Raw genomic sequence first — 71,321 nt, 5'->3', positions numbered from 1 at the left:
CCCAGCCCATAGATCAGTAACGCACCATGGAGGAGGATGACTGCACCATGGTGGTTGACGGCGGTGGCCAGCGAGTGGTGGCCAGTGGTGATTGAGGCAAAGACGTTACTTCGGGCCTCATTGCCAGATGTCGGGCAGCACCTTAACCAGTAAGGAGGTGTTCATTTGGACCAAGAGCAACAATCGGCGGCTGCTCCACACCGGCGACATTGACAGAACAAGCAAGTAAGGAAATAACTCCCCTTCATCTTGTCTGAAGCCCAAATTTTTTTTTGCAAATCAAATTAACATACAATCTCTAATATTACCTTATCTGAATTAATGGATTGCACAGGTCCTACATTTACACATCGTGCTCCATGTGGCTAGCTGAATAGGATAGGGAGCATTTTTTCGTGCTTGCTAGATGATGGATGGTTGCTACTGCGTGACATCGAGCTCATCTCTATACCACACTGCTACATCCTTTCATAATTCCATCGCCGACTACCACTTGCCACCTGGTTGCCCTCCCCACTACCAGTACACAAGACTCTCCATCCTTATAGCAAGATCTAGAAAAGCCTCCAAGATCCCAGCTTCATGATGGATTTTTAGCCGAATCATTTTATTTATTTTCTAGTTTGATTTACCTGTGAGTAATTTTATCACTCATGTGTGATTGAGCCTGTAATTTTTTCATTCGTGCGACCATTTTGTGATACAGATCAACAATACTCTTAGTATCAGTTTTTATTCTTATAGTGCGTATTGAACACATCAGTAAACATATTACTACACGATAGCTACGAGATCATGGGCAATATCGAGAAGAAGGTGGTAATTATTTTACTCGCAGACAACGAAGTTTCAACAATGTTTATAACACTGGTAAAGGAATAACTAGCGTTGTAAACTGATAGTAATTATTTTACAGCCATCTAGAAATGATGCAATAGATGTGGGGGTATTCATGGGAGTAAATTCGTTACTTTTGAATTAGCAGATGTGGGACACTAGGAGTAAATGGAAAACTCCACAGAGTAAATTTGCTACTTTTGAAACATGAGGAGACACTAGAGAAACAGAAAACTCGAAAAGAAAAAATAGATGATAAATATTTTACTAAAACACAAAAACAGAAAAACTGGAGAGAAGAAGAAAAAAGGAAAAATCTGGATGATTAATATTTTACTAGGCCCTTTGATGAAGCACGGATGAGATGGAAAAGAGAAAAAAAACAAACACGGAAGGTGGGGTGGTAAAAAAGGAAAAAAACGAATAGAGCAAAGGTGGGATGCAGAGGAAAAGTGGGGTGGTAAAAAATGGAAAAACCGGAAGGAGGGAACGTTATGCGGTAGTTGAACTAATATTCCGCGCGCAGCGCGCGGATTAGCGCCACTTCAAATTTTATTAAATTTTTAAATGATTTTGGTGGAAAAAGTATGAAAATATGCAAAATTTTAGAAATTTCAATGCCGCCGACATTCCGAAATTTCAGCCAAAATCGAAATTGAAAACACAGTCAGTAGGTGCTTCACTTATACTTATTCCTCCACGGCTCTCTATTTATACCCGAGGTAGACAGCCTACAACCATGAACCCAACTAGTACAAGAAGTTCTAACCCCCTAGAAACCTTCCCGTACAAGAAAAAAAACTTTACAAACTTCAATCAAAGCAAATTTGGACTCCTTCAAAATTCGACTCCGCGTCCTATACGCAATATCTTCATCGTATGCCATATGAAATCTTCATCAACCACGTGCATCGATTTTTAGCCTAAGTATACCGCATGATATCCTGATCGCCCAAACTTCATTCTTCTCCCAAGTTGACTCCCGATCTATCACCGGCAACGCTCTCCCGAGACATCAAAACACACCTACACATGAATCAACCAAGAAACCATATCCGAGCACAAGTTCTCTCCAACTTGACTCAACGTTAACACACAAACAGTATTACATATGCATAGTATCCCTCTAGAAATCATAATATCCAAATAAACAACCCAAAACCGACACAGAATCGCCCGATCAAAGTGTTGAGCTGGCCGGTCTGACCGCTCACTATACTTCATTCTGACCAATGACCACAACCCAATCTAGTCGATCCAAAATTGACAAAACCAATCCTGTTTACCATCTGAAAACCACGTATCTCCAAAATCACTTTGCCAAATATCAAAACCAATTATCTCAAATGCCAATTATGCATCGTGAAATAAATAATCAAAGCACACACTTTGATTTTACAACTTAGTCCTTGATCTTGTAAACCCGACATTTAGATCCACAATGTTGTTTTAATGTACTATCCAAACCCAAAGCTCGTTTGATTGGGATTGACCGCCGACGTGGCAGTCCAACGTGGCCGCATCTTAGCATTTACCCCTCCATGACTCCGTCAACCCCGCTGTGTTCTCTGCTGGGGAGTTTGGAACTAAACTCTTCGCATGGAAAACGGAGCGGCCCATTACCACGTGATTAATTAAGTATTAGCTATTTTATTTTAAAAATATATCAATATGATTTTTTAAGCAACTTTCGTATAGAAACTTTTTGTAAAAAACACACCATTTAGTAATTTGAAAAGCCTGCGAGCGGAAAAAGAGAGGGGTGAGTTGGGAAAGGGGTTCCGAACATACCAGAATGGCACCATACAATCCGCAAAATTAGATGTGCATCCTCTCCGGGTTCGCATGGTCTGCCTTTGAGGCAAACAGCAAACTTTGCCGTTCATAACATCCAAAGCGTTCATCACTCAATTAACCGTTGCATGTTTAGGCCCACCTCATAGACTAATTAACAGCCAACTAATTATTAGAATTTGATGTGCTAATAAATCACTTTAACAACCTACTAATGGATATAATCAACTTAGTCATTTTGTCCTGTATTCACAATAAACAAAAGAGAAATTCTGGTACAATTAAACATTTTCTTTCTACATATCACTATGTCAGTTTTTTTATTCATTATTTTAGACACTTGTATGGTCTCCAATAAACATGTTTCACCACTAGAAAATATCTCATCTGATCATAAGTTCTTATATTTTGTGTCACACAGGTAGTATGTTTTAATATTCAAGGGTGGAGCCCAAACTCGTCGGTGAAAACTCCATTAAATTTAAATACTTTTGAATAAACTGATAATGAAATTTCTATTCTATAGCAAATGATAGTTACGGTGAAGTATTCCAGGGCTCAAATTTTTTTCTAACTACGCCACTATTTATATTATATAACACACACACACACATATATGTGTGTGTGTATATATATATATATTATAAGTTTATTAAATTAATAAAGAAAATATTTAAGTTTATTAAATTATTTAGTGAGACTAATTTATACATTGTGTTCTAATTTCTTCAAACCAAATGTTTCAAATATTATTGATAGTCAAAATATTAATTGTTTGACTCTAATTTTATTCAAAAGGTTAAGAATTATGGAACGAGAGACAAGTAAATATATTAGATGTGGTTCTATATTCTTTCTGTTTGGCACAAATTTACCAATGGTGCGAGCTCTATTTTTCCTTGTTTTATTGCGGAGATCATTTTGTTGGCTTTCCTAGCTAGAGAGCAAACAACTAGTAATTCTGAATTAATTGGCTAGTATTAAGTACATAACATAGCTTATAAAGTGGGAGTGTCAGCGTCGGACCAAATAATCAAGCTGTTGGTTAAGAGACGAATGGCCTGGCTGCAAAAAGGGCAATTTTTGCCTTTTGCCGTAAAGGCAGACGATGCGAACCCATCTTGTCCCTAGCGGCATTCCTTTGCTCCCAGCTCACAGCGAAGTCCAGCGGGACCTCTCCAGTGCGATCTCATTCATCCGCTCAAAACTCCTCCCAACACCAGCGTGCTGCTTGTCGGCACACTCAGGAACAACCATGCCGCTATGGCAGCCCGTTGAACTTGTACTCCTTGTGCTCCTCGAATAACATCTCGTGCATATCAGATTAGTTCAGTGCATGCAAGCTAGAACCAATTAACATCTAGAAATAATAATCATGTGCAATATATTCAGATGTATGCGAGAAAAGACAACGTGCAGCTTAGACTCGTCAAAGAAATGGATCTCTAGCTGACCAGTTCGATCAACTCATTTGCAATGATTGTTCTTGCCAAGTTAAAAAGTGAAGTAACTAACAAAAGCTAAACGCACCGTCATGAAACAAACAATATATTCCCATACGTACTACAATTCAGTTCAGAAAATATTATTTCGTTACCGAGTATGGTTATATCATCAAGAATAGTTAGCAATTCAGTTTACATGACCACAGTAAGCATTTTCTAGTTAACAATCCACCTACTATTTTCCATCGACCAAGATCTTCACTTGAAATAAATAGTCCCTTCATAGTATAAGACGTTTTGATATGTTTTTAAACAAACTTACTTAAGCTTAACTATGTCTAAGAAATATAGCAATATTAACAAACCAAATTAGTTTCATTAAATATATCTTTGATACTATGCTTGTTTTGTTATTGAAAATGTTACTATACTTCTCCATAAACTTAGTCAAATTTAAAAATGTTTGACTTAGAAAAAAACAAAATGTTTTATAAGATGAAATAGAGAGGAAGTAATTGACTACACGAAATCATCCCATATGACATGCAGATTCTGCAGGAGCCGGTGAGCTGAAACCCAGCTCAATGTTGATGCCCTACTACATTCTGGGTCTTCCTCTGGAACCTGACTATTCAGCTTCTTACCAATGACCCAGATTCATCACATATTCACATTCTCATGGAAGCCACAGCATCTGCCAATTCTAATAGAACTTGATAATGATCACAGCTAACTGAATGTATTCCAACCTCAAATTCATGCCAAAAGAAAATAAATAATAATTTAGTGAACTTTGCCTCATGAACAGCCTTACTGTTCCTCCCAGAAAATGATATATATGAATTTAACTAATAAGGTCACATATGCTGCCTGGTTAAATGTTTCATGTCAGACTGCAATTACAAAAATTTTATCATAAACTGAAATCACCGAACTGCAGAAAAGTTTCTTTGACAGCACAAAGTTTTGCACAGACATCTTGCATTCCAGGTCTGTCTTTCGGAGATACCACGGAACATGACAGGCCAAGTGCAACTAACGGCTTAATACAGGCCTCAAACCATTCTGCTGGATACACTTGGTGCTCCTCGTGCATCATATAGGGATCTAGAATCTCTGCAACTCTATCTGGGAACATGGAGTCAATAAAGTTATGAATGCTAACTCCATCCGCAAATGTATCATCGGTTGGCTGCTTTCCTGTAAGCATCTCCAGAAGTAGCACTCCAAAACTATACACATCGCCTCCTGTTGAGATTTGACAGCCCATTCCATACTCTGTAAAAGTGAATAACTACATTGAATTACTACAGTTATATCAACAAAAAAAAAACATACTAGTTAAGAAGAGAGAGAAAAGGAACACACCTGGTGCAATGTACCCAATAGTTCCTCCTATATCAGCTAAGCTTTCCAGACTGACCAGATCTGGAAATAGAAACTTTGCTGACCCAAAATCACCTAGACGCGCGGTCATGTCATCGTCTAAGAGGATATTGCTCGGCTTCACATCACAATGGACCAAAGGGGGTGTTAGATGGTTGTGGATATAATCCAGAGCAGAAGCCACCTCAGTTGCTATGCATATTCTCTGACCTAAGCATAGCACTCTATCTTTGATTCCATAATGCTGCTCAGAGTACAACCATCTTTCAAGGCTACCATTAACCATGAACTTGAAGATTAGCGCTTTGAATTCATGGTTTTCTTTGTCCAATGTTGAACATAGGGTCAAAGGTCTCATTAGATTCCTATGGCGGGTGCTTCTTAGCACTTCACACTCAATAAAGTAACTCTCATATGTACCAGGCTGATTCAAGTTGAATACTTTGATAGCAACTAGGCTTTTGTCAGACTTAAACCTACCAACATAAACTGATCCAGTATGGGTTGAACTTATTGTATGGACTGAAGAAAACCAATTAGTAGCTTTAAGAATGTCACCATATGAGACCTTCTTCAGCGTCTCATTGTTGATTGGAGTTGTTGGCACTTCCCTTCTCTTTGGATTGGACGAACAAAGCATGTTGAGCATGCCACTGAATTGTCTGAGCACATCAGTGCACTGTCTATGCCCATAATTGAACCATGAGAACGAAATCATCCTTCTCTTCCATAGAGTGACAAGAGCGAAAATTAAGCATAGAGCTGAGAATAAAGCAATAGTAATGGAGGGAATAACTTTCAGTAGCAGTCGTTTATTGTTCTTCGTTTTAGCTGGTGAGCTGGGGCATATCGGCAAGTTCAATATGTGAATATTCGCACATAACCCTTTATTTCCTTCCAGGCTTACAGAATTTGTTCTTTGAAAGATACCACTGATGGGAATTGGCCCTTCAAAATAGTTGTATGATAAATTTAGGTGGGCTAGGCTGATAAAGTTCTCGAAGAACACAGGAACTTCACCGGATAAGTTGTTCTCAGAGAGATCAATTCGTTGAATGGCATGCAGTGAAGTTAATGCCGGTGGTATATTCCCAATGAGATTGTTGCCTTCCATGTTTAGGGACAAAAGAACAACACACTGGCCGAGTGAAGAAGGAATTTGGCCTGACAACTGGTTGTTGGAAAAATTTAGGAGGGCAAGATTGCTCAGAGTACCAACTTCTTGTGGTATTGAGCCTGAAAGTTTGTTGTTGGACAGATCCAAACCCAAGGAAAGAGAAGACATACTGACAAGTTCATCTGGTATGGATCCATCTAGGCTGTTCACTGATAAGTTTAGCATATTTAGCATTTTGCACTGCCCTATTCTTGCTGGTATTTTACCAGATAAATTATTATTATCGAGATAAAGCTTGCCAAGTTGAGAAAGATTACCAATTGTAGATGGGATTTGTCCAGACAATTTATTCATGGATAGATTCAGTATAAACAATTTCCTCAAGTTCCCAATAGTCAAGGGAATTTCTCCTGACAGCATGTTCGAGTTAATGTCGAGTAAAGTTAGATTAACGAGGTTCCCTAACTCATCTGGAATTCTTCCGGAAATTTGGTTGCCCCCAAATTTAAACCACTCAAAATTCGTTGAAAGGTTGCCAACTGATTTCGGCAGGCTACCATTCAGGTTATTCCCTTCCATCGACAATTGTAACAGTTGTGTACAATTTGTCAGAGCAGTAAAGAATGACCAGTCTTCAGCTTCTAGCCTGTTATTTCCTAGGAAAAGTTTATTCAAGTTTATCAAGGATCCTAATGCTGGTACAAGCCCACTTAGCAAATTGCTAGAGAGATCAAGCATTTGTAGGTTTGATGCATTGGCCAGGGAAGTTGGAATTGATCCATCAAACCTATTCAGAGACATGACCAACGATTTGAGATTTGGAAGTGTGTGACCAATGTCAGGAGGTATCTTTCCAATAAGACTGTTGTTTCCTATACCAAAGAATTCAAGCGACGACTTATTGTACAGTGTGACTGGGACAAACCCTGATAATCTGTTTCCACTCAGATCTAGCTTATTCAGGTTTGCGATTTGACTCAAGGATTCTGGAATTGGTCCTGATAAATTGTTTTGTCCTAGCAGTATGGAACTTAGAGATGAAATATTTGCTAGGGATACTGGTATTCTTCCAGAAAGCAAGTTTCCAGTAAGACCAAGAAATCGAAGAGTGGCCATCTTATGGGGAGGGGGAATTATGCCAGAAAAAGAATTCATTTGGAGATCAACAGTGACAAGTTTGGATGAGCCATTGAACAAACTATCTGGGATCTCTCCTGATAGGTTGTTACGCGAAAGATTTAGCTCTATGAGTGATGAACTTCTTGCCAAGGATTCAGGGATGGTACCTTCAAGGTTGTTTCTTGCAAGCAGCAGACTTTGCAGAGAAGTGAGGTTGCCGATGCAATCAGGCAGGACCCCAGTGAGCTCCATGGAGCTAAGGTTTATGGAGACAACATGAGCTGGAGATGTCCTGCCACATGTGACCCCATTCCATCTGCAGAAGTGTAGCGATATGTTCCATGAGCTGAAAGCACCGGTGGGGTCGTTGGTTATGCTTTGCTTGAAGCAGAGTAGAGCTTGTAAATCGGTCTCTGATCTGTTGCTGGGCTGTGCTGATGAGGGTGTTATTGTGTTGCAGGATAGAAAGATGAGGAGGCTGCAGAGAAGAAATGATGCAGGATGAGAAGCAGCAGGGGGAGATTTGGCTCCAAGAACTGATGGAAACATATCTCTTCTAAGATGGAGTTCTTGTTTTTCTTTTCTAGTGAGGACTGTTTGTGATATTATATAGCCTTGGAATGTGCAGGCTTACTTGACTTCAGTTGCCACTTGAGCTCGCTACTGCAGGTGAGAAATTCTCTAATGGAGTCCCTTTTTTTTCTTGTGAGAACTTCTTATGGTGATATCATATAAGCCTTGGAAACTGCAGAGTTGAGACTTGTTGACTTCAGTTGTTGTTTGAACAAGTCTAGTGCATGTGAATAAAGAAAACGTGTCCATATTCATTAGTCTTTCTCCTGGGCGTGCAATTGACACCGACACGGTTTCTCTTCCGGTCTTCCATGCGACTAACAAGCGACCAATCTCAATCATTCACCCGAATTTGTATCAAATAGAGTAGTAATTGAAATTCAAATTTTGCAATGTGCTCGAATGCCAAAATCTCGATTGCTCACCTCGTCGGCGCCAGCCTCCAGTTCGTCGCGGACGCCGCACGCAGCCGCCCTGGTCGCCGCACCACCAGCCTCCCGCCTGCCCTCCTGGCATCCTCCACCCACGCGCCTCCCTTCCCTGCCGCTGCCGGTCGCGGCGGATGAGACACCCCCGCGCCGCCAGACATCTCCCCGCGCTTCTCCCAAGCCAGCGCCGCCCTGTGGAGCCGCAACGCCGCCAGCCGCCGCCCGCGCCTAGCCGGCATGGTGCCTCCTGTTTCAATCGCCCAGCGAGAGCTTAATCTTACTTGGGAAACGGAAATCAGGAAGCCACTAAAACGCATACCTGATTCAACCGCCAATCTGCAGCGGCGGACAATAGAGGCAAAAGCTCACCGCAGGAATTCCCGCGGCGGCGGCGGCGCAGTGAGATTTAACCAAATCAACCAAATTGCATTTAGGATTTGATGCGCTGAGATAGAAGCTGGTTCGATTTATAGACGGATTAACTAGGAAGCGACGAGGGGAGAAGAGGAGGTTGTCAATGCCGCAAGACGCAGAACCGCTGCGCCGCCCGTCGACCGAGCGGCGAAACAGCAAGGGGCGGCGGCCGGCGGGTAGCTCTAATTCGCGAGCATCCGTTGATTTCTTGAACGTGCGAATGGTACCAAACCCACCTAGGTAAAACGAGGCAATCAATTGGTAAATGAGTAATTAAGTACTAATTATTATAAATTTTGAAAACAGATTTATTTTATTTTTCAAGGGAACTTTTTATATAAAAAGTTTTTTCAAAAAGCAAATCGTTTAGCAGTTTACGAAATATACTAACAGAAAATAAGAAAGTTGTTACGATAATAGTCCAACCAAATGGGTCTAAAATTGTAGCCACTGAAAATTACTGATTTGAGACCAGGTTGTTCTTCTCTTCCTTTTTCTCCACCTTTGACCGCCAATGTGCCTAGGTTATTCTCACCCGCGGTACCACCCAGTTGGTAGCCGCAATCCGTAGCTCCTCCAGCAACCTGTAGGTCCTCCTGTTACATTTCTTCCTCTATGGCGGCACACACATGATCTTCAATCTATTACCGCTCTACTCTTTACCTCGTTCACTCCGATCTCTTTCCCAGTTATTATGTTAGTGTGTATTTAAATATCAGGTACACATGTGCATAGGAGCTTATTCTGAGTTTTTTTTTCTTCTATATGTTACTGCTCTACTCTTTACCTTGTTCACATCTAATCCCTTCCCTCATTCGTCTGGTTTTGTTGTTATGTTAATATGGATTTTGATATCAGTGCACTAAATATTATATGATTAGGAACCTGTCGCACACTATTTGTTAGCTTTTTTGTAAGAATTGTTACCCAGTGAATTAATTCTGTGGTTCAACAAAAGTTATTTCGTTTAATTGTTCAGTAAGATGGTGAAATTATAGCTTTCGTTTGTTATCAATTATAGTACTTTGTACATGTTTTGTGTTTGTAACGATACTGGTGATCTAGTTAACCAAACGCTTTCCCCTAACTTTTTTTCCCAATCTTCATCCTCTGTTTCATCTAATCACACATATCTCCTTCCTTTCTTCTTTATTTGTCTGGAGGTAGTCGCTAGCTAGGCACATAGTTCAAGTAGTTTTGCTCTGTCTTAAATAGTTTTGGGAGTTCATCCTTTATTCGTTCTAATTCAGCAGACATTTTAATTAAACTAGATGATACCTCACGTGTTGTTGCACGAATCTCTATAAAATTAACATAAGCAAATCGATACAATGAAATTAGAAGATATTGGATATAGCAACATAAATTAATCAACATGAACTGAAATTTATTGAGAACAACATGGCAATGATTGTAATATGTTGGTACCATCATAGCTATTGGTCCATTTAGCAAGTCTTATTAATCTTTTTTTAATAGAATGCTAACATGGCATATAGTAACGCTAGTTCAAAATTGGTGGCCACTCGCCTTCTAGATTAAATTGAGATAATTATGGTAAAACAGAAGGAGTAAATACAATTATAGATAGGAAAAAGTATGAATTATCCCCTGAACTATTGCAGTGGTACGAATTACCCCATAAACTACGAAACCGGACATTCTACACTTCGAATTATTCAAACTATACAAATAACTCGCCTAAGCACTGTTTTGGGCAATTTTGACTTGAGCCGATACACATGGCAATCCTATCAAACAAAACATTGGCCCACATGTCATGCCTCTTCTTCCTTCTCTCCTCTTCTCTGGTCCATTGCCCCCCCCCCCCCCCCCACGATTTACGGTGAGACCAAACTTGCTGCCACGGTCACAGAGGAGCACATGACATTCCGGTGAGCCAAGGAAAACCAAAGGATAGGGAAGATCTTGATCCTTCTCCTTCTTTTCATCTCTCTCCCCATGACCACATGCAACCATCCATCCAACCAGGAAACCTGACCTCTTCAACACTGCAGGAGCAAGCCAGGAAATGGCCAAGGCAACGGTGGCGAAGGACCTAGACTTATCAGCGATGGTCAAATCCTAAGTGACGCTTGCCGCTACTGGAAAGGAGCTGCCCATGGGGAATGGGAGGCGCGACCTCATCGGGTTCGACCACCCCACCTCGTGATACCGCAACAACTCGACAGGGATGGTGTCGGTGAGCCCGTTCTACTCGAGCGATGCAAGCAGGCGCATCGTCGCTACGCCCCCCGCCACCCCAGTGTGGTAGCCTACAGCACCGCCGATCATCTTCCTCCATCATCCACCGCACTCCTCAAGGTCACCAATGGTGCCTCCACTGCATTCTCAGCCCGGACCACCACCGTTGTCTATCACTCTAGAAGGAAAGAGAGGACAAAGAAATAAGAAGAGGGGAAAAGAATAAGTTGGCTGGCCAAGTGGATCTAGTGACTTCTCACCCTCTTCCCCAATCTCTACCACTTCTCTCCATCCTCCCCGACCTTGCTGTTGCCCCTTCCATCGAGGCTGGCGGCCATCGTGCCTCGTTGTAACCTCCGCCACTTCTCCCGTCCTCCCTGACCTCGACGACCTTTGATGCAGGGCAACTACAGAGCTCGTGCTCGAGGAGGCATCGGCGCACATCTCCTCCTCGGCCTCCGAAGCAAGGAGACTGAGCTTGAGCTCAAGGAGGCAGCCTCCGACCTCCAACACAAGGAGGCAGCATGTAAGATGCCGCCAGTGCGAGCGCATGCAAAGGGAATGCGGCGGCACTGTGACGTGCTTGCTGTGCTGAGGAGGAGGAAGCTCGGATGGGCTGCCAGCGCGTGCTTCAATGAGGGGAGGAGTCCTGGAGAGAAGATAGTGAGGGGTGCGGATTGTGTAAGACAGGAGATAGATTGAGGTGGGAAGGTATAGATCTGATAGGTGCCCCCCACTGATTATTTTAAAAGATTGCTGACTTTATCAACGAGGGATACTCGTAGACCGAATAAGTTGTGTATTCTGGTAGGTTGATACGAGGATCACAGAGTACAGCAAGAGTAGACAAATTCGACGATGCCGACGAGATCGTAGTCGATTGGTTTGACGAGATCTCCCGGCGACTTGACTTCGCGTGCTCCAGCTTCGTAAACTATGGTGGTGGTGTGTTGGCGATGAGATTCGATGCCCTGAACCCCTCCCGGGGTATCCCTTTTATACTGTGAATCATCTTGGCCTCCAAGTAAGTCTTGGAGATATCGGATCCCGTATGATATAGAAAGAACCCTATCCCATCTGAGTACGACTTTGTTAATCTCTCGACTCATAGGGATATTTTCCATAAAACCTAATAAATTCCCTTAATGCATATGGAAACAACCAGTATACATGAAGATATACCACACCCGTATATTCCATAAGTCATAGGATAAGATGTATGCCTTATCCATAACTGTGACAAACTTGACTTCCACGCGTATGCCACGTAGTATAAAAATCACTCTGGATTGACTTAGGGGGTTTATTTGTCCGGTTTGAATAGTTGAGGTTGTAAAATGTCTAATTTTCGATCAGGGAGTAATTTGGTCAACCGCAATAGTTCAAGGAAGAGACTTGCAAGATATATATATGTTGAATAGTCCCATATTGGTTGTGGAATGGCAAGGGACCTAATATATAAGTAAAAGAGCCCCTCACTTCATTGGGTAGCTTTTGGGGTGGGAAAAACCCTTTACGATCTTGCATTTGGTATCAGAGCGGCTAGTTCAACATCTCTGGCCCGAGGGACAAAGTATGTGAAGGCCTGATGGCCCGTGGGTGCTTGCGAGACCTGTATACCCGAGGGACCGTGGGGATTTGGTGAATGGGCGGTGAACGGTTGAGGGACACCAATGTGTGAAGGGAGAGATTGTTGAATAGTCTCACATTGATTATGGAATGGTAAGTAATATATAAGTAGGGGAGCCTTTCATCTCATTGGCTAGCTTTTGGGGTAAGAAAGGCCCTTTACGATCCTATGATACAATCGACTTTTAACCTCAACCCCTCATTTATTTATACTCATAACATGGCTGCCCCTAGCCATGAATCCAACTCATACAATAAGTCCTAATCTCCTTGGAAACCTTCCCATACAAGACGACTTTTAACCTCAACCCCTCATCTATTTATACCCATAACATGGCTGCCCCTAGCCACGAATCCAACTCATACAAAAAGTCCTAATCTCCTTGGAAACCTTCCCATACAAGAAAGAAACTTTACAAACTCTAATCATTCCAAACTTGGACTCCAATCCAAATTTGACTCCTCTTTCCATACGCACACAACACCACGTGTATGCCATATGCAAGAGATTTGCTCTGGTCCAACAAAAGGTACCTCGAGGTACCAGTACCTCATGGTACCAAATATTTTCTGATTGTTGGATTTAACAGTGCCAATCCTGCCCAGCTAGACCCAACGATCGGAAACGATTTGGTACGTGAGGTACCGGTACCTCGAGGTACTTTTTGCTGGACTGGAGCAAATCTCCATATGGAAACCTTCACCTCCACATGCATTGTTCTCTAGTCTGAGCATCCCCCATGATATCCTTGACCGTTTGGACCTCAACTTCTACCAAACCTAGTCCCGATCCATCACTGGCTATACTCCCATGACCTCAAGCAACTCCTGCATATGAACAACAAAGAAAGTCCATATCCGAGTACAAGTTCTCACCAACTTGACTGACATCAGCACACAATAGTATCACGTACGAATATAAATCATCTGGAAATGATATGCACGAAGCAATCTAGAAATTCCATGAAAACAACCCAAAACCGACTCCTACCTAGAGTCTGCCGGTCTGACTGTCGGGCAACCCGGTCAGACCGTACCAACACCATTGGTTTGACCGATGGCACCCGCCCGGTCTGACCGGCCTCACAGAGCCCGACAACCGAAAAAAACTATTCTCCGTATTTTCTCAAACACTTACCTTTGACAATTGTTCATCACATGATTTCACAATCCCCCCTTGATGAACACATTGGCAAATCTTCAAAATGCAATTTGGTGTTTTTGAAAAACAAAAAAAGGGGTAAAAAAACACAAACAGCTCAAAAATCACAAAAGTGAAAAAGAAAACTCTCCCCCTTTTGAAAAGAAAGAATTATCCCCCAAGATTGCTTCATGGATATGACTTCTAGATGATTTCTATTTGTATGTGATACTATTGTGTGCCGATGTGAATCAAGTTGGTGCGAACTTGTACTCAAATATTGAGTTTCTTTGTTGTTCATGTGCAGGTACTCCTTGAGGACATGAGAGTATAGCCGGTGATGGATCGGGACTAGGCTTGGGAGAGTTGAGGCCCAGACAGTCAAGGATATCATGGGGGATGCTCAGGCTAGAGAATAATGCATATGCACGTGGACGTGAAGGTTCCCATATGTTATACACGTGGTGTTGTGTGCGTATGGAAAGATGAGTCAAATTTGGTTTGGAGTTTGTAAAGTTTCTTTCTTGTACGGGAAGGTTTCCTAGGGGATTAGGACATCTTGTATGAGTTGGATTCTTGGCTAGGAACAACCTTGTTATGGGTATAAATAGATGAGGGATTGAGGGTAGAGGTAAATTGCATATATCGACTTTTTAGGAGTGAAAAGTTAGGGTTTGCTTCGAGGTTTCAATTCTAGTTAGTGTGTTGATGCAATAAAGTTGATATACTTTCAAGAGTTTCATCGATAGGTGTTTTTCTGGATCTCGACGGTTTGACCGGAGTTCATTGTGCGGTCTAACCGGCGGGCGGTCACACCAGAGGCAGGGAGACGGTTCAACCGGCGACGAGGTGGCGGTCGGACCGGCAGCGTACGGCGGTCAGATTGGCGGTGGCACTGCAGTCAGACCGGAGTTGATTTGACGGTTAGACCGGGCTACGCCGATGACTTCATCAAGTTTGAGGGTAATTTATATTTCCGCTAAAAGTTTTTGGTTTTGGTATTCCTATCATTCACCCATCTTCTGGTAAGTTTGTTTGATCTTGTTCAATTATTCATATTTGCTTTCCGTTTGTTTGATATAACTTTAGCTAAGCACTAGTAGTCATAGCCTAATCCCTTATGAAAGCATAACTCTCCCACTACTCAGTGGTACTTATGAGCTTTCTGGGTGCATAGCACAATCAAGATCAAGAACCCTATATCTTTTGGTATAGTTTTTTTTTTACCTGCATAAATTTTTAAGCAAGTTGGATTGGAGATAGTGTATCAGCAATCATGGCAAATGATTGGAGACCAGGACCGCTTTTCTAATAGGTCATGTGGAGGTAGAACGTGGAAATAAACCCAAGTTAGCTTTGTTATTTAGCTCATAATTTTCCGAATACTTTATTTATTTCAGCACAATTGGATTGCCGTTTCAGTTTGTTAAATTTAATTGATAGTGTATCAGGAATTTTATTTTATTAGTCACATCATTACATAAACATCCTACGAGATATGCCATCCGCTAATTGTTGGTCAAAGTTTATAAAGCTTGACATTTTTAAATCAAAATGTGCCTTATAAAGATCTAAGGAGGGAGTAATGTTTTACATTTATATAAAAAAAACTAAAGAGAGTTTTTTATAAACGCAAGCCAACCAGTGAATAATGTAGTATCCAGTAGAACCTTTTTAAATCAAACAATGTAATGGTATTGTTCAATTGGAATAACAGTTTTAAAAAATTGGGATCTGTACAGCGGAATTAACCATTTAACGCCCATCTTCTGCTGTTATACTCATGTGGTTCAGAGATCTTGATCTCATGCTATCTCTCGTGTCTTCGTCTGTCCCGTACTCCCTCCTTGTGAAATATATAGGCTCCTTTGGAGCAGGAAGCACGGCAGTTTCGTTCTCCAGCATGAACACAATGGATGACATCAGTGGCCTAGCACTTGGTCGATCTTGAATGCAAAGGAGTCCTAAATGTATACATCGTAGAACTTCATGAAGTGGACAGCTCAACACAATGGATGAGTCTACGAAATCCCTTGCATTTCCATCTTTCCATAAGCTCCATGCCTGAAGAAACAAATCAAGTTATGATATCTCAACTCATTACATTTAGTTTGACTTGCAGAAATTTGAGCGTTGTGCTATACTTACATAGGCTATAAGGTTTGAACAGTCCACTTTGAGATGGGCTGAACTGATCTTTAAGCCACTCACAACTTCCAACAGTATGACACCAAAACTATAGGTGTCAGACTTGACGGAAAAATAGCCATCCAAAGCATATTCAGGAGACATGTAACCACTGTTTAAATAATTCAGGAAACAATATGCAGTTTGAATTAGGGTAAATAGTTTGCACGTTGAACATTAGCTAATATATGAAGTATGAACTGCTTACTATGTGCCGACAACCCTGGTGGTATTAGCTTGTTGCTCATTTCCACCAAAGATCCTTGCCATGCCGAAATCTGATATTTTAGGACTCATTTCTGTGTCCAACAAAATGTTGCTTGTCTTTAGATCTCTATGGATTATTGTTAATCTTGAATCCTGGTGAAGATAAAGAAGACCTCTTGCTACTCCTTTAATTATCTTGAACCTTGTCGGCCAGTCAAGCGTGTTTTTTCTGTTAGCATCTTCCAAGATCAATGTGGAATGAAATTTATTGTCAGACATCATCAATATCCCTTCAGTTTATTGTCAGAGATCATAAGTCAGAAATGACGTACCGAAAAGGAAGGCATCCAAGCTTCTGTTTGGTAAGTATTCGTAGATGAGTAACTTTTCGTCTTCATGAATGCAGCAACCAAGAAGCCTAACCAAGTTTCTGTGTTGTAATTTAGCAATCAGAACCACTTCATTTCTGAACTCCTCAACACCTTGCCCTGAACCCTTGCTAAGCCTCTTGACAGCAACTTCTATGCCACCCTCCAAAACTCCCTAAATATAAATTGCACCATTCTTTGATTAAACAAGAGATAAGCTATAACATATCATATATCTTTAACTCAAAAATCAAGCTAAGACTTATCATTATTACCTTGTAAACTTTTCCAAAACCTCCTTTTCCAAGCAAGTTGTAATCGGAGAAATTGTTTGTTGCAGTGAGGACAGAATCCAGGTCAACAGAAGAAAGTTCTACATTTTCGCTCCCAACTTCGTTTGAATCATTCATGTGTTGGAATGGATATTTGCTCTGAACTTTCTTGCTTGGTTGATTGCCTGAAAGGAACACCTCTGTATGATCATTATTGTTTCATACAAGTGAAAAATCTCATCAAAGAGCAAAGTAATGTTTTTTACACTCTACCTCTTGATTTGCGTACAAGACATATGCCTCCAAGTATCAGCAGAAGACCAGCCGCAACCGGCAGTACAATCTTCAGCACAGTACTTTTCATCTTGTTATTAGCTGCAGAAATCATTAATCACATTACATATCAAGCGAATTAATCATATTATTATACAGTCCAGAATAAAGAAAATATCCGAGAAATCATTTCTACTACCAGTAGAGAACACCGTAAAGGTTATCGAAATACATGCCTCGTGAGCCAGGAATCCGGAGGTAGAGGTTCTCGCCGCCGGCACCATCTTTGAACTTGCCCGTGTCGACGAGCTCCCCCATCCAAACCAAGCACCTGGACCGGTCCTCCTTCGCATCGGCATTATTCAGGATTGCATAAGCATAAGCCGTGCAGGAGCAGTTGCGGCTGCACTCTGCGGTGCACTGATCGAAGCTTCTGTTCCTCACGTACAAGAACTTGTCCGGCGTCCTCATGCTCGGCAAGGTCAAGAAGCCATCGCCGCCGCCGCCGACGCATCCCACCTCCTCCTCCTTCCTCCGGCAACCTCTCGAGACGTCGTGGCTGCTGTCGACGGGGACGAAGCCGTCGAGGCACTTGCACGTCGGAGTCGCCGTGGCGCCGATGCCGTCGCAGTAGCCGAAGGGCCCGCACGAGGCGTACTTGTCACAGCCGGTGGGGAACCGGGAGAAGACGGTCCACGACGACGTGTTGCCGTCCCAGCTCTGGAAGGTGAGCTCGCCGGTGTAGTCCAGCGTCATGCGCATCGGCGGCGAGCCGTCGGCGACGGTCAGCTTGAAGGAGTAGCCGTCGGCCATGTCGCCGTCGATCGTCTGGTACAGCTTGAAGCTGGTGTTGGTCTGGATCACGCCGAAGATGGACGCGCCGGTCCACGCCGCTCGTCGCCAGTACGGCCTCGTCCCGTTCCAGATGACGATCTGGAGGTCCGAGCTGGAGTCGCCGCCCATGGTGAAGTCGCCGGCGGACGGGTCGTTGGGCCCCCTCCACGCGACAATGCGGTCTAAGCTGTTGGCCATGTAGCTCAGCGAGAAACTCACGTTGGGCACGATGGTGTCCGTCGGGTGATCGAAGCTCCGCCATACCTCAGACCCGTTCGGCAGCCGCACGACGAAGTTGCCGGAGTCGAGCAGCACAGCCGTTACTCCAGCACCACCACCGGCGGCGGTGACGTTGTTCGCCGTCATCCAGACGGCGCCGCCACCGCCGCCATTGGAGTCGGACAGCACGAGGTCGGAATCGTTGGTCAAGACCAGCTTCACGGAGGAGCTCTTCTTGATCGGGGTGTTGCGGTTGGCGACCCACACGTAGGTGCGCACGGGGATCTGGTTGTACCATACGCCGACGTACAAGTCCGAGGTTGAGTTCGTCAGGGAGAAGAAGCCGAGAGCGAAGACGCCGCCGCTGGAGATGAGCTCGTCGCCGGGGGAGAGCGGCCTTGCAGGTGTAAGCTTGTCATCAGCTCTGCATGACGAACAAACAAGAAGCAGGAACACAAACACTGCAAGGTAAGCCGCCATGGCCGTTATAGAGGAATTCGATTCGTGTCACCATATGCATGTCAATTTGTGGCGATCGCAGCGAGAAGATAGCAAAAATGTGGATTAGGATGTTCCACGGATTGCACAAATGGGTCAGGTTCAATTCAACAGCTAGCAATGATCAGTAGCAATCAGTTCGAATTTTCTTGGCACTCCCAGTTGAAATGTGACACGATTCGTCACAGTTTCACATCAGACAATGTTGACACATCTGCGTGCGGAAAAAGCGCCCGATTTCAGCAGGTTACATGGAATGCCTTTGCGGCTCGGGTAAAATTTATGTCGTGGTTACTCTACGGCCACACGGGGGTGCTAATGGGCGATCGCCCAGCGATCGCATCCCCCTGCCTTTCCCCTTACGCCTCCCACTTCTTCCCTTCCTCCTCCCCTTCTTCTTTTCCTACTACAGTAAACCACAAAAAAGTTTTAAAAAAACAAATGGTAAGAAAAAATTATGTATAGAAATACTATATATAAAAAATTTGAATTCAAATTCAAATTTAAATTCAAATTCAAATTTGAATTCAAATTTGAATTTTCAAATTCAAGTTTGAATTCAAATTTGAATTTTCAAATTCAAGTTTGAATTCAAATTCAAATTTGAATCGGATATTTGAATTCAAATTCAAATTTGAATCGGATATATAAACTTTTGACTTATAAACTTTAGTTCTATAAACTTTAGGTGTATAAACTTTAGATGTATAGAAATATTATTATAAAAAATATTTGAATTCAAATTTAAATTTGAATCGGATATATAAACTTTTGGTCTCTAAACTTTAGATGTGTAAACTTGAGGTGTATAAACTTTAGGTGCATAAATTACTAAAATAGGACAATAATGCGGTGCCAAAAAAGAAAATAGGTGAAGGGAGGGAGGGGGGAGGTGGGGAGCAAATGTGATTGCTACCCCCTCCCCAGGGTGAGCGATCGCGAAATAGCATTTCCGCCACACAGTGATCGATACAGTCAAGCTTAATCACTACTACCATCCCACAATGTGTCATCTGATGCTAATGAGGAGTGAATTGAAGTTATCCTTTAAAAGCATCTGCACTGATATATAACGGCATCTTAGAGTCACAAACTTAACTAGGATCTTGAACAAGATAAATTTATCTATAGTTTCTGTCTTCCTTTCGGCAGCTGGATACACAACAGATGTCAATACTCAATACTCGCCGGCACATCGCTGTTGGTTAGGTGTGAACTGGCAGTGATAGGATACCCTTGCTGGTTCACTTCGGGTTTTCTCCTGAACTCAACTCCCAGCATGAATGTTCTCCGATCACCTATGATCCTCTCACCATTCACCAACGAGTAGGGATAAAAACAGAGCGGATAGTTTCCAACCGCTCCGGAGAAAAACAAATACGAATACCTTTCGGAGCAGATAATTCTCGGATAGTTCGGATACGGATATAAATACGTATATGATATCGGGGTTTTCGACGGATACGAATATCTGGTGGCGATCGCTATTCGGATATCCATTGAAGCCATGAGACATACCCCATTTCTTAATAGAGTTTTGCTTCGGTCCAGCAAAAAGTACCTCGAGGTACCGGTAGCTCATGGTACCAAATCGTTTCCGATCGTTGGATCTACTGTAAGGTCTACCTTGAGATATTTTTTTGTTGAACTGGAGCAAATCTCTTCTTTATAACTCTATGACTTTCAATCTATCTGTTTATATTTTAATAGCAGCTAATCTCTTAATATTAGTACACACTATTAATATTATTTAAACTTCAAAATATTTTTATAAATTATACTATATTTTACATAAAACGAGCTAATTATATATGATGATATTTGTTTCTATTAGAAGTTGAGGTGATTTTCGTGTTCCAAGAAAAAAATATTTCAGTATTTGTCTCCGATCATATCCAATCCTTATTCGTATTCTTGATAATTCATATTTTTTTTGAATCCGAGCTATTCGTATTCGTTTTCTATCCGGCAAAAGAAATATGAAAACAAATATAGTACGAGCATTATCCGTCTGTATCCGCTCCGTTTTCATCCCTACCAACGAGCGAGCCAGGTGACGCAATCAGCGACCGTGCAAGCTCCCTGTTAGAGTTTATGTCGAATATATATACGTAGTCGGTTACAGTTTAGGACTTGGAGTTGTATTAGGTGTAGGACTAGAGTAAGAGTCGAACTCTGTCCTAGGATCTCTCATAAATAGAGGGGCGTGCCTGTTGTAACCGCATGACGACTTAGCATAGCGAGAGGGAGTGGCTGCCGGCGTCGACCGGCCGTGAGTCGTTGTAGCTCTGATACGCTGTAATATGCTATATCGGGGAGGAGCGCCCGTAATCGGTGCCCCGGAGATGTAGGCCTCGGCTGAACTCTGTTACCAAATATTGTGCCTCGGTGTCGTCATCGTGTTTGGATCTTCTATGGCGTTTCTTCCGCGTTTGGTTTCCGATGTGATTTTGGGGCCGGTTTTATAACAAGTGGTATCAGAGCCTGCGGGAGATCCATGGTAGAGGTACGAGGGAGGTGCTCCACGCCGCGACGACTACACAGGGTGTCCAGGGACGGACATGGACGCAAGGTGGAGCACGGCGGCGATCGACAGAATTTGATCGGTGGAATCGGACACTTCAGGCGGCGGTCTGAACCGTTCGATGGCTGCAACCAACAGGGAGATGACCAGACGTGGTGCTCAGGTTGATGGCGGCGGAAGCGATTGGCGAATCAATCGGTGGGTCGGACACTTCGAGCGGGTGGCTCGGACTTTCTGGTGAGCTACTCTCAACAGGGAGACGTAGGGCCCCACGCTCGGGTTGATTGAAGCTGGAGGCGATCGGCGTTCTCGGTCGGTGGATCGAACACTCTGGGCGGGGTGGCCCGGGCTTTTCGATGAGCTGCGTTCGACAGGGAGACAGCTAGACGTAGCGCTCGGGTTGTTCGGCGGCTGGGAAGACAGCATGACGATTTGTCGGCTTCGGCTCGCGGCTAAATTGACGGGTTGTCATTTGGAGGTCGGAGCGAAATTGTTTGCGACGAAATCCGGGCGGCAGGAACACGGCTTGGTGTGGTCGCCGTGTAGGTGCCGGCGGGATTCACTACTAGAAAAATCATTTGTTGCTACGAAAAAAATCATGGCATCAATACTAAAATTGTGGCAATAGATACATGTTGCCACAATTGTAAAATTGTTGCTAGCCGTAGTAATAAACAGCGTGGTAATAGGTTATTGCAACGATTTTTATTTTGTGGTAATAAATTTAGATGTTGCCACGGAATGGATATGGCAAAAAGTCATATTGCAACACTTCACATCGTTGTAATAAAAATTACTGCCACCACTCCATATGTAGCATTAGTTTTACGTACCAAATTAAAAGTTCAAACATTAGTCTATCATCCTATCTATTTATCTACTTTTTTTTTTGATTTTGTGTCTTGGCTAGGATTCGAACCCAAGACCTGTCCTTCACGCGCGCTCTACTTTACCAACTCACCTACGCATCAATTCTGTTGGTAAATGCATATCGTTCCATTTGAGCCTAGCTAACTGAGATTTGAATCATAGATTTGAATATCTAAAAGATTTCAAATGAAAAAGTTATCACCTATAAAATTGTAGATCTCGTCGAGAGCTATAATTTCCACATAAAATTTGTCTCAATCCGTGTCCATATGAAAAAATTAAGTTAAAGTATGAGACAGCAATTTTTTTATTGCAACGAATTTGTTGATCGTGGCAACAAAAATTAGTGAAAAGTACCATGTACTATATAAATTGCCATAAAAATAAAAATTGTGGCGATAGAACATGTTTTTTGCAACAATACGATTTTTTGTGGCGATATCTCATTTTCTATTGCAACAAAAGTACTAAATAAAACAACGATTGTAGATCGTTGCAATAAAAAATAATTATTTGCCACAGAAAAATTATCATTGCAATAGTATAATATATTGCTACGAATTATTTTTTGTTGTAATAATTTGGTGGCAATAGCTCAATTATCTTGTAGTGATTCGACGCGGGCCGGCTCCGGTTATTGGAGGCGGTGACGGTGTGCACAGGAGCAGCACAACAAAATTGGATCAAGCAATAGAGCTTCTTGGATTTTTGCCATGGATCGCATGCAGTCATGAGGAACAAGTCAAGCACGAAGACATCAATTAATTAATTGCACTGTTACATGTATGGAGTAGTTAGTTGGATGGATATGTGTTTGCAGGCTTGGTTTCGTGGTGGCTGTGGATGTGTGCATGCATGTGGCAAGGGTGTCCAATGGCATATTGTGTGTAGGTCCATGCACGGAACAGCAAATTGGTCTCGGAATCCGGTTGCAGAGGATGTGCAGTTTGTGTAGCTGGTGGAGGTCGACACGGTTGCGGAGATGTTTATCAACTCGGAGTCGCGATAGACGTGGAGATCAGCACGGAGGCTAGGTGGCTGGAATTGACAGCAAGAATAACTGTGCATCAGGGCTTCTGCATTATAATTCGAAGGCAAGGCTGCGTTGGTGCAGGAGTGTGGCAAAGGTGCGTGAAGAAATTCCCGGGCAACAGCGGGTGAAAATCGTTGAGGGCGTCGACGGGTCTGTCTGACAGTGCAGGATATATCCAGAATCTGCGGGGTTTGTATGATGGGGATATATGGAATCTGCGTCACTGAAGGAGAAGAGTAAACGCTATGGTGGTAATTTCTTCGGGTGATAGATTCAAGGCGACAGTGAATTTTCTCAGATTATCAGGAATTCAGTCTACGGATGCGGGAAAGCGTGGATGTTGGATTTATTAGCTCGGTTCATAAGACGACAAGGAAGAAAGGGTTCTCTTCATGTCTGGATGGAAGATGGAGTTGAAGATGGTCTATGGGGAGTCTATGATGTGACAGCTAGGAAGAAATTCAATTCGCTTGGCATGCAAGACGACTGTGGTGATATAAGAGAAGGTAGAGCACTGTTGCAGGCGGAGTCAAGAGGAATAAATTACAGGGATAGCGGGAGTCTCTTGTTACGGTGAGCCTGGTGGAGGCTTGTCGGGGCAGCTCGGCGTGAGCGGCGAAAACGGATCAACTCAAGTCTTGGTACACGGAGGTTCGCGCATGGAACAGATTCGGATTGGCGTGGCATATCCGCCAAGGTGGAGTTTGTTAGAGTTTGTGTCGAATATGTGTACGTAGTCGGTTACAGTTTAGGACTTGGAGTTATATTAGGTGTAGGACTAGAGTAAGAGTCGAACTCTGTCCTAGGATCTCTCATAAATAGAGGGGCGTGCCTGTTGTAACCGCATGGCGACTTAGCATAGCGAGAGGGAGCGGCTGCCGGGGTCGACCGGCCGTGAGTCGTTGTAGATCTGATACGCTGTAATATGCTGGATCGGGGAGGAGCGCCGTAATCGGTGCCCCGGAGATGTAGGCCTCGGCTGAACTCCGTTACTAAATATTGTGCCTCGGTGTCGTCATCGTGTTTGGATCTTCTATGGCGTTCTTCCGCGTTTGGTTTCCGATGTGATTTTGGGGCCGGTTTTATAACACTCCCCTATGTGAGAACATACTCCTTGTGCTGCTCCTCGTGCTTCCTTATCATGTTCCTTGTGCTGCTCTATTCACTAGCAGGGAGACCGAGGACACTAGATCTGGCATCCCTCTGATGGATCTAGTTGAGGGCGCACACAAGGAGGAGAATGAAGATAAGGAGGACGTGATCCTCTCAACCAAGGCCGTACACACGGAGGAGGACCTGGCCGACTGATCTAGCTCGACGAGGCATTGAGGCAACCACGACAATGAAACTCGGCCTTCAAATGTAATCCTGACCTCTCACACAATTTTCCTCTTCTCTCTCGCAGGTCTGGATGGTCCCTGGAGGCAGTGAGATGCTAAGATCGAGAGTGAGCTCAACGTACGCTGATGAGCAATGGCAGGTGAGCTTAGTTTCTTCATTTGTTGCTCCTCTACCCTCCCTTTTCTTCCTCTTTTTTGCTGGATTTGTTAGATATATGTTGTATGTAAATTTCTGAATTTGTATGTGTGAAGTTGTGATCTGTTCGTTTTGCCCTTTGGTCCAAAAAATGTGATATGTTTTTCTTTACGCAAAAATGTGGAGAGACTCTACCTTATAGCCATTGTATTAATGGTGGGTTAAATATACAACGAAATGAAAGAAAGAAAGAAAGAAGGGGAAATACAGCAAAAGAGAAAAACAGAATTCACAATGAAAGAAAAGGAGGAAGAAAGAAAGTAAAAAAACTGGAAAAATACAATGTCGCAGCACAAAAATGTGTGATATGTTGATTTGCTGTTGATGGATTAGGAAGAATCACCAACTGATTCGAGGAAAGTTGATATTTAACAGTGTAGAGATTTACTCTTTAAGAGAAAATTGCACTTTGAGCCACCTTTCTTTACCATTGTATCAATTTGGACCGGGGATAGAACAATCTTTTCACTTTGGACCACCTAAATTTACATGTTTGTTTCATTTTGGGTCTCTTCTTCCACATCCAGCTCCCTCTCTCTTATCTTTGTTTCATCTCTCTTTCTTGACTGCAAAGGGCTAGAGTAACCACCATGAGCAGACCAACAAGTGATCACCAACGATGTGCTCGTGCCAAAGCTCTGTCGGCGTCACCTCCGCGCGCTTGGAAAGGAGATTGACCTCCCTAGCTGTTGGGAGGTCAAGCTCCAGCTCAAGGTAGAGTATGGCAAACAAGTATGGCAAACAACGGGACTCAAAGCATTAGTAGAGCTTGAGAATGAGTGTGACATGTAATTCAGGGAGGGCAGAGAGAAAATCGATGGAATTGAAGGTGGAAGAAGTACCCTAAAATGAAACAACATGTAAATATAGGTGGTTCAAAGTGAAAAGGTTACTCTACCCTTGGTCCAAGTTGAAACAATAGTAAAAAAAGATGGCCCAATATGCAATTTACTCTTTAATTTTTAAGTACCACTATACGTATAACCCAGTTGTATAACTCATATATAATTAGAGATATGCAACTATAAATCAATTAAAAGAGAGCATGTTCATATTCATTGCAGCCATTTAAAACCGTTGATAAAATTCAGTCAGTATATGAGTTGGACAGTTGGGTCATATCTATACCAATTTCCTTAATTTCTCACTGAGCCATAACGGGGTAACATCTAGAAATCTGCTCCTTTCCAGACACACTTTACTTAACAAAGAAAACATTTTCCATCATCTACTCTAACAAGAATTGGTGCAAAATGTTCGCGGGTCTAGTCGAGGTCGATAGGGGATATATCACAGTACCATTTTTCCTTTTGACCTAAGGTACCAACAACTAAGGTCCCAACGCAAAACCACTGTAAGGAAGTAAGAAACACACATTCCGTTCAACATGGCAGGAAAATTCACACACATCAAGTCAAAAATATATGAAATATCCACCTAATCGAGCTTTCGAGGCAGGCCTGATGGTGGTGCCTAGTGCCTATCCCCCTTCCTGTAATCTGCTTTGAGAGTCTGGTTCTCTAAGCTGTTGTTTTTCCGTTTGATTGATAATTGTAACATTTGGCACTCTTTATTCCTTCTAATATATCTAGCAGAGCTCCTGCCATCAAATGTTTCAAACAAAAAAAAAAAAAGAAATATCCACAATTCTACAAAGCAAATATTTTTCCAGTTGTAGGATCATGAGAGCTCAAAGAATGCCTCACTAATCGCAAAAATTTTGGCACTGACGTCTCTCATTCCTGGTCGATCTTTCGGTGATTCCATGGAGCACAAGAGGCCAACTTCAACCAATGGTAGCACATAGGTCTGCATCAATAATGCTGGACATGCATGGTGCTCTTCTCTGGGCATATGCGGATCTAAAACCTCTTGGAGATTGTTTGGAAACATCATGCTAACAAACTTGTGAAGGCTGATGCCGTCGGTGAACATTGCATCTGTTGGTCTCATTCCAGTGAGCATTTCAAGCAGTAACACTCCAAAACTATACACATCACATCCGGTCGAGATTTTGTATCCCATTCCATACTCTGTGAAAGAAACAGTTAAATTTTAATGCAAGAGAAACTAATAAGAATAAAATAGGAACTAAGACTCACCAGGTGCGATATATCCAATTGTTCCTCCGACACCAACCAGGCATTCGGAGCTACAAGAACTTGAATTGAGAAACTTTGCTGAGCCAAAATCACCAACTCTTGCGGTCATATCATAGTCCAATAGAACATTGCTTGGCTTCAAATCACAGTGAATTAGAGGAGGTGTCAACTGGTTATGCATATAATCTAGAGCAGAAGCCACGTCTGCAGCTATCCTTATCATCTGTCCTAAGCTCAGACCTCTCTTGGGACTATTTTGATGTAGCTTTGGATGAACCCACATGTCCAAGCTTCCATTGGCCATGAACTCCAAAACTATAGCTTTGAATTCATTGTTCTCTAGGTCAACCGTGGAGCATACGGTGATTGCTTTAACAAGGTTGCGATGGCGGGTGTTTCTTAGCACCTCACACTCAGTAAGAAAGCTATTGTACGCGCCAGGTTCATCAAGATGGAACAGCTTGATGGCAATGAGGTCTGTTTCAAACTGAAACCTTCCAATGTATATGGAACCAGTATGACTCGAGCTTATCTTGTTGACTGGGGAGAACCAATTGGTGGCGTTAAGGATGTCAACATATGATACTTTCTTCATTGTCTCTTTGTAGCATGAAGACGTATGTGCTTGCTTTCCCTTCAGAAGCGTCAGCATAAAGAAGAAGAATGACAATATGGCGATAGTAACAGGAGGAATCACTATTATTAGTAAGCGTGCATTATTCTTTCTTTTGGCAAATGCTGTAGTTGGGCAAATTGGGAATCCAAATATAGAGTAAGATGAACTTGAGCAGAGTCTTGTGTTGCCATCTAAGGTCACTGCACTGCTATTCTGAAAGATGCCACCAATTGGAATAGGTCCTTCAAAGTAGTTGTTCGACAGATCAAGTTGGTTCAAAAGAGAGAAGTTCACAAGAAACTGAGGTATGCTTCCATTAAGCATGTTATGTTTCAAGTCAAGAGACTGTAGAGAAACACATTGACCAAGTGAAGATGGAATTTCACCAGAGAATTTGTTGAAAGAAATATCAAGAACAACCAGAGTGATCAATGCACTGATTTGTGGAGGAATTGATCCTGTAAGTAAGTTGTTCGACAAGTCCAGAGACACATAAAGTGATGTGCCATTGAGAATTTGAATTGGTATTGATCCATCTAAGCTGTTTGAAGACAAGTTAAGCTGAACAAGTTGTCTGCAGTTTCCTAAACTTGCTGGTATCTTTCCACTTAACTTATTATTGTCAAGATAAAGTATGCTCAATTGAGAAAGATTTCCAACTGTAGAAGGGATCTGACCGGACAGCTTGTTCCCAGATAGGTTTAGGATGGTCATCAGTGATAGCTTACCAATCACAGAAGGAATTTCTGATGATAGTAAGTTCTGGCCCATGTCAAGCCTTTGAAGATTCAAAAAGTTGCTTATCTCAACAGGTATTGTACCAACAAACTGGTTCTGGCCAAGTTGTAATGAAACTAGACTAACAAGATTTCCGATCTCAACTGGTATTGGGCCAATAAGTTGGTTCTTACCAAAATTTATGTATTGTAGACCTACTGAAAGATTACCAACTTCCCTAGGCAGATGTCCTTTCATAGTATTCCCACCCATTCCCACCATTAGTAGTTGGGTGCAATTCGAGAGAGATTTGAGGAATGTCCAATCCTCAGATTCTAGATAGTTATTTTCTAGATCTAGTACATATAAGTTAGATAAGGATCCTAGAGATGGTACTGGCCCAACCAGTTTGTTGTCGTCAAGATAAATCAGTTGTAGCTTTGATGCATTAGTGAGCGAAGCTGGTATGAATCCCTCAATTTTGTTATTTGACATGGACAATCTCTCAAGGTCTGGTAATGAATAACCAATGCTAGATGGTATGCGTCCACTAAGGTTATTGTAGTCCAGGTTAATGGAAAAAAGAGATGAGATATTATAAAGCATGGCTGGCACATACCCTGTCAGCATATTGTAGCCTAAGCTCAGCATGCTAAGGTTCTTAATATTACTGAAAGTCTCTGGAACTGATCCAACTAAATTGTTCATAGAAAGAGATATGCGATTGATGGAAGAAACATTCCCTAGCGATGGAGGTATGCTTCCAGAAAGATTGTTATATGCAAGGTCAAGGATTTGGAGAGCTGACATCTTATAGAAATTTGGTATAGGCCCAGAGAATGCATTCATTCGAAGATCAATGATGGCAAGATTAGATGAGCCATTAAACAAACTGGCAGGGATTGTTCCAAACAACAAATTATTTGTCAGGTTTAGCACAGTAAGTGATGAGCTAGATGCTAAGGAATGAGGGATACCTCCAGCAAGGCTGTTGTAGGCAAGATTGACAACTCTAAGAGATTTGCTTCCAGTACCTAATAACCCAGGGATATCACCTACAATTGTGTTATTTGCAAGCTTCAGAGACTGTAGATACTGAAGTGTACCTAATTCCTTCGGGATGCTTCCCAACAATTGATTGTTAGAAAGATCTAATTGAGTTATTGAAGTAAGATTAGCCAGAGAAGATGATAAATTGCCATTCAGCTGACGAGAATTTAAGTCGAGTGAAGTAACACGAAGCGGATGAGTCATACCACATCTGACCCCGCTCCAGTTGCAGAAGTCGAGTGAGCTGGTGCTCCATGAGTGCAGGACACCGACTGGGTCAGAGGAGATGCTGGCCTTGAAGGATAGCAGAGCTTGCCGGTCCATCTCAGAATAGTTAACTGATCTTGCAGCTGATTGTTTAACAGCATGGCAGGAAAGTAAGATGATTAGATGGACGAGGAGAACAATGGCATGTTGTGGAGAGAAGGAAGAAGAGCTTGAAAGGTTCAGAATTGCAGGAGCCATCTCTCAACGCTCACGCAATGCTTCTATTGGAATGCCTTAGTTCAGAAAGGTTCAGGGAATGTGTGGATATTTTGAACTGAAACTCCTTGACTGATGACTACTTATACGTCAATCCCCGGAATTGCGATGAAAGACAAGTGGATGGGAAAATTCACTATAAAGAATTAAAGGCATGGAAAATAATGTGCAGAGACAAGTCAATTCCCCTCTAAACCATGTGCCTCCTGCACTCGAACTTTTTGACTCGATGACTCATTGTATGGCTGCCAATCGTTGGGACAAAAGATAGTAACTAGATGAGAAAATTCAGTAGAAAGCAACACAAACATGGAAAAGAATGTGAAGAAACAAGACAGACGAAACTTATCCCTTGTCACTTTCCAAGATCCAGCAATTATTTCCACACGCAACTACTCCTACTCTAACACGGTAATGGTCTTAAGTAAGTGAGAAAAACACTAAAATTCGCGGCAACATGTTAATCAAGTGCAGTCTGCATATGCATTTCATCGAAATGATAGAATGGCTCGCGTGCGGGCAAACAGATCACCTCAGTACGAAAGATAAGAGGCTCTTGGAAAACGCCTGAGTAGCTATTGTATGTGCCGCCGTAGAAGGACCCTCCTCCTAAGCAGAAGCAGCCGGCGGACGACGAGCGGCGGTCACGGCGCGGGGCGCTGCTCCTCCGCCCGCCCACGCGCGGCGTGCATCTCCTCCGTCTCGGCAGCGACGAGGCACTTGACTTTGGGTGTGGGATACCCAGGGAGGGATGGCGTGGTGCGATGCTCGACGATGCGGTGCCAACGGCGGAGGCGGATGGCCTCGTGCCGCCGCCGCGACCCGCCGCTCCGCGTGTGTGTTGGTCGCGGCGGCCGGAGGAAGGAACGCCGGTAGCATACAGGCCCAGGTTTGGAAATTTCGTTTCGGACCCTCCAATACGATATTGTTTATTTCGTCTGAAGTTTTTAGGGGAAATTACAAATTTACCACTAGAACTAGGGTTGAAACTGGTTCGGATAGTTTCCGTCTGTCCGAACTATTTTTTAGATTCGGATAGTTTTGGTCGGAACTATCCAAAAATTCTTGGATACGGAATCAAATTCGGATTTTTTTTCTCGGAAACGAAACCGAATACAGTAAGAATGCTATCCATTAGAATCGGAAAACGGTCGAAAACTATCTGTAATTTTTTTCAATATCCGTAGAAATTGAGTATATTTTAGAAAAAACACGTATATATACATAACTTTTTCATACCGAATCAGATGAAGACAAACTTTATATCAACATTGTATAGCTCGATGAGATCTACAACTTCCTTATTGACTACTTTCTTATTTGGGGTCATTTAAGGGTCTAAATATTCATTATAATATACCATATTAATTTTTACAAAATCTTAGATCTACAATTCAAACGACATATGATGGAGATGTGTTCCATATCAAAGTTGTAGAGCTCAACGGGATCTACCACTTTGTAGTTTATAACATTTGTATTTGAAATCATTTAAAGTATAAAACAGACATTACAAGTTTCAAAGATGTGAAGTAAAATAAATAACATCTCCAATTTATACAATGGTAAGTAAGTTATACATCTAGTAAAAGGTCTTGGGAAATAGAAAATGATAATCATATTTGCATATGGATCTCTTAGAGGAACAGCCATGAAAATCGATTTTCATATACGGTTGTGGGACCGTCTACAAAATTGACGATATATATGTTGGAGATGTTGAACTAAAATAATAAGCGATATCTCTTCCTTATCAAGAAACTCAATTTGAGAGGTTTTTTATATACCGGTAAATATTCGCTACCGTATTCGTTCCGTCTCATATTCGCTTCGTATCTGTATTCGATAATATTCAATTTTATTTCCATATCCGAGTTTTCGATTCCGATTACGATTCCGAAAAAAATATATGAAAACGAATATGATAAAGCTAGTTTCTGTCCGTTTGCGATCCATTTTCATCCCTAACTAGAACTGTCATTCGAGTAGCATCCTTGCAAAATTGAAAAAACTGGTGGCAAACTTGCAAATGCCCCAAATTTTTGAATTTATCAATTTTTTCTGCGAATTTTTGTAATATTTGTTCAAATTCAGCTAAATTTTATTCAAATTTTCAAAAATTTCAGACCGAAAATGCCGATCAAATCGGCTATACCGATAGGTTTAACCCTGTGCAGGCCGAGCTATAGATAACCACATGGCCCGAGCCCGATAGCCCGCCCAAAGCCCAACGATTTTGGTCCAGCCCAGGCACGGCACGGCCCGACTCGGGTCGTGGCCGTGCCAGCTACCGTGCCTAGGCTGCTACCTCGGCATGCTGAGCCGGCACGGACCGGCCCGAAGTTCAGGATGCAAAACATACTTATTCTCAACCATATGTAAGGCACGTCAGAAAGAATAGGGAGGAAATGCCTTCAAGCCGGCACGGCACATCCCGACTATTAGTGGGCCGTCCCTGGGCCTGAGGTATGTTGACGGTCGTTATCGATCAGTTGTGCCCATCAATAATACCAAAATAACGGAGAACTAGTTATGCTTGCAATACATATTTATGTTTGTCAAGGTTACGGATAAGGCATACCTCATATCCTACGACTTATGGAATACGCGGATATGGTATACTTTCATGTATATGGATTGTTCCCATGTACGCTGTTGGAAAATATCTGTTACAAATTATGAAAAATATCTCCACGAGTCAAGTGATTTCCAAAATCCTACTCGGAAGGGATAGAGTTTCTGTTATATCATACAAGATCCGATGTCTCTGAGTCTTACTTGAGGACCAAGATGATCCATGGTATAAAAGGGATCCCCAGGGAGGGGTGCAAGGCATCGAATCTCATCGCCAACACACTGACCATAGCTTACGAAGCCAGAGTACGCGGAGCCAAGTCGCCGGGAAATCTCGTCGAGTCCATCAACCACGATCTAGTCGGTATTGTCAGTTTCGTCTACTTCCATTGTAATATGTGGTTTTCCATCATCAATCTCATATAAACTGGAGTAGGGCTATTACCTGATAAGGGGCCCGAACCAGTATAATCCTTATCTTTTGTCTGCTTGATGTCGTGTTACGTAGATCCTCGTTCCAACGTACCCCAATACCCTAATCATCTAGTCTACGAGTATCACTTATCGACAGTGGCACGCTAGGTAGGGGATCTTGGTGCTCAAGGTTCTGCCAATATGACTTCAAGCCATCCCGACAGCAGTACCAACACCGGCGTCAATCAAGGAGTTTCTACCTCGACATCGCTGGTGTGGACTCAAGTCAGGTCTATTGTCTTTCCAGTCTACACCGTCGCGCCGATCTCGACTGGCCCAATTACTATGGGAACGAGAACGGCACGGCTACGACTTCGAGAAACGATGCTCCGCCGACAATTCCTCCCACGCAAGTGGAGAACGGAACATCGACGGCCCCAACACCTAGGAGGAATTCTCAAGCGGCCGAATTCTGTCTTCAACGCAGAGATCCAGAGCCGACAGACATGCTGGCGGACGTACTTTGGTCGGAAAGGCCTTTAGACAAGGTTTTTTCCGGCCGACTGCCCTCAGAGATGCTTGCAAAATAGTGCAATGATGTGAAGCTTATCAATTCTTTAGCAAACACACCAAGTTGCTAGCACAAGCACTCCAGACTATCCCTCTGTCATGGCCATTCTCATGCTGGGGGCTCGATATACTCGGACCATTCCCACAAGGTCAGGGCAGCTACAGATTCCTGTTTGTGGCAATCAACAAATTTACTAAGTGGATTGAAGCGGAGCCAACACGAGAAATCAAAGCCGACAATGCCATAAAGTTCATTAAGGGGATATTCTACAGATACGGACTGCCTCACCACATCCTTATAGACAACGGCTCCCAATTTACTAGCGGCGATTTCTAAGATTACAACATTGAACTGGGAGTCAAGATCTGCTTCACCTTAGTATCCCATCCTTAGAGTAACGGACAAGTCGAACGGGCTAATGGAATCGTACTCCAAGGGATCCAAACTCGCGCGTATGATAGGTGTTGGCGGTTATTAAATGCCGATTCTATACCGCCAACATCTGCATAAAGTTCAAATACTAAAACATCCAACATAGTGATAGGTGTTTAATCTCACATATTCCACAAGTGTTCGTGTATATTTGTATGCAGGTGATAAACCCTAAAATTGGGAGGAAATCTAGACTAAAGTGAGGAGAAACACGTATCCATGTAAGGATGGGTTGTGAACTTCATTAAAATACCAAAGACTCAGCCCAAAACTCCGAGAAATGGACAGAGGCGAGTCCAGGGAGTCCACAGGCCGAAGGCCAGGCCGAGAGGGCCCAGCCCAGGTTCGGCCGAACCCCCCTGATCACCGTTGATCCTGGGGTTCGGCGTGGACGCTCCAGATGCTCTCCTAATGGCCATTGCGGGCAGTTCGGATATTTCCCCTTCTCACAACTGTCATAACTGCCATATAAAAGGAGCTTCACTCCTTCACTCTCACACACACTTCCAAGCTTGAGCTGAATTATAAGAGGCTTTATTGTACTATATTGTATACTAGAATAGGAAGAGAGTAGAGTAGAAGAAGTCGGAAGAATTACGGAGTTGTCGGTAATCTTCTCTCATTTCTTTTATTCTGTTCATTACTCTTATTTCAATATAATATTCTTCCTGAGTAATTTAGATTTATCTTGTGAGAATTATCTCTTGGTTAGTTCCTAAATAGTATACGAGATTATTGTTCACTATAATCAACTAAAATATAGTGATTGCTTTGGTGAGTTACAAACACTAAAGTAGATATTAATTGCTTAGACGTAGTGTTTAGGTAATTGTTATCTAGTAATTGCTGCGTATCCCACAGTACGTTTGAGGTAGGTGTAGAGGTGCTGCGTATCCCACAGTACGTTTGAGGTAGTGTAGAGGTGGTGACAGCCCTCGAGATCGCTTAAGTCCTCTGTCACATCCTGATTTTCATTTTAGGATTTATAAATTATTTAATAAATTATTATTAGAATTTATATTAAATGTTCATTAACTTACAGGTGAAGTTAAATGTGGGAAATAAAATTGCCTAAATATAAAGCGTGGATGGATTTAATTTTTATTAAATTCTCCATGGTTAATTATACTCTCTGGAATTTTCTCGGATTTTTCGGAGCTCAATTCCTAATTTTAATAATACAAAGAACATTTCAGTAATTATCCACATATTAATTTAATCATTAAATGGTCTTATTATAATCTTGTTAAGTACTTTGGGTGTCCAAGTATTTTCAGGATTTTTCTTGAAATTATTTAAGCATTGGAAGTATTTTTAACAATTCAAAGATCATTTCAGTGATTAATTTAATTGGAAAAGCTGAAACTGGAAAAGTTCACCTTTAGTCCTCGGCCCATTCACCCTTCCTTTCGGTTGGCCTGGGAAAAAGTACACCGAAGGTCCCTCAACTTGTCCTCGAGTTACAAAATCACCCCCCAACCGCAAAACTGGATACAACGCATCCCCCAACTTACAAAATCAGTGCAAGTTACGTCTCTTGGCGGTTTTGACTCCGGTTTTATCTGACGTGGCAGCTGACTCAGCGTGGGACCCACGTGGGCCCCACGCGTCAAGGTGACCACGTCATCATCTCCTCTTTCCCCTCTTCTCCCTTCCTCCTCTCTCTCTCTTTCAGTAGTCCGCGTCCGTGTCGCCGCGCCCGGAGTCGCCTGTGCTCGTCATCTCGGCGCGCCGGCTGCGACGGAGACTACCATCCTGGTGCCAACGCCACTGTACTCGTCTGCCTCGTCGCACTCGAATCCCGAGAGCATTGCCGAGGCCAAGGCCGACGCGAACGCCGACTACGAGGAAGGCGGCGAGCTCGTGCTCCCGCCGGAGGTGGGTGAGAGGAGGAGGGCAGGAGAGATAGATGAATCAGCGGCTCCAGCTCCGCGAAGCCATCCCTCACAGCCGCGCTCGTCGCCGACTCCACCCCCACCGTCGCCTCCGCTGCCGGAGCGCCGGCTCGTCGTGCTACGTGCACATGGGCGACCGTGGCGTGGTGGTCAGGGGACTGATTCAGATAAGTAATATACATGCATAACCCCACAATCAACTGCTAAAACCACAAACCCAGATCCCCAAATCGACACATGTATGACAAGAACTGATCCATCACTAGTGCAGCAATTAACCCAACTGCAGAAACGACGGGCTACACTTGCACCTCGTACTGAACATTCCAGTGAAATCAACAATCAAACAAGCATGTTGATCTAAGAAAAGGCACTAAGCTTCAAAGCAAACCGTTGAAATGTCCAGAACTCCAGATCCCCTGGAAGCAACCCACCCAACAACAGGAAGTAAGCCAAACAGGGAAGACAGGAGAGGAGGTTAGCAGGTGGTTACTAATGGTGGCTTTGCCGTCAGGGAACTGGACCATCTCCCTTGGTGCCTAGGAAGGCATGGAGGATGCACGCCACGGCCTCGCCGGTGGCGACATTGGCTACCCTTCTGCGCGTCGAGTACTCGAGTCGAGCCTCCACAGCGCCGGCTCGTCGTGCTATATGCGCACGGGCGACTGTGTCGTGGTGGTCAGGGGAGCAGAGCAGTATCTCTACATCGTCGTCGCTGCCGCCTCCCATGTCGTTGCCGTCACCGCCGGTTAAGTAGGGAGGCGGGGGCCTCCACCTCCACGGGGCTCCGAGTCCGCCAATTCCACCGCCGTGGGCGCCCGGAAGCCCCGCCTCCACCTCCGTGCAGCCGTGCCCACCGCCGTGGTGCCCGGCCCCGCCTCCGCCTCTGCCTCCGCCTCCGCACCCAACGTCGTGGCGCCCGCCCGCGCGGGGCCGCTTCGCCGCCGGCAGCGACGCAGCGTCGTCGACGCCATTCGTTACCGGCCGCCGCCCTCGCCTTCTCCGGCGTCACTGCCGCCTCGTCGCCTGCCGCCTCCTCCTTTCCCCCAGCAGCCTCCGCCTCAGCCGAGAAGAAAAGAAAAGAGCGAGAGAGAGAAAGGAGGGGAAGAGAGAGGGTGATGACGTGGCGACGCTGACATGTGGGACCTATGTGGGACCCACGCTGACTCAGCCGCCACATAGGACGAAACCAGGTTCAAAACCACCCAAGGACGTAAAGTGAATGGTTTTGTAAGTTAAGGGATGTCTTATATCTGGTTTTGTGGTTAGGGGATGATTTTGTAACTCGATGACAAGTTGAGGGACCTGCGGTGTACTCTTTCCGTTGGCCTGACCTCCTCCAAAGTCCATTTTAGGTCCCTCCTTCAATCCGGCCTAGTGTAGGAAGCTCACAGAGAAAGTCTACTTTACCTCCCTAGTACTGTTCATCTTCAACCTCTGGCTGCCGAACTGAGACCGAATTGGCTTGGTTTTTCCCCTCCAAATCCAACCTTTTCTCTTGTGTTTTCCTAAAATTAATTGAGGGCAAATTATATCCTCCTTATCCTCTTTCTTTCCTCTAAAGTTTCGGAGATCAACTTTGCCCGGATAAACCGAATTGAATTCGTTTTCGAGTTTATCTCTCCAAACTAACCCTCGGATTTTCCGGTTAAAATCCTCTCGTTTTGAGTTCGATCTCTCTCACCCGTGCCTATATAAAGCATCCCCTAGTCGTCCTCTTCCGTTTGCCCCAAGTCCCGAGCTCTACCGTTGCCCATAGCGCCGCCACTGCGTAGCCCTAGCCGCCGCCGTCATTGTCGTCACTTCAGCCGTGCCGCGCCGCTGCTGTGGTCGTCGCCGCCACCTTCTGTCGCCACCGTCGGGTTCATGAGGAGGAGTACCCCGTCCGCCCCTTCGCAGCCGCCGAAGACCGCCGGAGCGCCGTCGCCGACATAGACCCGAGCCGAGCCGCCGTTGGACCTCGTCGCCGGCCGTCGTTTGTCGTCGTTCGTCGTAGTTCTTTGCACCGGTGAGTTCGCGTCGTCGTCCTCTTCGTGTTGGTGTCTTCGGATAGCCCAATCGAGCTCTCTATCGCCTGTGGAGTTGTGGTCCAGTGCCATGGCTGCGATGATGTCGTGATGACATCATAAATCTTTTATTTAATTCGTAATAACTTTCTGTATTAGATGAAATCTGATTAAACTTCGGAAATTCATAACTAAATCATCGTAACTCGGATTCAAGTGGTTCAAGTTGCTAAATTCATCTAAAATCGAGATCTACATGTTAAAAATATCCACATGTACTGTTTATGCTTGTTTTTTACTGTTTTGTTGATTTTTGTTCATTTGCTTTAGTTTCCGACGTTCCGGAAGAGAGCGTTTACGTTGAGGAAGGTTCAGAAGTGTTTGAGGAAGCTCAAGGCAAGTCACACAAATCCCAAACAACCCTTTGAGCATGTTGAACCCGTTTAAAGCTAATGTTTTATTTCAACTTATGCATTATTTTCGAATGTCATCGGGTGGTGAGCCTTTCCCAATTAATTAATGGCCGAAGATGACTTTATTTTCCTATGGGTTATAATTTGATTAGCTAGAACCTTATACATTGGTTTGGTTCAGCTAAATGCTACATATGTAATTGCTTAGCCATGCTTAGAAAGATAAGCTCATTAATGTGATGAATCATACTACATTATTATTTATGATTATATTTAATGGTAGCTCACGATGGTTAATCGTGTTATGATAATTGATTGATAATTAAAACTTGACAATGGTGGGTTGTGAGCACATGGTTTTGAAGGTCGTGCTCATGACAATTAAGGACCGGTTCACGAGCTACTGTTGTGAGACATTAGCCGTACCAACCACAAGCCAGCGTGGGCAACGGCTTTACCGTTTTTATAGCATGATTCATTGCGGGGTGCCAGACTAAGAAGTGGCGAGAAGTCCGTGGGGGTCGCTGGGGAGTCCATGCCTCTGGTTATATTTATAGAGGGGGTGACTATGATCCAGGAATGGTGCACTGTGGTGAGTTGTGTTGTGCAGAGGGTATTGTCACAGCCTCTATTCGGGTACTTTCCAGTATTGCGACGCATGGTAGACATGATGTTGAGGCTGTGCCTTGTGGGTACAGTGGTACACCTCTGGCCAGAGGAAAACTATCGAATAGCCGTGCCCGCGGTTATGGGCGGGTTGAGCAATGTTTTTCGTGATTAGTCTCACACCTCTCACAATAATTATTGATGCTATAATTGGTAATAAACTTAGCTCCTGATTTGGAGTTAGATCTGTACAGCCGGGTATGGTTGTTTAGGATGGTTGGGCCTGTGCAGCATTGGGGTGCTGTGCAGTGTTGGTTAAAATTGATGATTAATTACTCTACTGTTTTACTACTCTTAAATGTTTGCTAAATGCTGCTTTTGCAAATGAGCCTATATTATGCCATCCTTTGGTATCCTTGTACACTTGCATATTTGCTGTGTGGCTTGTTGAGTATGTCATATGCTCACCTTGCAATAATCAATCAACCTCAGTTGAAGAATAAGGATCCAGAAGGAGAAGACGTTTGGCTTATACCCCAGTTGAGCTGCCTGTGGGAGTGGAGCTGAAGCCATCGCTAGACCGTTAATTCCGCTGCTGTTTTCTTTTCTTTTGTAAGTATGTAGCGTTATTATTATGATGGATTTGTATATTAAATTGTCAGTTTGTGTACCTCGGCTGATTCCTGGACGAGGGTTTTATGCACAAATAAGTTCGGAAATTACTAGTGAATTTTCGGGCGTGACATCCTCCCTGTCCGGGTACGTAGTAGAGCGACATATGGGAACAGCGGGTTGCCAGTGCCTGAAGTATTACGTTAGGATTAAAGGTAAGCTTTCCCTAGACACTGTTTCTCATAAGTAAATCCTCTCTATCCTGGCCTATCATCTGCTTGGTGTCCTTGGATGAACCGGAGGGAGATCTGACCACACACGTTCCCTTGGATTTGATACCCTTTGGAATACTCCGTAGGGGAAGTGCTACATCGATATAACCGTGCGCTTGCGGATCTTATCTGTGATTGTAAGAAATACCGACAATAGGCTCATGGCCTACGATACAAAGTGGGTTGAAGAACTCCTATTAGTATTATGGGCTGTACGAACCACACCGACTTCGTCCAACAAGGAGACGCCTTTCTTTCTCGTGTATGGATCAGAAGCCATGCTCCCCACAGAGCTACAGCATCGGAGTACACGAGTTCAAAAATACTCTGACGAAGAGTAAGAGGAAAGGCGATGCAACGATGTGAATCTACTTGAGGAGCATCGTGAACGAGTTGCCATATGAGCAGCCGCATACCAGCAGGCCCTACGCCCATACCATGAGAAGCGCATCAGAGCTCGTACACTTGCCATCGGCGATTACGTCCTCTGACAAGTTCAAAACCAGGCATGGCGGAACAAACTCTCGTCTAAGTGGGAAGGACCATACACGGTTGTACAAGTCTTACGATCAGGTGCGTTCAAGATTGTAGATGGCAATGGCCGCGAATAATCCAACTCTTGGAACATTAACCGACTACGTAAATTCTATGTATAGACTCAATATATCCAACCTGTAAGCATCCCTTACAAAACATCATATCAATAAAGTTACCCAAAGGTATTTGAGTTCTTTATGACCAAAATCTCTAACAGTGTTTTACCCAGAGATCCCTTACCGTGATAACTCTTCTTGTTGAAATCGAGCCTATCATCCCTTTACGCTATTCTAACAAGCCTCCAAGAAACCCAAGGAAATTTTGGCTGGGGATGCCCAGAGAAGATAAGGTCTTGTCAGATTCTAAGAGCCGAACGACCATGTAAAACCTAGTCATGTAAGAATGCTCAATGATTGTGTATTAATTAAGTCGTGTAATCGGAAATTGATTTTTCCAACTTCACGACTGGGGGCGAGGTAAATCGTAGTTTTAGCTGGGCAAGTTTCGGGTTGTTAAGACTTCTCCCCTGAGAACGGTTTTCTTCGAGGACAAGGCTGGGTGCTAGGGAGAGTACCCAACTCGATAGCAGGCAAACAACAGCTTGTATAAAGAGTAGTACTTGTACACGCGACATGTCATTTAAACACTTGGTAGGTAGAGTTCAAATTCTACTTATAAAGCTTTAACAATAACATACATAAATTACAAACCCTTCTCTAGTGATTTTCTTTTACAGGAGCTGAAGTCTACCATGACGGCCATTGCCAGTTCATGGACGAGAAGACCTTCTCAGCCAAAGGGGTGAGGGAACGCGCCAGCTAATCAACCTCTTTCGCTGACAACCGCAAACGATGAAACCCCTCTCGCAGGAACTCGAGATTCATCTGCGAGCGGTGATCTCAGATGTAGGCGAGAACGTGGCCCCGACGTATCGGCTGGCGCAACGTCAGTCCTCCTTTAGGCAGTTGTCAATCCGCTGCCCGATGTCCTCCAGCTGGCGGCACACACCCCTAATCCAAGATAAATAGCCCGCCGTAGTCTCCTCGGGCTCTGCGCGATCAATCTTCAGCTGGTGGCAGACCTCGGCCATAGCACTGCAGCAACTCTTGAGGTACGAATGCAACCAGACTTCGCGACCTCGGAGCGCTTCTACAGCTTGATCCTTCTTCACCACCACCACGGACCGCTCGAGCTCTGCCACCTCAAACTTCTTCTTCCAATAAAGGACTCGACAATCTCACCCAGCAATCATGCTCTTGAGGTCTGCAAAAGGCAAGGGTTTAAGGAAATTCGCCCCACGAGAACAAAAGATTGGAGAGTGTGAAAAGCCTAAGACAGCCCACCTGAGTTCTCTTGGAGGAGCGAAACCGCGCCTAAACTCGACGGGTCAGAGACAACATTCATGTCCTCAAACCCGACGATGTCCCCGACAACGTCGGAAGCGGGTGCCTCGGACGACAAAGCTAAAGCGGTTGTTGCGACATCAAGGTGCTGGACGTCCTCGGCATCCAAACATCTATGAAGTAAAAGGACACTACGAATCAGATTACCATAACGCCAAAAGAGACAACTGTTTTACCATAGACAACACAAGCCCAAAGTGTATATACAAAAGATACAAAATATAAAAAGAGATCACCCTTCATAAAAGGGAGGGACGGTCTCCCCCAGGTCGGCCATGCTCGACATTATGTCCTCGCGTCCATCATCGGCTGCCCCCTTCGCCAAGACCTCCTTGAGATCGACGTCGGGGAGGGCGATCTTCATGCACGCGAGTACGTGGCAGGCGCCGGTGTGGATCCCGTTCGCCATCTCCTCGTAGACCTTGGCCGAGTGCTTCGAGGGGATCACCTCCGTTGCACCTACCAGCTCGTGCAAAGCAGTGGCCACCGAGGTCTCGTCTGGGTGCTGGGGGATCGTAGCCTCAACGCCGCATGCCAACGCGAGTTGCTGGAGACTAGTGAAGGTCTTCCGAAGCGAATCTTGGTGGGAAGCGAGGTGGTCTTCCGCGTCCAGCATCTGTTTCTCCAGCCCCTTGCGCTGTATCTCGTTGCCAGCCATGAGTTCCTCCATCTTTTGAAGGTGCTCGCGGACGACATCGAGCTCTTGCTCCAGCTCCGCCACCCGTCCGTCCGCAGCCACCGCCCTTGCGTTCGCACGATCGATCTCGGTGGCTATGCCCCAAGAACCGGTCCTGAGAAGACACAGCCCCTTGGCCAGCATTTCCGGCCAAGTCAGTGGCTCTATCGAGGCTGGTAGAGGGGGTGAGGACGCGGCAGCAGCGACGACAAGGGCAGTCTCCACCATGGCTGAGGTAGCGGCGGCGCGAGGAGAAGCAGCGGCGGGAGTCGTACTCGTCGCCACTTCGTCCCCTCTTTGCGCAGGGGTTGTCAAGGTGGCCCTGCTAGGATTGAAGATGCACATTCAAAAGGGTGGCGATAACCCGACGCGGAAGGAATGACGAGGAGTAATTCAGAGTTGCACTTACTTGCCCGCGGCCTCCTTCAGCAGCCTCCATTTTGGAGCAGGTCGGGGATCGTTGGTGTCCTGAGTAAGACAAGCAAATAAGAACTCATACCATCCCATCTCAGAAGTCGGAATACAAGGACACGAACAAAGGAGACTTACCTCGGAGCCGCCACTCGAGTATGCCATCCTTTTCTCTTGAACCCGTTGCCCCAAGCAGCAGCAGGACCAACGGCGACAGTGGCAACCTCCTGCGTAGCCTTCTCCTTGAGGGAAGGGGAGGTATGGTGATCGACAAGGGAGCCAATGACATCCATCAAAGGCAGAACCTGCAGAAGTTGAGGTCACTTCATTTTCCTACAAAAATGAAAGGGTGATAGGCGCTAAGCTCATTTACGTTGATGGCAGCAGCCTTGTCAGCCGCCGGCTTGTCGCAGAGGGGAACGGGCGGCTCGTCAACTGCAGAGGTAGAGCTGATCAGCACGTCCTTCACCCGTTGTGTCACGACGTCATTAGGAAGAGCTGAAAAATAGAAAAATGAACTCGGATCAGATTATAAGTACGGAGCAGCAACTGAAGAAAAACAAGAAACTATGATGCAAGGACGATTACCCCGCGACGAGATCCGCGTCACGTCCAAGTCCCCCATGAAATCGAAAGCAGGATGGACATGGGCCTGAAGCGACTGTGACCATGATCTTGGCATTGACTTCTCCATCTGTTGCCTTTGTTTCTCCGTTAAATTCTCCACTGTGACCATGATCTTGGCATTGACTTCTTCTTCAGACATGTGGATATAAAATTCGTGGTCCCACCAGGCGTGCCAATCTGTGATGATGAAAAAATCGAATACACTGGCCTGGGAGATCTGCTTATCTCCTGTGCAGGTCCAAAGATTAATGAGATGCGGGCGTGCCAGTCAGTTTAATCCTGCAACTGATAAGATTTGCAAATAATAGATCAAACAGCCGATTGGCTGACAAGCCGATGGAGTAGTTCTAGCTGATAGTCGATAATAGCCGATTCCGATACCAGCCGATAGCGATAAGGTTTAAGCAATCGGCTATATGTCCAATGTAGATAATGATATAAAGGCAATCGGCTGATGATAATATAATATAGCAATATAATCCAGTAGAAACCAATCGGCTAACAATATGAAATAGTAGAACAAATATTGATCCGAAGGTTAAAGCACACATCGGCTGGAGGTCCGATGTCATAAGATCCACAAGATTAGATTAAACAGTGAAACTTTTGTTGCCATCGGCTAAATCCAACTTATATGTATATGCAATCCCTACAAGCCGATGCAACGTCCAGATAACTTATCGGCTAGCATCCCGATAAAACATTAGCATGAACCTATCGGCTTAACAAGACTTATATTATCAACAACAATCTAGTAGATCGAACCTAACCGATGCAGCACGAGATTGTATATGATAATCTAATACTCGATGAGCCGATAGATCTGTCTAATATGATGGATATAACAAATCTATTTAGAACAGCATTATGATTGTAGAGATATATCGGCTAAGACAGGAGATCAGACCTAACCGAGACAGTCCCAACTAAACCGATGCGTCTCTAAACACAATGCAATTAGAGATAGAATTGAGATATCAGGTAGGCAAATATATCAACCAAACCAGAGCGATCCAAGAGATCGAATCGATGCAGCCTTGAACAACACCAACGTAGCCGACAGATTCACCACGGCCCGACAGAACGTAGGACTTACCCCTTTGCTGGAGATCGAAAGCCGATGCAGCCCTGCGTCAGGTGCCCAAGTTCCACCGGAAGATAAGTAAAAACCTCAGGGAAGAGGGTGGTGATGCGCCGAGAGTATTATTGATCGATAGATTGATAGATTACAATGACCCCGGGTGTACATATTTATACCTATAGGGAGATACTAGTTCTTGTCGGACAAGAAAGAAACTAAAAGGAAAAGATAAAGTCCTTATCGGACACTAAACACACTTTCCTAAAGATAAAAGGAAACTAACAAACTATGCCTAATTAATAGATAACTGTCATGTCGCATCTTTCTTGAACTCGAACTATTCTAGATAAGCTTCCTTTGATTGATCCGACTCCACCAAGAACACAACATTGTGGCGACCTAACTCCCATCGGCTAATTCTAGAACTTTGAAGCTGATACTGACTCTAAACCGATGGTAACTTTGGGCTTACCAAATTTCACTGTTAACACATGCCCCCCCAGTTTTGGAGTATGAGAACTCATGCTTCAAAATTTCTTGTCTTGATAACTCCAAAACCGATCTTCCTTTGCTTTCTGCAATCGGCTTTCATGAGCCGATATTGTTTGCATTAGATAAGCTAGACTTTCAAACTCGTGGCAAAAGAATCTATCTCTGATAGGTGCTGACAATCCTTGGAATGCAAGATCCGCTAGCTGTTCATCGCTTAGGCTCAAACTATAACATTGGCTGCGGACATTACGGAATCTCTGAATATATTCCATAGCCGATTCTCCTTCTTGCGGCTCAACTGATATTAAGTCTGAAAGCTTCAACTCGCTGACTCTAGCAAAGAAGTAGTCATGAAATTGCTTCTCAAGATCGGCCCATCCTTGGATAGAATTTGATGGTAGCGATGAAAACCATGTGAAAGCCGATCCAGTCAAGGACAATGGAAAAAATCTAACTTTCAGAGCTTCTTCAGCCGATGCCTCCCCACATTGTGCTAAGAATCAGCTGATGTGTTCCATTGTAGATATATCATCTTGCCCTGAAAATTTAGAGAAGTCTAGAACCTTGTATCGGTATGGCAATGGAATCCTATCAAACCACTCAGGATATGGCAGCCGATACACAGAAGTATGTTCCTTAGGTTTGATTCCAAACTGTTCCTCTATTATCTTTGCAATTCTATCGGCCCAATCTTCTATATTCTAATATCTTTGAGATTCTTCTGGCCGATACTGTTGATATAGCTCATCATGCTGACATTGATGTGCCTGCCCCCCAAGCTGATGCTGTTGTTGTTCTTCAATCTACCCCCCGAGCTGGGTTTTCTGACTAATTAACTCATCAACTGTTACCTTGATCAAATGTTGTAATGTATCTGCCACAACTCAGATTGATCAAACAATGCGGGATGAACTGCTTCATCAACTGTATCTGGAAGTATTTCAACTATCGGCTTGGGGAATCGAGTCCTCTGAGTTGGCCCTTCTGGTGTCATGATGAAACATTGAAGACAACGCATTTGAAAATCAGCTACAAACTTCTCCATCTGTTGCCTTTGTTCCTCCGTTAAATTCTCCACTGTGACCATGATCTTGGCATTGACTTCTTCTTCAGACATGTGGATATAAAATTCGTGGTCCCACCAGGCGTGCCAATCTGTGTTGATGAAAAAATCGAACACACCGGCCTGGAAGATCTGCTTAGCTCCTATGCAGGTCCAAAGATTAATGAGATGCGGGCGTGCCAGTCAGTTTAATCCTGCAACTGACAAGATTTGCAAATAATAGATCAAACAGCCGATCGGCTGACAAGCCGATGGAGTAGTTCCAGCCGATAGTCGATAATAGCCGATGCCGATACCAGCCGATAGCGATAGGGTTTAAGCAATCGGCTTTCATGAGCCGATATTGTTTGCATTAGATGAGCTAGACTTTCAAACTCGTGGCAAAAGAATCTATCTCTGATAGGTGCTGACAATCCTTGGAATGCAAGATCCGCTAGCTGTTCATCGCTTAGGCTCAAACTATAACATCGGCTGCGGACATTACGAAATCTCTGAATATATTCCATAGCCGATTCTCCTTCTTGCGGCTCAACTGATATTAAGTCTGAAAGCTTCAACTCGCTGACTCTAGCAAAGAAGTAGTCATGAAATTGCTTCTCAAGATCGGCCCATCCTTGGATAGAATTTGATGGTAGCGATGAAAACCATGTGAAAGTCGATCCAGTCAAGGACAATGGAAAAAATCTAACTTTCAGAGCTTCTTCAGCCGATGCCTCCCCACATTGTGCTAAGAATCAGCTGATGTGTTCCATTGTAGATATATCATCTTGCCCTAAAAATTTAGAGAAGTCTGGAACCTTGTATCGGTATGGCAATGGAATCCTATCAAAATGGAGGAGAATTGGCAGCAAAACGGACGATCAAGCACTCGGACGTTGTCGAGAATCTGACTTGCGGACAAGTGGGCTGAGAACACCAAATTGACACGACCAAAACAGCCCAAAATTCACAAGTCTGTGAGAAGGAGCAAAAGAGGGGGCCACCTGCCGAAATTGGGCCAGGTCGTCCCAGCCCATAGTTCGGCCAAACCATGGGTTCGGCTGAATCCGCCATGGCTTCGTTGGATGCAGGGTTTTGATGGACGGTTGAGATTGGCTCCCTATGATGGTTGGAGGGTATTATCAACCTTTCCAACCGTGGTAACCATCATACTCAAGCAATAAAAGGCCCTTACTCCCTCCATCTCAAGTTTAGTAGTGTTCTAGAGCTAGTGGAGTAGGAATAGAACAGGAGTCTTAGTCCGAAGGAGTCCTCGGAAGGCGGCGGCTCGGCCCGGCTCGGCGCTAGGAGGGAGAGGAAGGGGGAAAGAGGGGAAGGGGTGCCTCACCGTGAGTTGGCTGGCGCGGGAGGAGGCGACGACGAATGGCAACGGTGAGCGATCGGAGGGCGACGACGATGGGCAGACAAACTCCGGGACCACCTAGGGGACAAAATGGAGGGAGAGGGGTGGTCCACGGCGAGCGGAAACCATGGCCGAAGGCGGCGAAAGTGGTGGTGCTCACCGGCGCGCGAGGAGAAGCAAGCTCCGGCTGCGGGATTGACCGGGGAAACGACGGACAGGGTAGCGCACAAGCTTGCGAACCCGGCGGCGACAACACCTCTAGCAGTGGTGGCGTGTGGCCGGAGCACGGTGGCGAGCGGCGGCGCTAGTGGAGTTCAGCGCGGGCGCGGTAGAGAGCGTGCGAGAACACGGCGAAAAAGGAAAAAAAGGAGAGGAGGATGCGGGGATGGATTATCTAGGGGCGGAGGAGCCGATCGTGGCCGGGAGGGGGCTCGATTTTGCCGGAGTTAGTGGGGACGGTGGAGAGAGAGAGTGGGGGGATTCAAACCGAATCCCACCCTTTTTGGGCGCGCGTGCGCGGGCGGGAAGGCAGGGCGTGGGCGGGCGACGTGGGGGAAGAACGCGGGAGCGGCGCGGCGTGGGCGCAGCGGCGTGGGCGATTGGAGCTCCGGCTCCAACGGCCGGAGGTAGGAGAGGACCGACAGGTGGGGCCCACCTGTCGGCGTCCCAGAGAGGAGAGAGAGGCGCGGGCCGGCCCAACGAAGAGGAGGCCGAGCGCGGGAGGAAATGGGCCGGCGGCCCAAAAGAGAAAAAGAAGGAAAAGAAAAAGGAGGGAAAAAGGAAAATGAATTCCTGGGATTAAATATTGCACTTGCATTTTTAATTGGTTAAAATTATTTTTAGGGCTCTGAAAATTCCACTAAAAATCCTGTTAGCATATTTTGACATGTAGAATCCAAGAAAAATTCCACATGCCGATTCCGATTATTATTTGCATTTATTAATTTGAGGAATTAGCTCTAGGTTAAATTGAACAATTTCTTCGGACGATTTATTTTACAAATTTTAAAGCTGGAAAGGGGAACTTCAGGGCGTGACAAACCTACCACACTTAAAACGGAATCTCGACCCCGAGATTCGGAAGAGCTGGCGAAGTGGTGTGGATGAGCGGCCTTCAATTCATCTTCTCTTTCCCAGGTGGCCTCTTCCTCTGAGTGGTGGCTCCACTGAACTTTGCAAAATCTAATCACCTTGTTTCTGGTCCTTCTCTCACTAGTCTCAAGCATACGGATCGACTTCTCCACATATGTCAGATCTTCCTAGATGTCAATGTGCTCTGAGCTAGCTTGTTCCTCGGGTACCCTCAAACACTTCTTCAGTTGAGACACGTGAAACACATCGTGGATACCTGCCATGTTAGATGGAAGCTCAAGCTGGTATGCGACTTCACCTCTGCGTTCCAAAATCCTATATGGTCCCACAAAGCGTGGTGCCAATTTGCCTTTCGTCTGGAAGCGGTGTACTCCCCGGAGCGGAGTGGCACGAAGGTACACATAATCTCCTACTTCGAAAGTGAGCTCCCTTTGGCGGTTATCAGCATAACTCTTCTGCCGAGACTAGGCGATTCGTAGTCTTTCCCTTACGGTCCTAACTTTCTCCTCTGCTTCGGTTAGCACTTCTGTCCCAAACAGTTGATGCTCACCTGTCTGGTCCCAGAAGAGTGGAGTGCGGCACTTCCGTCCGTACAATGCTTCAAACGGTGCCATTTGTAGACTAGCCTGGTAGCTGTTGTTGTAAGAGAATTCAGCATACGGTAGACTTTTATCCCAGGCTCCACCAAAGTCCAGTGCACAAGCTCTCAACATATCTTCCAAGATTTGATTTACTCGCTCGGTCTGGCCATCAGTTTGTGGATGATAGGCTGTGCTGAAATTCAAATGAGTCCCCAATTCTTCTTGCAGTTTCTGCCAGAACTTTGAAGTGAATTGACTTCCTCGATCAGATACTATCTTTTTAGGTACCCCATGCAAACACATGATCCTTGCCAGATATAATTCCGCCAACTTCTTTCCTGTGTAAGTAGTGTTCACTGGGATGAAATGAGCAACCTTGGTGAGTCGATCGACCACTACCCAAATTGAATCATGCCTCGATGATGTCCTGGGCAAACCTGTTATGAAATCCATGCCGATTTCTTCCCATTTCCATTCCAGGATCTGAAGAGGTTGAAGCAATCCTGCGGGCGTCTGATGTTCTGCTTTGACTCGCTGACAAACATCACAGTTTGATGAGCTTCTGTGAGTATTAGGTCTTTTAGCTCTTTGTCGTCAGGTACGCACAATCTTTCTCCCAACCAGATTGTGCCGTGTTCATCTTCGTGGAAATCCCGGGCTTTTCCAACCCTCATATTCTTCTTCAACTCAGCTATTTCAGGATCATTTACTTGAGCTGCTCTGACTTGATCCACGAGCATAGGTTGTGCCTCTAGGGCAGCTACAAACCCGTGTTCCACGATGCCCAAATTTAGGTGCTCAAGATCATGCTGCAATTTGACACACATGCCTTCGGTACATACTGCATTGCAATAGCTCTTCCTGCTCAAAGCATCTGCTACCACATTTGCTTTGCCTGGATGATAATGTATCCCCATGTCATAATCTTTTATCAACTCCAGCCATCGTTGCTGTCAGAGGTTCAGATCGGGCTGAGTGAAGATGTACTTCAGACTCTTGTGGTCAGTGTAGACTTCACAGCGGTTGCCAATAAGATAGTGCCGCCAGATTTTCAGAGCATGAACCACTGCTGCCAACACAAGATCATGAGTATGATAATTGGTTTCGTGTGGATGCAACTATCGCGAAGCATATGCAACCACTCTGCCTTGCTGCATCAAAACACATCCTAGCCCTTGGCGAGATGCATCACAGTAGACCTGGAAGTCTTTTGTCTGATCTGGCAGAATCAGGACTGGTGCAGAGACTAACTTCTTCTTAAGCTCTTCAAAACATTGGTTGCACTCAGCTGACCACTTGAACTTTTCATCTTTCTTAAGCAACCGAGTCATGGGCCTGGCAATCTTGGAGAAATTTTCAATGAACCGACGGTAATAGCTCGCAAGTCCAAGAAAACTCCGAATCTGAGAAACTGTCTTAGGTGGGGTCCACTTGGTAACTGACTCCACATTTGATGGATCCACTGCCACGCCTTGAGCAGAAATGATGTGACCCAGAAATTTGACTTCTGACAACCAGAAATCGCACTTACTGAACTTGTCATATAACTGGTGCTCCTTCAATTTCTCGAGTACCAGGCGGAGATGATGCTCATGTTCCTCTTCTGACTTGGAATAGATAAGTATGTCGTCAATGAACACTACGACAAACTTGTCAAGAAACTCCATAAACACTTTGTTCATCAAGTTCATGAAGAAAGCCGGTGCATTGGTGAGTCCAAACGACAAAACCGTGCAATCAAACAACCCATACCGAGTGGTGAAGGTTGTCTTGGGAATATCCTCTTCCCGAATTCTCAACTGGTGATAGCCTGATCGCAGATCTATCTTGGAAAACACTTTAGCTCCTTTTAACTGATCAAACAGGTCATCAATTCTTGGCAATGGATATTTGTTCTTGATTGTGACCTCATTAAGGGCGCGATAATCAACGCACATCCTCTTGGTCTTGTCTTTCTTCTCCAAAAAGATAACCGGAGCACCCCAAGGTGAAGTACTCGGTCGGATGTACCCTTTCTGCAGCTGTTCATCAACTTGCTTTTTGACTTTCGCTAGCTCATTAGCTGCCATTCTGTACGGCCTCTTGTAAATTGGAGCAGTTCCGGGTGCCAAATCAATCCGGAACTCGATTTCTCTCTTCGGTGGCATTGTAGTGAGGTCTTAAGGAAACACTTCAGGATACTCTTGTACTATAGGAATATCCTCCAACTTCTTGGGACTTTTCTCCGCTATTTCTGTCTGTTCCTCAGTAGCAGCCTAATTCAGACTTGCTACAGACTTCTGCGACACTGGAGACCGGAAGGTGATCTTCTCTCCTTTGTCGTTGGTTAGGGTGATGGTGCGACTTGCGCAGTCAATCACTCCCTTGTGCCTGGTCAACCAATCCATCCTGAGAATGCCATCTAGGTCTTTAGATTCGAGAAGGATGAGGTTGGATAGGAACGGTGACCTTTTGATCTCTATAGTCACTAAGGGGCAGTAGTGTGCTGTGTTCATCTCATTACCAGGGGTATGAACCCGCATCGGTATTTTAAGCTCCACTACCGATAATCCATGTGTCCCAGCGAACTTCTTGGAAATGAAAGAATGCGTTGCACCCGAACCAAAAAGAACAATTGCCGGGTATGAATTCACTGGAAACGTGCCCAGCACGACCTCTGGTGCTGCCTGTGCCTCCTCTGTAGACACATGATTGACGCGGGCCTGGACGAACCTGGGTCCAGCGCGCTTCAGCTTTGGACACTTGCCAGCAAAGTGGTCGTGCTTACCACAGTTGAAGCAGGGTCCTGGCTTTCCTGCAGACTCCTTGAGCTGTTCTGACTGAGCTGACATAGCTGGCAGATCTGACTGAGCTGGTGCCATCAATGGGGGTGGAGTCGAGTTGTGGTTGTGCTGCTCATTGCTCTTGTGACTGCCACCGTTGTAGTCGTTGTTGGAGTTGCCCGGATTATAGGCACGGTGCTGACGGACGATCATGGTGGAAGGTCCACCCTGTTGCCTGTCATGAAGCGAGGCTTCTGATTGTTCCTCTGAGGAGTCTTGAACTGAGCTGCCTTTCTTTTACGGTCCATTTTGTTGCATTGCTCTTCTTGACGGATAGCCTTGTCCACAAGCTTCTCAAAGTCCTCATAGACTCCGGAGATTAGCTGGTTGGTCAACTCATCATCAAGACCAAACAAAAACTTCTCCAGCTTCTCGGCATCAGTGCGCATGTCCTCAGGAGCGTAGCACGCGAGGCGGTTGAATTCGTGCAAGTACTCTGTAACTGTCCTGGTTCCTTGATGTAGTGCGCGGAACTCTCTTTTCTTTTGTGCCATAATCCCCTCAGGAATTTGTGCCTTCCTGAAGCTTTGACAAAACTCTGCCCAAGTAACCTCCGTTGCATCTGGAAGGGTCACCACGTAGTTATCCCACCAGGCAGAAGCGGGACCTTGCAGCTGGTGTGTAGCAAAAGCAACCTTCTCTGGGTCGTTGCATTGCAGAAGGTTCAGCTTCTTCTCAATAGCACGGAGCCAGTCGTTGGCCTCCATTGGGTTGGTGGTGCTTGAGAAAGTAGGTGGCTGGATACGAAGAAAGTCTAACAGTTTGGACAGATATGATGGTGGAGGAGCAAACTGCTGGTTCTGCTGCACCTGTTGCAACACCTGATGGTGATGTTGCTGCATCTGTTGCATCATCATTGTCATCATCTGAGTGACCGTTGGGTTCTCGGGCGGTGGAGATGGACTGCTGCCATATGCACCACTGGTATGTGCTCCATCGATCTGCACTTCGCTGCCACTGGCGTCGTTGGAGTCACGGGGATCATTCCTTGTCTTCACCATCTGGAGGAGGGATAGATAGAAATAAGAGAAAAGAAGAAAACAGATGGCTTAGAAACTAATCTTTCTTATAGATTTAAGTGCAATTATCTTAATCTTGATTAAAACACTTAAAAGGAAGCAAACAACTCCTAATTAAGGCAGCCATACCACTGACACATGATATCGACCACCGACTAACCCACAAGCAACAAATCTAAACACAGAAACTAGCAAGCAATCAAAACTAAGAAGACGATAAGGCTAAAGGCGACGACTCTGAAGCTTGGAGCGGCGCTTGCGATCGGAGAGCAGGTCAGACATCTAAAGAGGACAGAGGGATAGGAACCAACGCATGCTCAAATCCAAATTACACAAAGCAACGAAAGACTCAAGCAACTAGCCAAGCATGATGATTTTTATGCATGGAACGTTTTTCATGAACCTAAACAAAAGATACTAATGACACTGACTAAGCAATAACTTAATGCATGAAATAAATGCATGATAAGAATGATGCGCATAAAGATTGCACCCCATCGAACCTAGACTCTACTTAATGCATATAACCTAACAAATTCCCGACTGACTGCCAAATAAATTCCAAATAAGATTTTTTTTTCTAAAACACCGTACTATTCCTAGTCGATAAATCCAATTGAAATAGCGATCAAGATTTTTCCCACAAATCAGAAGAACAAACCCCAAAATTTTCCCGAAACAAATCCAAGTGAAAAAGGCATGTGCAGATGAAAAGGTTTCAGAGGGCTCTTAGGGTTTCCAGTTGGCTTGCCCTACGGTCAAGGTCGGCTCTAATACCAACTTGTCACACCCAGAAATTCACGAACCAGAATTTCTAAGCTGAATGTGCATTAAACCCCTGTCCAGGACCAGCCAGGGTACACAAACGACAATTGTTGACATACAGATCCATGTCTTACAAAAATACAAAACATTACAAATGCAGCGGAAAACGATAAAAGTGAGCTAAGCCTGAAGACTTGACTCCTGCAGCGAGCGACTCCATTCCACGGGCATCCTTGACGGTAGCGCCGAAACCAACCTCTTCGAGACATCTCCAACTGAGAAGAACTTCAACTCTGGTGTGGGGGAAAAGAGAGTAAGACTGAGTACTACCCACTGTACTCAGCAAGTCATACCGGAAGAGGAGGTATGATGCAAGATATATCCAAGGGAGGCTAAAGGTTCTTTTGCATAAAGCTAGCATTTAAAAGCAGTAGTTGAAAGCAGTAAAACAGTTGTAGTAATTAATCCATATTAACCAATCACTGCTCAACGCTACACCACGTTGAGACAGGCCCAAACCACCACTTGAACTAACCAATTCATTAGCTAACTAGGGGTGAGACTAATCACGGTGAATCTGGTCGACCGCCCATAACCGCGGGCATGGCTATTCGAATAGTTATACTCTAATCAGAGGTGTACAACTGTACCCACAAGACACAGCCCCACGACACTCCCTCTAACCGATCGCACCACACCTCAGGGTTCGCCCCCATCCCCAGCAGGCAACGGGCAGCCCCCCTCTCGTGCCGCGGTGAATCCGGAAGCCGATCAACCGGACACTCCAGCCGACCCAACTCCATCACGCCCACCCTCGCCTGGGTACGTCGGCTAGATGAAAGCTATACTACAAGCCCAGTCATTGCCTACGATGGCTTGTGGTAAGCACGATAAATTCTTATAGGGTTTCCCGCGAACCGGTCCTTAATCGCCATGGGCACGACTAGCAAAACCATGCACCCACAGCCCACCATGTAGTGTATTTTAATTAACTAACACCATTGCGGTGGCTCTATTCCAAAGCTATACCAATAATCAAAGTCTATGCATTAATGTGATCCCCCTTTGTGCACTAGTTGAACTAAGCATAGCTAAGCATTTCCTAAACCAACATCTAGTCATTTTAAAACCCATGTTATCAATGGCATAAGGTAAACAATATATGGCTGAGTAGTAGGACCCATCCCATATGATATTGTAAAACAATGCAACATTTAATAGAAATGCGGGACATTTGTAAATTGGGTACAATATGATCAATTGTAATGCATGACTTTCCTTGCTCTCGCACTGATGAGACCACAGCAACGTCTTCGAGGAACCGCGGATCGACGAAATGGCCGAGATCTACGCGACAAACAAAGCACACAAGCAAAACATGCTATAAGAGTACTAAAACAGGAAACAAAACCATTTTTAATGGATTCTTTGCATTTTTTCTTGATTTACTGAGACTTGAATAGACTTAAACGGAGCTCGGATGAATTACTTATGAATTTTAGAAGATAAACTGTGTGAAAAATCCTTATTTGATTTATTGCGCAATAATACCCAAGGGCTGACGTCATCAGGGGGGTGGCGCCAACAAGCGGGCCCCATGGGTCAGTGACACAAGAGGAGGAGGTAGTGACACCGGCTAGTGGGTGGGCCCCACCGGGCAGCGTCACAAGGGGAGAGGGGCGAGGCGCCCGGTCGGCTCGGCTCGGCTTCAAAGCCGGCCGGCCGGCCAAGCATGGCGAGCGGCGGCGGCCTGCGCGGTCGCCGGCGATGGCAATCGGCGGCGCGGGAGGCGGCGGCGGATGGCGGCGGCGCGAAGGCAGCGGCGCACAGCCGAAGCGGCAGCTCGGCCCGGCTCGGCGCTAGGAGGGAGAGGAAGGGGGAAAGAGGGGGAGGGGTGCCTCACCATGAGTTGGCCGGCGTGGGAGGAGGCGACGACGAACGGCGACAGTGAGCGACCGGAGGGCGACGGCGATGGGCGCACAAGCTTCGGGAACACCTAGGGGACAAAATGGAAGGGATTAGAGGGAGAGGGGTGGACCACGGAGAGCGGAAACCATGGCCGAAGGCGGTGAAAGTGATGGTGCTCACCAGCGTGCGAGGAGAACCAAGCTCCGGCGGCGGGATTGACTGGGGAAACGGCAGACGGGGTAGCGCACAAGCTTGCAAACCCAACGGCGGCGACGGTACGGTGCGGCGACGGCTCTAGCGGTGGCGGCGTGCGGCGGGAGCACGGCGGCGAGCGGCGGCGCTAGAGGAGTTCGGTGCGGGTGCGGTAGAGAGCGTGCGAGAACGCGGCGAAAAGGGAAAAAAAGGAGAGGAGGATGCGGGGATGGATTATATAGGGGCGGAGGAGCCGATCGTGGCCGGGAGGGGGCTCGATTTTGCCGGAGTTAGTGGGGATGGTGGAGAGAGAGAGTGGGGGGATTCAAACCGAATCCCACCCTTTTTGGGCGCGCGTGCGCGGGCGGGAAGGCGGGGCGTGGGCGGGCGACGTGGGGGAAGAAAGCGGGAGCGGCGCGGCGTGGGCGCGGGAGGAGCGGCGTGGGCGCGGCGGCGCGGGCGGTTGGAGCTCCGGCTCCAACGGCCGGAGGTAGGAGACGACCGATAGGTGGGGCCCATCTGTCGGCGTCCCAGAGAGAGGAGAGAGGCGCGGGCCGGCCCAACGCAGAGGAGGCCGAGCGCGGGAGGAGATGGGCCAGCGGCCCAAAAGAGAAAAAGAAGGAAAAGAAAAAGGAGGAAAAAAGGAAAATGAATTCTTGGGATTAAATATTGCACTTGCTCATTTTTAATTGGTTAAAAAATTTTTTAGGGCTCTGAAAATTCCACTAAAAATCCTGTTAGCATATTTTGACATGTAGAATCCAAGAAAAATTCCACATGCCGATTCCGATTATTATTTGCATTTATTAATTTGAGGAATTAGCTCTAGGTTAAATTGAACAATTTCTTCGGACGATTTATTTTACAAATTTTAAAGCTGGAAAGGGGAACTTCAGGGTGTGACACCCCATGGACACAAATACCTTCTGGTTTCACCGCAAGAGATTAAAACGACGGTGCTGCAAGTAGGTTTCTAGATTGCATTTGTAGAAGATTCAAACACCACCTTAATTTCTAATCCATGCAATGGCTACATACACCTTTGTACACAACCTAAGAGAGTAGACCACGTTTATTCTAAAGATAATTTGTGCTATTATTGCTCTTTTTTCCCTAGGGTTAGTGCCGCCACCATAAAACTAGAGAGAGGGATTGAGAGTTTCTGCCATAAATTGTTCTTACTTTTACCTGAAGGGGATTGATGGCGCAATAGATCAATTAATTAAAGTTTATAATTTTGTGAATTCGTGATGAAGGATGCGTTGCACGGGTGATGTACTGTTCATCCAGTTCATCTGGTTGTACAGTGTATCTGCATTCTTCGTCGAGAAGATCGGCCGTATCAAAAACCTTCATACACTACTTGAGAAACATTAATGTCTGAGAAAAAAAAACAGTGTTAATGAACCGTGATGAGTAAGCAGTGGTTTTGAGGATCCTCTATGGTAGTCAACACATCCTTTGATTTATTGATCCCTCATCTATAATGGTTCATAACTTTGACCATTACATTATTTAAAAAAAATACCGACCATTATTATCATATATATACGTACTGATATATATATATACGTCTTGCTATTGTTAAATGACTGTATCGCAGGTATTTTGCTTTCACGTAATATCTAATGGTTCTTCCAGCGTGAATAACATTAGAAAATTACCCAAGGCTCAAAATGTGTCCAACAAGTTAAAACGAAGGGGAATTTGATGTGAGAAGTGGATGAGTTCACCTTGGTAAATACTACCTCGGTTTTAATACATCATGCAATTGACTTCTGAACACAAATTTACCCAATCCGTCTTAGTAAAAAAATTTATACAAATATTTAAAAATTAAGTTATGTTTAAAGTACGTTTAATAAATTAATTCATATAAAATTAATAATAATTATGTATTTTTTAAAATAAAACGAATAATCCAATGTATATATATAATCATCATCTATCCGGAAATATTAGTCATTGTCACCTGCTTATCAGTTGATTACCTCAATAATAAGGGCAACAAGTTAATGTTTCAAAAAGAATGTTTAATCAAACTGTGAATAGTGTGCTATTGTTTATAGGAAAATAGTGTGCTAAATTCGCGCAATTATTTTTCAATCTTCATATGAATCTCTTCAAGAGTACCGTATTAGTGTTGCTATGATCTATGTCATCAAAATTTTGGTTTAAATATAGACTTTCTTGCACTAAAAAAGGTTATCTTTACTTGTTAATTTCATCACATATTACTTTGTTTAAAGTCATATTTAATGTCTCACTAAAAACTGTTTTACAACACGAACAATCTACGAAATAAAGAACCCTTGTCCAACTTATGAGTTATTGCGTACGTACCTAGAGTTATATATCACGAACAATTTACTTAATTAAAATGTTATGGCTTTAATTTAGTTACTGAATTTAAATATCCTACTCGTCTCGCGTAATTTTCTCATAAAAGTAAACACAAAAATATCCTAATCACTTGTTCTCTTTTCGACTTCATCCTTGATTGACGGCGATGTTCTGATTTTTACTTTGACTTGTTGTTCAGACTGTTCGACGAACCGCCTGAACCGTTGTGTAGACTGCTAGCTTTGGGTAGCTCCTGTTGATGTCACTTGACTTCTGAATGTCTAGTTTATAGCTCTAATATGAATTAATTATTAATTAATTACGTAGACTATAGAACATTTCAAGTTTGTTGCCATCCTAAACAAACATTAACTTGCACTGTAGCTGTCTCCATTAGGGAAGTAATTAAACTGCATTTGAACTGAAACTTCTGTCTCCTAGTTCACTTTGAAAATACTTGTGTTCCATATAAAACTAAGGGCCTATTTAGTTGGCAAAAAAATTTCCTACATATCACATCGGATATACGGACACACAATAAAAGTATTAAACTTAGCCTAATAATAAAACAAATTACAGATTCAGCCACGAAACTGCGAGATGAATTTATTAAATCTAATTAATTCGTTATTAGCAAATGTTTACTGTAGCACCATATTGTCAGATCATGGCACAATTAGGCTTATGGATTCATCTCCCAATTTCCTGGCGAACTATATAATTTTTTATAGTTATATTTAATACTCCATACATGTGTCCAAACATTCGATGTGACGACGTGAAAAATTTTTGTGTAGGAACTAAATATGCCCTAAACAAAAAAAGCACGCACGGGCCGACTGGCGTGTCGAAGCGTCTAAATTGGATGTTTCCATTGCCATGTTGACCTGTTCGATGTACGGCCTTGCAAAAAATTTATGCCCTGCAATGTGATGGTTAGGATCTGACAGTAACATCTCACCAAACTAAAATGGGATTAGGTGAAATCTGTAACAAACTCTTGAGAAATCATAGATTTTATCAGAGACCATACCCAGCAACACAACAAGAGATGGCGGCACCAACCTGTTACATACATGCTAACGGGATTGTTTTCATTTAAGAATTGGCTGCAAAAACATGTTACGTAAGGGAATAGCATATTCAAACGTAAATAAGTCAATCAATGACCTTGACATACTAAGAATTTAGTTACTACCAGCAACTTAATGTACAGCCATGTTGCTAATTAATTATTAGATGTGAGCAAATTATGCTTACGCTGCGCGAACTTCCGAGGTGGATCAATTAATTGTCTATAACATGTAAAATGTTCAAACTTAAAACTATATGTAATAATCTTCTCCGACGGTGTGCACGACCCAATTTCTGCTCGGCTGATCAAAGGGTATTAATTGGTGCTGACTCGCTCGGACGCCGCTGAGCAAGCGAGACGATGTCAGCCAGGTTGGAGAGCAGCCGAGGATTCTTTTATGTATACATAATCCTCTATATCTAGAAATGGATACATAACCCAAGGTTATAAATAAAAATAGTACGTGAGAAACACCAAAACACACACAAGACTAGAACTCCAAGCTTCAAGTGATCTTCTATACTTTATGCTTTAAATTAAAAACTTACTCATTTATTTCTTATGAATCAATAATATAATACTTATCATTTTGAACAAAACTAAAAAAACTTTTAAAAATCTTGAACTATAAATAATTTATAAAATATCTTACCATATGTATAAACACTACTACAGAAACAACATGTGACACCTTTGAAGGTGTTAGTTTAGGAACCGACACTATTGAGATTACAACAATGAAAAAAAAAACGGTTCAATGCATCGGCTTGATTTGAGCCGATATATTGAACAGGTCCTCATCCCACATCCACATATCACCATTCATCCATCCCACATCCATCTGCAGCAAAATCAAATAAATTGAATCACAAATTTTTGGCATGTATCGAAGATAAAATAACAAGATGACCAAATCAGAAAAAAAAAATTGAAGTCTGCCAGCACGCCGTGGTACTGCACTCACCGTCGTGGAGAAGCCTTTCGGCACGCCATGCAATGCCGGAGAGGCGGTGGCGTCGAATCTAGCCATCTACGAGCACTGGTGAGAAGGGGAGGAGAGGAGTGGCGGCACCAGTGGGGAGGGGCAGAGAGGTGGGGCGGTGCCGAATCCGGCTGCCCGGAGTGCTGGTGGGAAGGGGCGGAGAGGAGGGGCAGCGCTGACGTCGAGGTGAGGAGAGAAAGGGCGATGCCGATGGGGAGGGGTGGCACCGGATCCAATCACCCCCAACCGTGGGTGAGGAGGGGGTGGCACCAGATCTGACCGTCCCCAAGTGTCAGTCTAGCCGACCCCGAGCGCTGGAGGGGAGGGGCAAAGAGGAGGCATGGGAGAGGGAGAGGGGCCGGCGCTGGCGGGCGTCACTGAGCCGGGGAGAGGGGAGAGTGAGAGGAGAAGAGGGGATAAGGACGCGCAAGGGGAAGAAGAGAAGTGCATGCCTTTTTAATTTCTCGTGCTCCACATGTCAGGTCAGCTTGGCACTTATAAATACTCAAAGGTGTCGTTTTCAGTCGTAAATAGCACATTTCTGTGACATGAATCATAGGTGTCGGTTCGTATTAAAAACCGTCACCTACCTCTCTAAAAGGTGCTGGTTTTTGCCACTGGCACTCCTATGGATGCACGTGTGAGCGCGAAAAGCACTATAGGTGTCGGTCTTAGCTTTTTCAGCACCTATAGTGTTGTCTTTTTTGTGTCTTTCTATACTAGTGAGATTAGTCCTTAAAAAGTACTGCAATAAAATAATCTACCCAGGATTGTGAAGACCTAGCGGATGACCAATACGATAAAGACCCAGTCGTCGCCCAAACTAAAGAGGTAGTGCCTAGAATATTACGAAGACACAATCCGAAAGTAAAGAGTAAGGACAGAGAAGTGGATGGTATCCACTTTCAAAGGTGGAAAAACCCATGACGAGGAACATTCATATAAAAACAATAAGGCTGGCGACCTTGCTGGTAAGATATAGTTTGCAACGGATATATACCAGCAAAATATGAGCATGGGAAACCCTTTTTGATCATGTGTGATGAGAAGATTATATCAATGGTACATGGAAATCAGTTGAAAGGGCCTTACGTCAATAATGATTAGAACGGCGGCCCTTGCTTTCATGAGCGGTGAAATATTTTGTTGGAAAGATACTGGTGATCTTCACGCCATGTATCAGCGCAAAACATTGGATGGCAATTGCATTGCTAGCGGAGTGGAAAGTTGGTAGGCCTTTACTAGTAGGCGGAGTGCCTGGCATGGCTGCCTGAGTGGATCCATTTTAGATGCATGTGAAAATTGATTTCGTAGTAGTGATTATTATAGGCGGCCTACTTAAGTGGATCACCTACGGTAATAGGACCCCCCCCTCCCAACACAACTATGCAGCGGGTCATCCCAGTCAAACATATAGTCCGTCTGCGAAGATCGATGACTTCATAGAGAAAAAAATATTTTTCTAATAGTGTGTATAACTCGAATTTAACACAACACACCTGCGATCGAAGGTACGTGAAAGTTTATTTTAAAAAAAATATTTCATATTATTAATGTGGTGTTTAAACTTATCTTAACACTTTCATACAATTAAAATAGTATAGAAACCTTTTTGCCGTGGTAAAGCGATTCATAATCACATTTCATGCATATTATTGACTATTGAGAAACCATGACACCACTCTTTTATTTTTGCTCGTGGTTTTATTAAACACACGCTTGTAAATATACCTACTCCTTCGTTGAAATATAAAAACATCGTTGTACCTTTTAATTTCACCATTTCTTAATATCTACTCTAGTGCACTGTCATCGACTCAAATTAAGTGGGGGATATATATGATTCAGACATGAACGTTAATTGATTAATATATAGAGTGAAGGACACAGGCGATGAGACAGCGTTTGAACACATAATAGTAACATATGTTTGCATATCATGGTGACATGATGTGTTAGTTGATCGAGAGGACGGTGTGTCCAGTTATCCTTCAACTCAGATACTGTATTAACTTATACTATTAAGAAATTTCGCTGAACTTTGTAGTTTGCAGTATTAATCAAGGGTTACGCATGTTAACTATATGACGTGGACATGCAAGAGAGCGATCGATGAACCGACTACAATAGCATACATTAATTGCACGTACTGATGATCCCTTCTAGTATATAGTACTTGGATTTAACATCATTGACAAATTAATTCGTGCATTTTGTTCCCGTAATTGCATATATATATATATATATATATATATATATATATATATATATATATATATATATATATATATATATATATATATATATATATATATCATGATGTGTTAATTCACTACTATAGAATCCCTAATAAGAAATGCGCGCCTTATTAAAAATATATTTTATATTATGGTTGCCATTTTATTAAAAAAATACACTATTTTTTTAAAAAAACCCAACACATATATATAAAGACATGAGTGCCGATTTTCTAAAAAAAAAATGACACATTTGTAAAAGCTGAGCCGATGAAAACCGAGCCGACCTGATTTTTGTCCCCTCTCTCTCGCTCTCCCCTTCCCTCTTCTCTCCTTACCACCCCCCGTCTCTTCCACAGCCTCCTCACCTCCGCCGCCACCTCGTCTATGCAGCCCCTTCCACCCTCTTCTGATGTCAACTCGCCTTCACCGCCCCTCCTCCTCTTACCCACCCCCACTTTCACTGAGATGAGCTTGGGGGCAGCCAGATCCAGTCATCACGATCTTAGGGGCAGTGACAACCGGTGGGAGCAATGACGAAGACGATGGAGGTCACCGATGATGGCCCTACCGACGAATCTAATGATGAATTGGCCCCAGAATGATGTGAACGTAGTAGTTTTTTATGGTGGCTTTAGCTATTTTTTGCCTATGCCCAGTGGCACACTGAAACCAACCTCCACTGGTTGAGACCACGATGCATTGCTGATGGTCTAACAATGGAAAATGTTACCCTAAAAATCACCAAATCCCAAGTCCACCTTCTATCACGCTCTTGCTGCATGCGTCCCCCGACATGCTAGATCTAGCATTCTCAGGGTTTAGAAAAAAAAAAAGTCCTGATGGATCCTTATTTTCTAATGCGTTTAATTAATACTCCCTCCATTCCAAAGTATAAGGCACAACCACCCTTAATCCAAAGACCAAGAAATAATTATTATCATCTTATAGTTTGGATCATCCTAATAAATACTAATGCATGCATCCAATAGAATTAGATAACATGAGAGTGGAGGATTTCAAAAAGTAATAATTTAATAGAGAAGATGCCATAGTTAATTGCATGCTTGCATGTATGCCTTATATTATGGAACATATAAGAAAAGTGGTTGTGACTTATATTATGAAATAGAGGGAGTAACCCTCATAAAGATGATTTACAGTCCAATAGTGATCACTGTAGTATATATAGCACGGTCTAATAATTAAGTAATTAAGTGTTGTCCTACAGAATAATATGTACACTGCAATTTTGTTTTGAGCAATCAACTTCTCAATGACTAGTGCCACAATAGTCTTTCTCGTTCATCTCTGGATTCTCGTTAATTGTCATTATTTAATAAAAGTATGATCTTTTATCATGTTTGTAAGGTAATGGTGCTAAATAATTTCATCATCAGCATGTACACATTGATCAGTCACAAAGGTTTGACAATTCTCTTAGCATCTCTGTACAATTACTCGAGAATTAGAAAGAAAGGCCACGTTATCCAGCTAAATGTCTCTGGATCTCCGTGCTCAGGACACACTAATAACTGTAATTAGTTTTCACCAAACTTTAATTCGGGCCTGTTTGGTACAGCTCTAACTTCTAAATTTAGCTCCAGGAGTTAGGTCTAGAGTAGAGTTGTGGAGCTGCCTAAATCCAGCTTCACAACTCTAGTTCATTTTGTGAGAGAGCTCCACCCAGCTCCACTCTCAATTTTGGTGGAGCTGAAACTGTTTGGCTGAACTCCTGCTCTAGAAGGGGTAGAGCTGGAGCTGGAGCTGTGCCAAACAGGCCCGTCACTTTTGGAGACGTTTCTGATGGATAAGATACAATATGATGTGCAAGTTGACCAATTTGCGACTGCTAATCCGTAAGATGATGTACGACAAGAGTGCTATATAAAAATTATGAATTGACAGTGTGCTGTCCAGCTCTTAAAAAATTATGAATTGACAGTCATCTGTCAGCCCGTACCAGACAAAGAGATCCCAGTTAGCTCGAAATTTGTATATATATGTGGCGGAAATGGAATATTTCTTTCAACAAATGAAAATTATGATATATAACCATTCTTAATTAGCTGTACTCAATTGATATCTTTAGTACCTATGAAAATTAATATTTTAGAGTATATATAAAAGGTGGAAGATAATTATGAATTAACATGGATACCGTTTTAACAGAAAGGTGCATATATAAATCGAATCATCTGTTGAATACTTAAGACATGGGTTTGATAATTCACATGAGTTCGATCCATGATTGCTACAGTTTAATAACGACATGTCACATTGAGGATGCTACTTTAGGAGTCAATTGTGGAGTAAAGACAATGAATGGATCAATACATTGGATTTGTTGGCACAATTCTTTTTTGGCTAGTTGTCACTAATTTAATTTGTACCGTATTATATGCTCATCATTGCTACACTGGATCGACTTAACTCTCCCCCATGTTGATCATCGCTTTTGTTCACATATTTTCTTTTTGTCCTGTTTAGGACTTTCCGTCTTAATTCTACTACATATGTGTCTCTCATCTTCTTTATTATTAGTATTATATGTGGTTTGTTCTTTATGCATTACACCGTATTAATTATGGCCCCCTTTATCAAATTTATGGTCTATCTTGCATAATCCATTTAAGTGTGTTGTGCAAGAGAAAGACTTAATTGTCAACTGCATTTAGGGTTCGTATCTTCTCTCTCCTGAGACGCCTTTTATGATTTATTGTCCGAGAGAACATTGGCATATTTAATGGGTGTTTGAGCAGTAACCAATTTTGTATTTTATAATTTAACTTCAAACTTATTTAGTTTCTTTTTTACACTTATTAACTTGCTCTTTGAAACTATACAATTAATATGCCCATGCTTTGCAATGAGCCATACTTAAATAATTGGGGATTGACTAGATAGGTGGATTGAGAATAAATGACTGGGTTATACACATATATGAAATGAGCGAACAACCTTCCGTATATGATGAGAAGGGGACGGAAGGAAAACGACTACGCTTTTAAAATAGTAGAGATATATCTATAAAATTCTCAGTGGAAAATTAAATACAATTATAAGAGCTATAGCTTTTTTTTAGGACTCTAAAAGTTATTTAGATTTTTATCTGTCATGTGTTTTCGTTTAAAGCAAATTAACTACTGTACGCACAAAGAACGACGACAGAGAGGCGGATATCCCTCGCACTGTTGGACAATGTCTGTCCATGGAGGCACTAAATTACTAGCAACAAGCTGGGAATCTTTTCGCTCCCCTCTCTCGTCGAATCTTTCATCGATCTCGCTTCCATTTCATGCGCCAACTCTGCCTGATCTGCCAGCGCTAACTCATCGTTAAAAAAAACAAAAAAAAACCAGAGAAACGAAAAAAATTACTCCGATTGCATTGCAACCGTGTTCTTCGCGACAAGACACGTTTCTCGCGGCAAAGGACTGCAAAGACTCGTTTCTTCTCGTCGTCCCCCCATGTGCCATCTCGACGCCAATCATGCATGCTTCCATGCATGCACTGATCGATATGCTGCGACGCCAGCAATTTTTTATTTACGCACACAACTTGCACGGCTTCACATGCACTGTGTCACAGCAGCAACAAACCTATGCCCAGAGTTCAAGGAAGAGAGAGAAAAGACGTGTAGTAGCACAGACATTACATCGAAGCATGCACTGCAGGAAGAAGGAAATGTGTCCACAACACAGTGGAGCAAAAGTACTGAATCTGCTGGCCTGTGCCACACAGTAATCAAGTTTCCACAGTAGTTGAGAGAGTACACTATACTGAAAAGAGAGAGAGAGAGAATACAACAGCAAGAGAGAGAGAGAGAGAGAGATTATCTCTATCATGATCCATCGATCGATCCCATGTCACAGTGACATACAACACACTGCAGGCTGTAACACGAACGCAAACGCTATACTAGCAGCTGCACTGGCACGTGCATGCGACCGTGACACGGGACACACTTCTTTCCTTTGTTTTTTTTTAACCACAACAATTAAACGCGCCATGCATCACGTACGTACGGTAGAATCCAATCAAAGAACAGTAAAAAAAACAACACACCTTGGTTTAATTAATCCATCCTTAATCTTGCCGCGCCCAGCTGCTGCCTTCCCCTCCTCTTTAATCGATCAGTTTAATTTACATCATGGTTACCTTCCCTTGTGAACCGATCAACCCTGCTTCCATGCTGCCGCCATGATCCTGACCAGCATTAATATTATTACTTGTGGTTGATGTGTTCATCAGCAGCTGCTTGATCTCGTCGTAGTTGTACACGAGCTGCTGCTGTTGTTCTTGTGCCTGATCATCCTGCTGATGATGCTGGAACAGCTTGTCGTTGTCGACTTGATCGATGCAGCTGTTGCCGTAGCCGCCGCCATAGCTGTAGCCATCAAGGATGAACTCCCTATTGCCATTGTGGTGGTGGCTGTGTGGCGCCGCCAGCCCATCTGACGAGCTGCAGCTCTGCTGGTCGGAGCCAAACACGATCATGTTGCTGCTGATCTCCTCCTTCACAAGCAGCTGATGATGATGTGATGCGCCGTGCAGATGGTTGAGCAGCGCAGAGGCGCTCACCATTGGATGGCCAGAGTGAGTGCCCAGCATGAATTCCTGGGTGGTGGTTGGTAGGGTTAACGGCATAGCTGGTTCCTGAGGATGGAAGCCGCCGGCGCCGGAGAAGAAGCCTGGGTAGCCGCCGCCGGGATTGAGCGACGGCGAGTTCGGCAGGAGGAGAGACGACCGGTGGTGGCTCTGCTGATGACGCTGCATCCGTGGCGGCGCGGCGGCGGCGGCGGCGCTCGAGCCGAGGAGCTTCTTCTTGAGCTTGGTGTTCCAGTAGTTCTTGATGTCGTTGTCCGTTCTGCCGGGGAGCTGCGACGCGATTATAGACCACCTAAAATGGATGACAAGTAGGAATGAGTGATTTGCATGCATTCTTCTTTTTTCCTTGTTTGTTAGGTTTTCTCATGTCATCTTTGTACTGTTCTACAAGACAAGACTTGGGGTAGGTAGCTATCTAGCTACTACAGATGCCAAAGTTTCTCAAATGTGTACTTGAAATTGTATCAGAGCATATATATAGTTAGGTATCTCTTCATTTGCTGATGATTATACATACTCCTAGCTACATATTACTAGTAAATAACTATAATTTCTAAGGATTCTTCTAGCTAGGGAGAAGAAACAGGTCATACTTATGCATGTTTGGGATGAAATTAAGTAGATCGAAATAAAAGGAAGGTTAAATGTACATCTTAATCTAGAAAACTCTATATATGCATTGTGATATATGTATATACCTGCTCCCAATACTGGCAAACATGCTGCAGATGATCCTGTCTTCATGCTCTGTGAACTCTCCATGCTTAATATTGGGCCTCAGGTAATTTAGCCATCTAAGCCTACAACTTTTGCCACATCTCCTCAATCCTATAATTATAGAATAAATAAGGTCAGAAATTCAGGACCAAATAGCTCAAATATTGCGTAAAAACTATAGGGGGATGAGAATTAATGATGTATAACTTATAAACAGCCAAATATTGCTCAGTGCTAGCATAAAATTAAATGTATGAAAAAGCTTCTATAAGGAAGATTCAACTAGGATTATAGGATCTTTTTTTCAAACAAACGAGTTCTAGGATCTTGGTCTGCATTGCGTTTTTCTAACAAGCGGGGTAGTCACATCAAGACCTATAATTGCATGCGGCAGCCGGCAAGCCTGACATAACATTGTTTGCGTCTATGTCAGAGATCTATTACACTCTTGACCAGTTAACAAATTAAGGGATGTACGACTATTAGTGCTAAATAAACTATAGAACGAATTATCGTCTTAACAAAGTATCCACGAAGAGAAAAATGATCGATGTAAAAAATTGGAAAAACCTTATACTTAATTAGCAGTAAATAAGATCTTTCAGACTTGAACATATATTCATCTACAGAAGGGGACACACACACACACACACACACACACACAGAGAGAGAGAGAGAGAGAGAGAGAGAGAGGAGTTATATCCATAGAATACAACTGATTAAACTCTCAAAACAGACCAAGAAAACAAATCAATTAGTTCTACAAAGAAGAAAAGAAACCAGCTGCAAATTAAGGTGATCGAGCCTTATTTAGACATGAACTCATAAGGGGGAAAAACAACAAAATCACCAAAGGGCTAGCACAAGATCTCTGAAATTAAGTTGACATATATATACCTGCTTTCTGAGGGAGAGCAATCCAATTGCCGCCGGTGCCATGCTTCTCTATGAACTCCTTGAGCTTGGCATCCTCCTCAGGCGACCAAGGTCCCTTCTTGACGTTGTTCTTGTCACAGCATGGAGCCCTCCCCATGAGTCCAATTGAGCAGAATTGGATTTTTGCCTCAACTCCAAGCTGCTAAAGGCAACAAGACACACGCACCAAACTACCAAATCCCACTGCTCCTAACCCTTTTCTTAATTTGTAGCTAGCTGCCGGGGCAGCAGCAGCTAAGCTAGAGCTCTCTCCTCTGTGCTATCTATCTAGCTAGAGGACATAGAGAGAGACAGAGAAACACTGCCTTTCAGGAGATATATTGGGACACAGAAAGCCAGGCACAGAGAAGAGAGCAGCACAAGGCAACAAACAGCAAACAGAAAAATATATAAGACCAGTGAGAGAGATGGAAGAGAGAGAGAGACTATATGAAGATGTTAACAAGTCAAAGTGTGTAGGCTTGTGTTTGTTTGGCTTCAATTAATCACCCTTCCAGGCTGCTGGTTGGCCCCTTCAAATCTAAGCACAGAGGGAAGAAAAGGTTGTTCAGAGCTTTTTCCATGGAGACTTGATAGCGTTACTAACAGAGTCATGATCACTGTTCCCTATAGACAAAGTACACTTGCACATGGAATCTTGCGTGCATGTTTGCAGGTAGTAGAGACTCACGGATAAAGTAAATCACTAAGTACATTGGAAAATGGTTAAGCCTTTCTGATGGAAGATGCCATTTTTGTTCCGAGGAGACAAAAGTTAGGTGAATGATTAATTTCTCTTTCAAATTATTATTTTCAATTGTATAGTTATCTATGATTCCATATATAGTAATGACAATTATGAGAAACGAGAATAAAATAAATCAGAATTCTATTTAGCATGACCTAGATCCGTTAGCTTTTTCTCTATTCTCTAGAGAGTTTTAGTTGTCCGAACTAATTAAAAATATTTTCTTTTTTGTTTTATGGCCAGAAATATAAACACTTGTACATTGTCTAAAAATTTAGGAATAACTATTTCCAAATTGTGTTTTAATTAAAGCTAGCTTTTGTTCATCCATTCAACCATATATGCGATTTTATGAATTTTGAGAGTGTTAATAATTTGCATAGTCATTTCGTTGCGAAAAAAAAAGTCCATTACTAAGTTAAATTATACATATATAGCAAGCAATTAAAATATGTTCACATTAATTAAGAATAAAACCAATCAATTATACGTGGACCCTAACGTACTGTTGCACCTTGAATGAGTTGTCCCATGGCAAATTGCCAATTAAATTACTACAAAAAGAGAGTTTTACTACGCTGAAAGTCTATAGCTAGCCGGCCGGAGTCCTTTGATCAACAATAAGACCTGGCTATCCTATTATTGGCCAGGGACGCAGGGTAGGTTCCAACCTTTGAAATCACTGCCCCTCTTGTGTATTTTTTTCTTCCATGGATGGCCGAATACATACATAACCGAAGCAACTTCTGATCACTAGACAAATGTTCTTTTAATAAGAGAACCTAGACAGATTAATGGCTTAATTTCGCTGCCTCTCGATTCAGTATTTCGGTCCAACAATTTCCAGTTTACAGGTGGTTATTCGACAGATAATTTGTACTAAGTTTTTAGCAAAATTACTCAGAATTTCAAGCTTTTCGTCAGGAGATCGATTTCGGAATTTAGGTGCCCCAAATGTTTTTTTTTTGATTTCTCAAATATTGAACCCTGGTCACGCATATGACAGATTGACAAGTTCTAGCTCAACAACATGTAGGTGCAGGATGAAAGCGATAGCTCGCCAGGTTCGTGTATTTGTCGTGTGTAAAAATAACATGCATCATATCTTTGTACTAGGAAAGCTACAGACTGGAACTGGCCAAATGTGAGGGCAGGCGAGCAGCAGCAAGCAGCTAGCTAGCACGATGAGCAAGACGAGCAAGCAGGCAGCCACTGGAGCAGGTGCTAGATCGATGCAGCTGCTCAATGCAGCAGATTTGCTGCATATTTCAGAGACCCAATCTCAGTGTGTGCAGATGAATGCATGTGCCAATGCAAGCATTGGTGTGAGCCTATATAGATGTGGTGTGTAAAGCTTGACCATTTCTTTAATTCCAAAATGTACAGTACACCGTTCCTTTCTTCCTGGGCTAGCTAGGCTATAGCTACTGAAACATGTTATATTATAAATATACTATGCTCTAGTACTTCATCAGGATTGTCTTGTCTTGTCAATAGATCGACTATTGGGAGAGATGTTAGTACAACCTAGCAGCTAGAGTTGTTGTATTCGAGGTTGGGGTTGTGCATTATCTTTCGGTAATCTCCTTTGTCTTTCCTGGATATGCTTCACTATCCATCGGATTATAACCTTCTCCAAATCATATAATAGATGGTAGTTATATGAGATAATTATTTTGGTCGAGCAGCCGTTTATAATTAAGCTACAATTTATTTTAGAACTTATTATCTATATTAAGTTTTCGTGTGTGTTCTATATATATTCGCGTCTTCGCTTTTTCGCTGTTAAAATAGAAGTATAAATGTTACCGAAAAATTATTTTTCATTTCTAATTCATTTAAATGTATTTAGCATATAAACCGCATCCACATTAAAAAAATGCCTTTCAAGCATAGCTACTGATAATCATCGTTCTATATCATAATTTATAAGCTATATATTATCACAACAAGCAAAGCAAAACACAATATATATACTCAATTTTCTGGTCTGATTTAGACAAAAGAGCT

At 43.7% G+C, this 71,321-nt stretch overlaps 4 protein-coding genes and 1 long non-coding RNA gene across 7 annotated transcripts; 1 reads left to right on the top strand and 4 right to left on the bottom strand.

Annotated features, from left to right (window-relative positions):
* Nucleotides 1–4,750: 4,750 nt before the first annotated feature.
* LOC127771289 (probable LRR receptor-like serine/threonine-protein kinase At3g47570) lies at nucleotides 4,751–9,317 on the bottom strand. 2 transcript variants are annotated; one of them, XM_052297166.1, is made up of 4 exons: nucleotides 9,019–9,317; nucleotides 8,697–8,946; nucleotides 5,445–8,588; nucleotides 4,751–5,354 (listed from the first exon to the last, which is right to left on the bottom strand). In XM_052297166.1, exons 3-4 carry the CDS (start codon nucleotides 8,245–8,247, stop codon nucleotides 4,990–4,992), a joined length of 3,168 nt encoding a protein of 1,055 aa, XP_052153126.1. In that variant the 5' UTR covers nucleotides 8,248–8,588; nucleotides 8,697–8,946; nucleotides 9,019–9,317; the 3' UTR covers nucleotides 4,751–4,989. The 2 variants fall into 2 exon arrangements, with proteins under 2 accessions (XP_052153126.1, XP_052153128.1); XM_052297168.1 differs by lacking the exons at nucleotides 8,697–8,946; nucleotides 9,019–9,317 and having other exon boundaries at nucleotides 5,445–8,688.
* A 6,328-nt stretch (nucleotides 9,318–15,645) lies between these two features.
* On the bottom strand, nucleotides 15,646–19,067 carry LOC127770041 (G-type lectin S-receptor-like serine/threonine-protein kinase At1g11330). The gene is made up of 7 exons (XM_052295706.1): nucleotides 17,632–19,067; nucleotides 17,396–17,497; nucleotides 17,126–17,307; nucleotides 16,815–17,025; nucleotides 16,484–16,721; nucleotides 16,237–16,387; nucleotides 15,646–16,152 (listed from the first exon to the last, which is right to left on the bottom strand). The coding sequence occupies exons 1-7, from the start codon at nucleotides 18,926–18,928 to the stop codon at nucleotides 15,844–15,846; spliced, it is 2,490 nt and encodes an 829-aa protein (XP_052151666.1). The 5' UTR covers nucleotides 18,929–19,067; the 3' UTR covers nucleotides 15,646–15,843.
* Nucleotides 19,068–26,290: 7,223 nt separating this feature from the next.
* On the bottom strand, nucleotides 26,291–31,257 carry LOC127771434 (probable LRR receptor-like serine/threonine-protein kinase At3g47570). Of its 2 annotated transcripts, XM_052297349.1 has the most exons (3): nucleotides 29,601–29,877; nucleotides 27,012–27,645; nucleotides 26,291–26,942 (listed from the first exon to the last, which is right to left on the bottom strand). In XM_052297349.1, the coding sequence occupies exons 1-3, from the start codon at nucleotides 29,760–29,762 to the stop codon at nucleotides 26,590–26,592; spliced, it is 1,149 nt and encodes a 382-aa protein (XP_052153309.1). In that variant the 5' UTR covers nucleotides 29,763–29,877; the 3' UTR covers nucleotides 26,291–26,589. The 2 variants fall into 2 exon arrangements, with proteins under 2 accessions (XP_052153309.1, XP_052153308.1); XM_052297348.1 differs by having other exon boundaries at nucleotides 27,012–31,257.
* LOC127771435 (uncharacterized) lies at nucleotides 30,683–38,464 on the top strand. Its single transcript, XR_008017134.1, has 2 exons — nucleotides 30,683–30,766; nucleotides 38,100–38,464. It is a non-coding gene; the product is annotated as an uncharacterized LOC127771435 (long non-coding RNA).
* Nucleotides 38,465–66,010: 27,546 nt separating this feature from the next.
* LOC127771386 (transcription factor RAX2-like) lies at nucleotides 66,011–69,048 on the bottom strand. The gene is made up of 3 exons (XM_052297289.1): nucleotides 68,546–69,048; nucleotides 67,630–67,759; nucleotides 66,011–67,223 (listed from the first exon to the last, which is right to left on the bottom strand). The coding sequence occupies exons 1-3, from the start codon at nucleotides 68,679–68,681 to the stop codon at nucleotides 66,467–66,469; spliced, it is 1,023 nt and encodes a 340-aa protein (XP_052153249.1). The 5' UTR covers nucleotides 68,682–69,048; the 3' UTR covers nucleotides 66,011–66,466.
* Between the last annotated feature and the right edge of the window lie 2,273 nt (nucleotides 69,049–71,321).

The sequence above is a fragment of the Oryza glaberrima genome, chromosome 4 (genome assembly GCF_000147395.1).
Source record: "Oryza glaberrima chromosome 4, OglaRS2, whole genome shotgun sequence".
Taxonomy (NCBI): Eukaryota; Viridiplantae; Streptophyta; class Magnoliopsida; order Poales; family Poaceae; genus Oryza; species Oryza glaberrima.
This window is presented reverse-complemented; position numbering and strand designations above follow the sequence as displayed.

Bases quoted from the DNA above. Each gene is read 5' to 3' on its own strand.
- LOC127770041 (XM_052295706.1), bottom strand. From the start codon at position 18,928: ATGGCGGCTTACCTTGCAGTGTTTGTGTTCCTGCTTCTTGTTTGTTCG. The intron at 17,308-17,395 runs GTAGAGTGTAAA...TGTTCCTTTCAG, and splicing joins TCTTGTACGCAAATCAAGAG to GCAATCAACCAAGCAAGAAA. The intron at 16,388-16,483 runs GTAAGCAGTTCA...TTATTTAAACAG, and splicing joins ACCAGGGTTGTCGGCACATA to TGGTTACATGTCTCCTGAAT.
- LOC127771289 (XM_052297166.1), bottom strand. From the start codon at position 8,247: ATGTTTCCATCAGTTCTTGGAGCCAAATCTCCCCCTGCTGCTTCTCAT. The intron at 5,355-5,444 runs GTGTGTTCCTTT...TCACTTTTACAG, and splicing joins TATTGGGTACATTGCACCAG to AGTATGGAATGGGCTGTCAA.
- LOC127771434 (XM_052297348.1), bottom strand. From the start codon at position 29,859: ATGGCTCCTGCAATTCTGAACCTTTCAAGCTCTTCTTCCTTCTCTCCA. The intron at 26,943-27,011 runs GTGAGTCTTAGT...TTTCTTTCACAG, and splicing joins AATTGGATATATCGCACCTG to AGTATGGAATGGGATACAAA.
- LOC127771386 (XM_052297289.1), bottom strand. From the start codon at position 68,681: ATGGGGAGGGCTCCATGCTGTGACAAGAACAACGTCAAGAAGGGACCT. The intron at 67,760-68,545 runs GTATATATATGT...CTATAATTATAG, and splicing joins TGCTCTCCCTCAGAAAGCAG to GATTGAGGAGATGTGGCAAA. The intron at 67,224-67,629 runs GTATATACATAT...CATCCATTTTAG, and splicing joins TTTGCCAGTATTGGGAGCAG to GTGGTCTATAATCGCGTCGC.